This window comes from Chiloscyllium punctatum, chromosome 3 (genome assembly GCF_047496795.1).
Source record: "Chiloscyllium punctatum isolate Juve2018m chromosome 3, sChiPun1.3, whole genome shotgun sequence".
NCBI classification, from domain to species: Eukaryota; Metazoa; Chordata; class Chondrichthyes; order Orectolobiformes; family Hemiscylliidae; genus Chiloscyllium; species Chiloscyllium punctatum.
The window spans coordinates 87,947,707-88,019,795 of NC_092741.1; the positions used below are offsets into that span (position 1 = coordinate 87,947,707).

The following is a 72,089-nucleotide window of genomic DNA, read 5'->3' on the forward strand; positions in this document are numbered from 1 at the left end:
ACAGGTGAGGTGCCGGAAGACTGGAGGTTAGCTAACGTGGTAACCCTATTTTAAAAAGGTGGTAAGGACAAGCCAGGGAACTATAGAGTGGTGAGCCTGACGTCGGTGGTGGGCAAGTTGTTGGAGGGAATCCTGAGGGACAGGATTTACACGTATTTGGAAAGGTAAGGACTGATTAGGGATAGTCAACATGGAATGGTGCATGGGAAATCATGTCTCATGAACTTGATTGAGATTTGTTGAAAAAGTAACAAAGAGGATTGATGAGGACAGAGCTGTGGACGTGATCTATATGGACTTCAGTAAGGAATTTGACAAGGTTCCCATGGAGACTGGTTAGCAAGGTTAGATCTCATGGAATACAGGGAGATCTTGCCATTTGGATACAGAACTGCCTCAAAGGTAGATGACAGAGGGTAGTGGTGGAGGGTTATTTTTCAGACTGGAGGCCTGTGACCAGTGGAGTGTCATAAGGATCGGTGCTGGGTCCACAACTTTTCATCATTTATATAAATGATTTGTTTGTGAATGCAGGAGGTATAGTTACTAAGTTTGCAGATGACACCAAAATTAGGGGTGTAGTGGACAGTGAAGAAGTTTACCTCAGATTACAGCAGGATCTTGATCAGATGGACCAATGGGCTGAGGAGTGGCAGATGGAGGTTAATTTAGATAAATGCAAGGTGTTGCATTTTGGGAAAATAAATCTTAGCAGGACTTATACACTTCATGGTAAGGTTCTAGGAAGTGTTGCTGAACAAAGTGACTTTGGAGTGCAGGCTCATAGCTCCTTGAAAGTAAAGTCACAGGTAGATAGGATAGTGAAGAAGGCGTTTGGTATGCTTTCCTTTATTGGTCAGCGTATTGAGTGTAGGAGTTGGGAGGTCATGTTGTGTCTGTACAGAATGTTTGTTACGCCACTTTTGGAATATTGTATGCAATTCTGGTCTCCTTCCTGTTAGGAAGATGTTGTGAAACTTGAAAGGGTTCAGAAAAGATTTACAAACATGTTGCCAGGGTTGGAGGATTTAAAAGGCATCTGAATGGATATATGAATAGGAAGGGTTTGGAGGGATCTGGGCCGGACTAGGTTAGGTTGGGATATCTGGTTGGCATGGACAATTTGGATCAAAGGGTCTGTTTCTGTATTGTACATCTCTGTGACTCTATGTGCATATTATGTACAAAAATATCAGTTGTAGGAGCACAGTATTTGACTCATATTACAAGTTATGAGATATCTTCCAACTGAGATGTCGTCTCTGAAGTAGGAAACAATGAAAATTTGCAATAATATCACAAGTCTTTTTTCATGTAAAATAAAAATAAACTACAATCTTATTTCATGCTAATGCATATTCTGCAAAAGAATAACTGGACCCGAAATGTTAACTCTGATTTTTCCCCATAGGTGCCGTCAGATCTGCTGAGATTTTTGAGCAACTTCTGTTTTTGTACTGTACACAGGCTGAAGAGAGCTGTAGAGGGTGAAACAGCCAACCACTCACTGCATTACTGTGAGATTTTCAAGCCTCCTGAGTAATTTAAAAAAGACATGAGGGGCAACTTTATTTATGCAGAGAGTGGTTTGTGTGTTGAATGAACTTCCAGCGGAAGTGGTAGATATGGGTACAGTTACAATTTTGAAAAGACATTTAGAATAAGTACGTGAATAAAAAATGTTTGGAGGGATATGGACCTACTGCAGGTAGATGAGACTAGTTTAGACCACTTTTGGAGTATGGTGCGCAGTTTTGGGCCCCATATATCAGGAAGGATGTCCTGGCCCTGGTGCTTGTTCAGTGGAGGTTCACAAGAATGGTCCCAGGAACGAAAAGCTTAACATATGAGGAATGTTTGTGGACTCTGGGATAAGGGGGGATAACGGGGGATTTAATTGAAACATACAGAATACTGAATGGCCTGGACAGGGTAGATGTTGGAAAGATGTTTCCATTGGTAGGACAGACTGGGACCTAAGGGCATAGCCTTAGAGTAAAGGGAAGACCATTTGGAATGGACATAAGGAGAAACTTCTTCAGCCAGAGACTAGTAAATTTACAGAATTCATTGCCACAGAAGACTGTGGAGACCAGGTCATTGAGGATATTTAAGACTCAGAAAGATAGGTGTTTGAGTATCAAGGATTATGGGGTGAAAGAGGGAGAATGGGATTGAGAAACTTATTTGCTGTGATGGAATGGCACAGTAGACTCGATGGGTTGAATGGCCTAATGTCTGTTCCTATGTCTTGTGGTCTTATAGTTTGTGACTATGGTTGGCATGGACTTGTTGGACTGAAGGGTCTGTTTCCATGCTGTTGTCTCTGTGGTTCTATAATTAAGTGGAATGGTTATGTTAGTAACTTATATTAATCAATTTCAATTCCAGTATTTATTTGGACATTACAATATATCAATTTAAGGATTTTGGAAGCTGTTTTGGATCACAATGTGTACCCAAACAGTTCTTTTTGGACTCAGTTCAACGTGGTTAAGAGAAGACTTGACAACAGCAGTTTGCGTAAATATGAATGTTTGTTAAGTAATAATGATAATAGTAATAATAGTAAATGGAAAAGAAAGAAGAAAAAGCAACAAGTCTCACGTCCTTCTGCCCACTGGAAACCCCTCAATCGATGGCTGGTCTGGTCTCAAATTAATTCTCTGCATCATTCATGATCCCAGCCTGAAGTGAAGTTCAACTCTTGGAACAAAACTCTCTCTCTCTTACAGTGTAACAAACAGCCAGCACAGTAAAGCAGATACAGAAGACAAACTGCTTGCCAGGAAAGAAAAGTTTTGATTGTGCAGTCTGTGGCATGTATGTTAATGTTCACAGGACTCATTCAATATTAGCCCTTCAGCCCATCCTATAAATCCACCTTGATGAAATTTGACAGCGTATGTTACAATTGCACATACAGATGCAAATCAGCGATAGCCATGTGAGAATGTAAATAAGACCATATAACATATACAATAAAATTAAAACTACAATGAAAATAACCATCTTTAATACGAATATTCTAACAATAGGGTATATCATCAAATTAATGATCGCAGTTGCCTTTTTTGTGAGATTAGGTACAGCAGCTGCCAACTGATAAACATCCACAGCAGCAGCATCCATTCATAATAAATTTGCATGGATCTGAGAAGAAATCATATATTATCAGTTTACAAACTTTAACAACTCACTCTCTTTTCATTAACTTCCCTCTGTCTACACAAGCTAGTCTTCCTGCCCCTCTATCAATACCCAAAAGGTATTACCCATGGGCAAGTATCTCACCAGGCTTAGGCAAGTGTTGTGGGTCTAACACCACTTTTCCCCATGTACAAAGATCCTCAGACATTGTAGGTTTATTTGGAGGATGTAATTGGCCATCCCCTTTAAACAGTCTACTCCTGGATGTTTCTCCTTTCAGGAGCTGGTTGTTCAGATTATACAATGCCCATGGCAACACTTTGAGCCACCCCTGTAATGTATGATTGGGGTCAATAATTTAATTTGTTGTTTTAATAACCCATTCATTCATTCTACAATGCCAGTTACTTGAGGGTAGTAAAGAATGTGAAACATTCAATGCATCCCATTGTCTGCAGTCCATTGCTGCACCTTTTGACCTTTAAATTGTGAGTCATTATCTGATTATATTTCTGATGATTCACCATGGTAGGATATCAACTGCTCTAGGCCTTTATCAGTGTTACTCTGATTTGCTTTGGTTTTCGGAAAAGCTAACATTAGCCAAGAGTAAGTGTCCACCATGGTTAACAGATATTGATATCGTTGTTGTAACAGTAATGGACCAACATAGTCAATTTGCCAGAGTTGAGCAGGCTGATCTTCCTGCTTGATTTGTGCCATTGGCTTGATTGGCAGTGATACATTGTTGTCCTTTTGACATATCTCACACTTGCCAACAACTTCTTTCACCAGATCAGCTGCTAAATGCAAACCTCAATCTCTTGCCCATTGCAGTCCTGTGATACTTTAAATGTCCTGATTTTTCATGAGCCCATCTTCCAGTGTGATACTCTCCAAATGCATCTTCAACTGTTCTGGCTTTTACTATTCCATCTACAGTATTATTATGACCAGCAGATTCTGAGCCATCCTTCACATGGGCATCAACATGGTACTTAGTAATTTTCATGTGCTGTGCCTTTGTTCATTTTTGTTTCCATAGTTCTGTTCCCCACAGAGGCTTTCCAGCAATCTTGCAGTCATTTGACTGCTAGGTTGGCATCCATACAGCCAATTCATTGGCCACCACCCATGCGTTAACATAAAAGTGCAGACACCAGCCCTCTTCTTGCAACAGTAGGGCCACAGCTTCCAATTCGGCATACTGGCTCAATTCCCCCATCTCCCTCACTATGGATAATTGTCTGTGTGGAGGGATTAAACACAGCCACTCAACACCATCTTTGGACACTCTTCCAGGTGCTGATCCAGCAGTGAACCAAGTACAGTGACAAGTATCTTCAGAGTTAAAAATCGTACAACACCAAGTTATAGTCCAACAGGTTTATTTGGAAGCACTAGCTTTCAGAGTGCTGCTCCTTCATCAGGGGTGGTTTTCAACCACTTGATGAAGAAGGAGCGCTCCAAAAGCTAGTGCTTCCAAATAAACCTGTTGGACTATAACCTGGTATTGTGTGATTTTTAACTTTGTCCTACCCAGTCCATCACCAGCACCTCCACATCATGAGGATCTTCAGACAGTTTTTCAAACAGCACACTCTATTGAACGGGAGATGCAGGTATGGCCAGGTCAAAACTTGGAGTTGTTCACCTAGTGGGTATTCAGCTATTTGTTCATGGAGTTTGGCAATGCCTTATTTTCCTTTCTTGGCTTGATCAGCTTTATAGCATTTTACAGTGGAGCTTTGTTGGGCTCCATCAGCCTTGTGGGTTGCAATGTCAGGTAACACCCACTTCAGAATTAGTAATTCAGGTCTGAGGAGCACTTTGTCCCCTTTCCTGGCTGCCCTTCAGTTTCTACCAGGGCCCTTCAGCTTCTACTAGGGCCCACTAGCATGCCAGAAGTTGTTTTCTGGACCAGAAGCCGAAAGGTATTGCTTTCCCCTTTTGTCTCTGCCATAAGCTCCATGTGGCTACATCTGAGACAGCTGATACTTGTAATTCAAAAGGGTAAGCCAGATATCCAAGAGCTGGAGCAACGCTAGTGCTGCCTCTTTAGCGGCCATAAATATTTTCCGCTGTTCATTGCCCCATTCAAACTAAGCTTTCTTTCGAGTAATAGCATTTAAAGGTCCTAGCAATGTGGTCGTGAGGTATAGGTCTGCGCCAATATCTGAGCAGACATATAAACTTCTGTGTCTCAGCCTTGCTAGTTGGAACAACTGTTTTTTGTTTTTATTCTTTACTTTTCCAGGGATGTTTCTAACCTCTTTTGTCCACTGAATGCCTTAAAACTGCAATGATTATGCTGGTCCCTGCATCTTTTTTGGGTTTACTTCCCAGCCTCTATCTCGCGTTGTTTGCACTGGGGTGACTACAACTACTGCCACAGCAGCTTCTGTTGGTCCATGGATCAAGATGTCATCAATATAATGTGCTACATGAATGTCTGGTGGCAGCGGACACATGTCTAAGTCCCTTAGTACTGGCCCATTCCATAAGGTTGGGCTCTGTAGGTGAACTTGTGGTGGCTGACAGAAGGTGTGTTTTTGACCTTCCCATGAAAAAGCAAAATTAGCTTGTGATTCTGGGGCTGTCGGTATTGAGAAAAAAGGCACTTGCCAGATCAATAACGGCATATCAGGCATCTAGCCATTGTGACAAAATTTCTATAACAGTGACCACATCAGGCATGGCCATTGACATGGAGGAGCATATTTATTAAGTTGGTGCTAGTCAACTGTCACTCACTAAACTTCAATCAGGCTTCTTTACAGGCCATTCAGGGCTATTGTACACATACTGCATATGGCACAATCTTCACAGCTAACAGACCCTGTACAGTATCCCCAATTTCTTTGTGTCCTCCCGGAATATGATACTGTTTCATCAAAATCACCTGAGACAGTGGAGGAATAATGAGTGGTTTCCATTTTGTCTTGAAAATGTGTTGCTGGAAAAGCACAGCAGGTCAGGCAGCATCCAAGGAACAGGAGAATCGACGTTTCGGGCATCAGCCCTTCTTCAGGAATGAGGAAAGTGTGTCCAGCAGGCTAAGATAAAAGGTAGGGAGGAGGGACTTGGGGGAGGGGCGTTGGGAATGCGATAGGTGGAGGGAGGTCAAGGTGAGGGTGATAGATTGGAGTGGGGTGGGGACAAAGAGGTCAGGAAGAAGATTGCAGGTTAGGAAGGCGGTGCTGACTGAGGGATTTGACTGAGACAAGGTGGGGGGAGGGGAAATGAGGAAACTGGAGAAATCTGAGTTCATCCCTTGTGGTTGGAGGGTTCCCAGGCAGAAGATGAGGCACTCTTCCTCCAACCGTCGTGTTGCTATGGTCTGGCAATGGAGGAGTCCAAGGACCTGCATGTCCTTGGTGGAGTGGGAGGGGGAGTTGAAGTGTTGGGCTACGGGGTGGCACCACCTTCCTAACCTGCAAAGTCAAATCCCTCGATCTCAGCACCGCCTTCCTAACCTGCAATCTTCTTCCTGACCTCTCCGTCCCCACCCCACTCCGGCCTATCACCCTCACCTTGACCTCCCTCCACCTATCGCATTCCCAACGCCCCACCCCCAAGTCCCTCCTCCCTACCTTTTATCTTAGCCTGCTGGACACACTTTCCTCATTCCTGAAGAAGGGCTGATGCCCGAAACGTCGATTCTCCTGATGCTGCCTGACCTGCTGCGCTTTTCCAGCAACACATTTTCAGCTCTGATCTTCAGCATCTGCAGTCCTCACTTTCTCCATTTTGTCTTGCCAATAGTAACCATCACAGCTCATATCCCAAATGAGAATTTGTCCAGAGGGGTTTGCAAGGTGGTACCTCTTCATAAGACTATACTGATAACCTTTTCTGGTATGTTGGATATCAATAACAGGACTATTCGTGGGAGTCCATTCCCTGAGGCCATTCTAATATTTGTTTTAACTGCCAGTGTTATTGCTCCAACAAATTCATTAATAATGGTTCTGAGCCCTACATGTCTATGTGGATTGCCATGTATAATAGTAACTTCTGTCCCAGTGTTTAATAATGCAATGTCTTGTTGTACATTGCCTTCCTTCAATAAACAGTAATAGGGACATGAAGCCTCGGGTTTCCAGTTGTCCCAACAAATACACTTACACAGATCCTGGATTCCTGGCACCATCCCTTATCAGTTGGCTGACTGGCTCACCACAACTGCCTGACCTCCTCCAGGCTAGGGTATAGTGATGTTGTGGAGACGCAGTCAGTGTGGTTTCCTTTCCTCCCTCCACATCTGATTTAGTCTCTTTTCCTTATCCTTTGAAGAACATTGTGTCTTCCACATAATGTACATGGTATCCGTAAGTAGTCCGTCTATCCTACTGCTCTTGATTCCTGCTTTCAATAATGCTGCAAACATTTCTCTTCTGGTTACCTTTTGCTTCACCTTCGAACCCACCCCATCTCCACCTTGTTGTCCCTTTTTGTCGCTTGCTCGGGTGGGCCTCACTCTTTGCTTACCATCCTCCACATCCTCTAACTGTACCAGCAACAAACATACAAGTCCCACTGCCTATCCCCAGCTTACTAGGGCTAACAGGGCACCTCTCATTCAGCCTGAACCACTTCACATTAGCAGGCTCTTTATTCTGGCTATGAAAGCTGCCTGGTCTGGACCCTGAAACGTTTGAGAATGCATACCCACTTGTACAGCCAAATCCCTCAAATGTTTTATACCTTCTGGTATGCGCTCCCATTTTTCAACATCACCTTACCAATCTATCAGGGAAGAGTACTTGTTTCCTACTGCTCGTGTCAATGCATTCCACAGCGATCCAGTCTGCCTAATCTTCTAAAAATGCTATTCATATGTGGATCAACATTGAATGCTCCCAGATTCCCTCACTCTGTGGTACTCAGCATAATATGGGCAGCACCCTGGTTCCATGAACGCATCAGTCAAGAGTTCACCTGACTTCTGCTTAAAGTATGACCCCTAATCCTGCAATTTGAACACAAAGTAATCTCTCACTATTCTCAGATTTTGTGGGTTTTGTCCCCCTACCTGTTTAGCCTTATTTGCTCTTTGGGATCGTGCTTTGATCATCCACAGAGGTGGAGCATTCCCTTCCCCATCTGTCCATTCATACTCTGAATCAGATGAATACCAAATGTCTCCATCCGAATGGTTGAGGTCCCAATGCGAGGTTAATAGCGTGTGTACTTTGACTGGGTCAACTTTCCAATTGCAATGTTTTGTTCTCTTTTTCTGTTGTACCATAGCCAGATGGTATACTATCTGGTTTTGCTTCTCCTCCACATTTTCAGCTCTCTCCTGCGTTGTCTTAACTGCTTCTGTTAGGATGATGTTATGTTGTTCTACCGTCGTCCATGCAGCCTCAAGCTGCCTGTCTTTGGCCTGTCACTCTTCCAACTCCATACATGTAGAACAGAAAGCTGATGAAAATATCCATCCGATTTGAAGTACACTGTCCTTGCTTTTGGGGAAGCCTGCATCCTGCAAGCACTCGTGTACAACACAGCCTGAATGAATAACACTCCCTCCTCTCTCTTTCTGGCTGTGACTGTACCTCATTCTCGTGGGAGTGCTAATTGTACTCACAAGTTAGTTATGGACCCGAACCCAGAGTCTGCTGCTTCCCATCCTGGAATATGGAAGGTCTCTGGGGCATCAGGCTGCCTTTCCCTTAAACATTTTCCTGAATCCCATCCTCGTCGCCAAAAGTGTCGTGGATCACAAAGTTTATCCAAGCAGTTCTTTTCAGATTTGGTTAAATGTAGTTACAAGAAGACTTGACAACAGCAATTTGCTTAACAACGAATGTTTATTAAGTAATAATAATAAATAGAAAAGATAGGAGAAAAAGCAACAAGCCTCAGACCCTTCTGCCCATCGGGGACTCCTCGGTCGACGGCTGATCTGGAGGCTTAGATTTGTTTCTGGCATTATTCATGATCCCAGCCCGAGGTGAAGTCTGACTCTTGGAACAAAACTCTCTCTCTATGGAACAGCCAGCATAAAAAATCAGATACAGCAGACAAATTGCTTGCTAGTACAGAAAACAGTTTTGATTGTGCTGTCTGCAGCATGTACGGGAATGTCCACAGGACTCATTCAAGATCATGCAGTTGTTGAATATCTTCAACAATTTTAGCCTTTCAGCCCATCCTATACAGAAGTACAACAGAAGGAATTGCAGAATGGATTCCAGATGATCAAGGGCTGGCACTTTGTTTTATTTGCACCAATTGGATGTAATGTTAGAAGTTGTGAAAGGCCTGCAGGGTGCTAATTCACTACATGGATGGCATGGCTGGAGTATGATATCAGGTCAGCAGCAGAAACATGTTCTAGCTTCAACCGCTCAATGCCAGAAGTGATTTAATAATGTCAGCAATAAAGCAAAGATGAGTAGTTGCATATTCATTTGCACTCTTCTGTATCAATCGAAATCCTCCATCTGCCTACTCAAACCTGCCTCAGCACATCATCACTCACATTAACATACCTTGTTGTAAATACACCCTTCTGTGTATGCAACATTCTTCAGAACCCTTCTTCTTAATAAGTCACTGGATCTGAAACTTTAAGCCTGCTTTTTCTCCACCTTTGCTGCCAGAACTGCTGAGTTTCTCCAGAAATTTCTGTTTTTGTTTCCGATTTCGGCGTCTGCGTTTTTCTTTCTGCGTAGTCAATTCATCCACCCAACCACCACTGACATTATTCCCCATCTTTGTGCAATGATACATCTCTCCCTGATCTTCACCTTCATCAAATGCTCTCCATCCATCCATTTATCATATTACCATTACTTATCCATACTTTAGTTCCATTTTTGAAGAAAACAGCAAACATCGAGCAGAGGTGGAGAACTGGACATGATATTCTGACAGCTACAGAAGAGGAGACAGTTGTATCATCAGTAACACCATGGTCTACTTGGATATTTGAAATGCACATTGGAAAACACCAAGTTGACCCTTAAAATCGGATAGTTAATAAAATGTGTATTCTCAGCACTTTAACTGATTCAGAGGGAGGCCATTTTGTTTCTGTAAAATTGATGAAGATTAATTGTTGTTAGAAGATTAAATTCGAAACTAAAAGAGGTACCAGTGATGGAGATGTTATTGGTTAAGGAAAAAGCTGCAAGTTATTTACTAATGCATGTTTCTTTCTCTCAATGCATTCTACGTATGATTACAATCTTGAACTAAATATTAACTCATTTTATATAAATTATAATTTATATAAAAGGAGTTAATATTTAGTTCAAGATTGCAATAAATTTAATTGTAAAATTATAATTTTACAGGTGCACTTTTTTATTTAAATTGATATAATACGTTAACAATGGACTTTTTCTTTTAGCATCCCTATCGAATTATCACTCTGTGGCTGACATATGTTGGAACGCAATTTTTGGAGTATGGCAAGTCTTCTCGCAGTATTAATGTCAAGTAAACTGAAATAAAAATCGAAAATGCTGAAAATACTCAGCTGTTCATTAAGAAATGCTGATAAGACTTGCTGAGTACCGCCATCATGTTCTGTTTTTAATTTCAGATTTCCAGCAATCGTAAACAGACATTTCGTTTAAACTGGCATTAGGAAAGATGTTGGCAGGTAGGTCACACCCACCAGGTCTTTTTGTTTTGGAGTGAGTGCACCCGGACTGGGACTGGGGAAAAAGACCATGCCCGCTCTGCTCGGGGATCAGTGGCGTGTTGTGCAGGCGGTTCCCTTGGAAACTGATTGTGACAGTGTTATCATCAAAACGCGAGTATGCACGTGACCCTACCCTGGATCCTGCTTTCTAATTGCATTTTAATTGTTGCTGCCTGGAACTGTTATTATCAATAAGACAATGATCCCAGCCTCTGAAACACTTTTGAAGTTTAGTAATCCACATCTAATTACTGTGCATACTGGAGCACCGGCATCCAAGGCAAGTTATTTCATCAGAACTCTTGTAAATCTGATTTAACATGTTCCTGCCCATGATCTTTGCCAATTAACTAAATATACATAAGTGTGCAGCTTCCGAATTTGCAACGCTTTGGGTTTGCTGTTGTCATCTTATAATCTTTCTTATTTATCAATACATTGTAAACATACATTGTAAACAAACACCATTGGCTGTTAACTTTTATCTGTCACTTTCACTGATCAGACCAAGGATCATTGATTGATTGTATCTCCAGACATGTTTTACATACTGGTAAAATTTAAGTCAGTACTCACTTGTTTCTTGTGTATTCTTTAACACAACATTCAACTCTGTTCTGTGACTTTTAAAGGAACAAACATGTTATAGATTGATACCTGTTTTAGAAGTGGTGCCAAACCACAATTCATGAAAGAGATAAAATATTTCATTCATCTTGAAGATTAGGTCAGGTTGGACAAGCTGGTGCTGTTCTTCTTGCAACAAAGAAGATTGAAGAGGAATTTCCAATGGAGGTGTACAAGATTATAACCACATTTGCTAAGGTAGACAAGGAGAGCTGATGGAACAAAGCCTAAGGAAAGGGCCCTTGCACTGCAGTGCTGCAGTCTTAACTTCCAAAAGGTCTGGCTTCAGTTTCCACCTAATCCAGAGATGTATAATAACAACTCTGAGTAGGTTAATTAGAAATGCTCATATGTTGGGTCTTTAAACTTACAATCCTGTATGAGATCACATTCATAACTATGAATGTTCGTAAGTTGGATGTTCATAAATCAAGGACATCCTATACCAGTAATCTTGTCTACATGGTAAAATCTGAAATAGTGCATTTTAAGATTTAAGGACTATGGATGGAGACACAGGGGAAAATGAGGAAGAACTGTTTTACATAACAACTTGTTACCAAAGAGGATGGTGGAAGCAGAGGTAATCAATGAGTTCAAAGAAAGAAAAACTTGCAGAGCCTTAAGGGGATAGAGTGGGAGCATGAAACTGATTAGATTGTTCCACTGACAGTGGGCATAGGCATGTTGGGTCATTAGACCTCTTTTTGTACCATTTTACATTTTTAGCACAATAGAAAGTGAGTGATATGTTCACTCCAAGCCCCAATCTCCATTCAGTGAATCAAGTGTTGGATGGCCAATTAGTGGCTTCCATCAGGAAGACAGCCACTCAGCAGTGTAGCAGGAATCTTGACCCAAATAATATGCAACAGAGGGTTATCCTGTGAGCAGGAAGTTTGTCACAGCTACAGATTTAAAGGCCCCACACTCTCAGTCTCTGCTTTTTTTTTCGTGGCAGTCAGAAATGTAAAATTGAGGTTAAAAAAGGTACATACTCTGTCACCTTCACTAAAGGAATTTGCTGCCATGTGCTGCTATGATATGATCACAGTGACTGGCTGCTCTTTAGCCCTTCAAAACTGTTGTAAATAACTGCCAAACTTCCTCCTATCTAATGTTTGCAAAGTGCAGACAGGAACAAAAAAATGCATGACATAAGCTCTTTAACAAACACAATGACTCATTAATTAGTTATTTAAAATGATGTTTGGGTTTCTGACTTGTGCATTTGAGCATTTTCCATGATGTTTGAGGCAGGTGTGATGATGTCTTGCCCACTATGAAGACTATGACAAGAGGAAAGCATCAGTAGTTAAGTCAACTACTCCACCAAAAACACCATTGATGTAAATGTATTTATTCCATCTCCAAGAATGGTTAATTGCTTCTCTTTATTGCTTCCATCCGAAAGAAAATTAATGACATCAGCCTTCTTTTAATGAACTCTTAATAATCTGTTTATTAACAACAAAATCTATTCTTAAAGCAAGTGGCATATTTTGGTTATCACCTAAACTAGGATTGAGAATTAGAACTATATTCCCTTAATCCTGCACACATATACATACCCAAACACAGCATAAAAAGACAAGTTACTGCTGAGTCAGAGGTTTAAGACAAAATAGAAAAAGGGGAAAAAAAAAGTGGGTCAAGAGTCCGGAAACAAAGTATAGAATGTGGTGACTTCTCATGCCCACTTTTTGCTGTTGATGAAGCTGAATGGAACACAGCCATAGATTAATGATAAACGTCCATTTCGATTCTATCTGGCTTTCATTTGAGGCCCCAGAGATTGGTGACAATGCACTATTTCAGGTTTTACCATGTAGACAAGATTACTGGTACAGAAGATTCCCCAATTTATGCTTGTCCAATTTATGAATGCTCCTAGCTACGACTGTGATTTCATACAGAATTGTAATTTTAAAGACCTGACATACAAGCATTTCCTGTAATTAAGAAGTGCTTCTTTAGCTGATTTGGTCTTGTCTGATCCACAATCAATCTGGTTCGACATCGAGGCCTCTCAAGTAAAATACCCACTTATTAACCTTTTATTTTCAGACAAGAGGAAAATCATTATAGATCACTGTAAAAACCCTATAATACTAAACACAATTAAGGCTTGGAATATAATGCGGCAAAATGAGGGTAATTCACATAAAACATCCCCCCTATGCACCGATAGTGGGAGTGTGGGGATTCCAACCGGGGTTTACAGATGCCACTTTTAAACTCTGGAGATCCAGGGGTACCTCATGTCTAGGGGACCTATTTAAGGATGGGGTCTTGATGTCTTTTGAACAGCTGCGTCAGAAATTCGGATTACCTAATGGAGACCTCTTTCGATACTTCCAAATTCGAGACTATATACAGAAGAAGACTATGTTATTAGATAATCTTTATAAATCAGATAGAGAATGTTGTGTCCGACGACCAATGGGGGTATCCTCCATCAGTACTATTTATCATTTACTACATGATGAAGTATCGGGAGATATGGACAATCTGCTTAAAACATGGGATCAGGATTTGGGACTAGAAATCTCTATAGAAACGTATAATGATATTTGGGAAAACGCTAGAAAAATTACTATCTGTAACAGAACCCAGGCTATCCAGCTGAAGATACTTCATAGGGCCCAAATAGCACCGGTTCGATTGGCAAAATTTAAGGCAGGAGCATCTCCAATGTATCCCAAATGCAAAATAGAGGTGGGCACTCTTGTACATTGCCTACGGACCTGTCATAAAATCCGTAGATGTTGGACTAAAGTAGCAAGTACCCTGACAGAAATTTTAGGAACGGAAATTAAAGTGGACCCTGTATCTCTCCTTTTGGGCTTTTCGAACTTTCCATCCCTGGACATGTACAGGAAGAGACTATTTTCTATTCTCACTTTCTGTGCAAGGAAAAAGATTTGGTGAACTGGGTGGCTGAGGGCCCCCCTGGGCTTTCAAATTGGCACAGATTAATTATGGAATGTATTCCCCTTGACTTCCTTACAAATATGGTGCACCGAAAGACCGAATTATTTCATAAAATATGGCAGCCCTTCTTGAATTACATAAATACAGATATTTCGGCTATCCTAACAAGGGCTTTTATTTAATTGAGATTACAAACCTGGCTGGTCCGGGGCCCCTTAGGAGAGGAATCCCGCACGAATACGGGTTTTATTACATCTGATGTTAACACATTCCGAGCATGTAAGAGATTTAAATATACACTCTGGTTAGTTGTAGGTTAGATTAGTAGACAGTTGAGTTTTGTTTTTTTTCTTTTTCGGTATTTTTTCTTTTGTTAAATTTTGGCTATTGTATATTTGATTTAATTGTATATCAATGTTTGCATATGAGAGTTTTGTTTATTTTTGTAAACTTGTAAAAATGTTAAATTTCTAATAAAAATATCTATAAAAAATCTCATGTTTTTAAAATAACATTTCAGAATTCTTTCAGAGATAACTATAATCCATCCATTAATTGGCTCTGAGTCATCGAGGTAATTAATCTATAAATTGTTGATGATCTCTTTAAGTAATACTGGTGAAGGGTCCTTTGATGGTGTTGAAAGCTGTGGGAGGTTAAGAGAAAAATAGGTGACAGAGCTTCAAAATAGCTGTGTTGGTTTCATTTAAGCTTGACTACTAAACAATTAAAGTTCGAAAATATCAACCATTTCATATCAGATACTTTTCTCATACTGATATGAAATATGCTGGATATTGTACTGGTAAACAGTTTATTGGGTATTCATTGAGATTTTATCATCAGTGTGCAAAGCAGGCAGATCATGATACCAAGCAGCGTGTGGTGCTTAATTGATGCCAGCATAGCTACTTTGGAGTTCCATGCTCCAGTTTACTCTCAATCTGTCATAGGTTGTAATCTAAGAGCCACTGGAGTGTTAGTCATTTCAGTTGGAGGGGTTTTATGCTCCATCTGCGAAATGTGGTCAATCATGGACACTGAGTGCACTCCTGATAATTATATCTACAGGATGTGTACTCAGCTGCTCACCGAATGAGTGGATTGGCATGGGCAGCAGTTGGAGATGTTAAGGAGCACACAAATGGTGGAGAGCATAATAGATAGAAGTGAGAGAAATATGGTCACACCCAATGTATTGGAAGATATGTGATCTCTAGATGTAGCAGGCAGTCAGTGCAAGAATGCCCTGCAGCCGTTCTCCTGTCAAACAAGCATTCTGTTTTGGGTACTGAGGTTGGCCCATCAGGTGACAGCAGCAGCAGCTGAACAGAGGTAATGGACAAAACATAGTAGAGCAATTGTAATTGGAGATTCGATAGTCAGGGGCACAGATAGGTGCTTCTGTGGCTGCGAGAGAGACTCCAGGATGGAATGTTGCCTCCCTGGTGCCAGAATCATGGATGTATCTGAGTGGGTACTGGGCATCCTGAAACTGGAGGGTAAGCAGACAGAAGTCATTGTCCATATTGGCTCAAATGACATAGACAGGACAAGTGACAAGGTCCTGCAATGACAATTCAGGGAGTTAGGCAGTAAACTGAAAAACAGGATCTCTAGCTATCTCAGGATTACTCGCCATGCCACGTGCTACTGAGACTAGGAACAGAGACAGAGTACAATTGAACATATGATTAAAGAGCTGGTGTAGGGGAGACAGCTTCAGATATTTAGATTATTGGATGTCTTTCAGGGAAGTGAAGACCACTGCAAGAAGGATTGGTTGCACCTAAACTGGAGGGACACCAATATCCAGTGAGGTTGTATAGTGGCACTTGAGAGGTTTAAACTAGTGTGACGGGGTGGGGGGGGGGGGGGTGGGAACTGGAGCAGCAGGTCAGTAAGTAAAGAAACCGGGGAAGAACATAAGACTGAGATGAATATCGTGAAGAGGAAGAACTGTTAGGGAGAGGTTGCTGAGCTCAGCAGACCTGGAGGCTTGGATTATATTTGCTTCAATTGAAAAAGTATAAGAGGGAAGACAGATGAACTGAGAGCTTGGATTAATGCATGCAATTATAATGTTGTTGCTATCACAGAGACGTGGTTGAAAGAGGGAAGGGATTGGCAGCTTAATGATCTGGGATATTGATGTTTTAGATGAGACAGATGAGGAAGCAAAAGGGGTTTGCATTACTGGTTAGGGAGCATATCACAGCTGTGTTGAGGGAGGACACCCTGGAGGGATCATGCAGCGAGACACTTTGGGTAGAGTTCAGGAATTGGAAGGGTGCATTCATTTGCTGAAGAGGAAGAGATATGCAGTCAGATTATGTAAAGATGTGATAATGGCAGGGTTGTTGCGGTAGGTGATTTTAACTTGCCCCATATTGACTGTGACTCCCTTAATGTTGGATGTTTGGAAGGGGAGCAATTTGTTAGATGTCTCCAGGAGAGTTTTTTGAAACATTATGCGGGTAGTCCAAAGAGAGGGGGGGTGTCATACTAGGCCTGGTACTGGGAAATAAGCCCAGCTATGTGATCAAAGTTTCAAGGGGGGAGTATTTTAGGAATAGTGGCCATATCCATACATTTTTGGGATACTTATGGATAAGGACAAGTGTGGACCACAATTAAGGTGGTAAATTGTGCTTAACTATGAGAAGAAAATGAGGACTGCATATGTTGGAGGTCAGAGCTGAGAGTGTGGTGCTGGAAAACCACAGCAGGTCAGGCAGCATCCAAGGAGCAAGAGAATCGACGTTTTGGGCATAAGCCCTTCAACAGGAATCAGGAAAGCCAACTATGACTGAATTAGGCAACAATTGGAGAAGGTAGATTGAGAGCGGCTGTTTGAGGGTAAATCCACATCAAATATGTTGGTGTCTGTAAAAGACCAGTTGATTAGAATGTAGGACAGACATGTTCCTGTGAAAATGAAAGACAGGAATGGCAGGATTCAGGAACCTGGGGGAAACTATCAGTTTCGTCAAACAAAAGGAAGCATTCCGAAGGTCGAGGCAACTAAAATAGACAAAGTCCTTGAAGAATATAGAGAAAGTAGGAAGGAGCTCAAATGAGGAATTAGGAGGCTAAAAGGAGTTATGAAATGTTGGCTGGCAGAGTTAAGGAGACTCCCAAGGCATTTTGTGCATATATCAGGAGCAAGAGAGTAGCTAAGGAAAACATAGGCACACTAAAGGATAAAGGAGGAAGGTTGTGTGTGGAGTCGAAGGAAATTGGTGAGACCCTTATTGAGTACTTTACATCAGTATTCACCAAAGAGAGTGATGTAAGGATTATTGAGATTATAGAGTCATAGAGATGTACAGCATAGAAACAGACCGTTCGGTCCAACCCGTCCATGCCGACCTGATACCTCAACCCAATCTAGTCCCACCTGCCAGCACCCGGCCCATATCCCTCCAAACCCTTCCTATTTATATACCCATCCAAATGCCTCTTAAGTGTTGCAATTGTACCAGCCTCCACCACATCCTCAGGCAGCTCATTCCATACACGTACCACCCTCTGCGTGAAAAAGTTGCCACTTAGGTCTCTTTTATATCTTTCCCCTCTCACCCTAAACCTATGCCCTCTAGTTCTGGACTTCCTGACCCCAGGGAAAAGACTTTGTCTATTTCTCCTATCCATGCCCCTCATAATTTTGTAAACCTCTATTAGGTCATCCATCAGCCTCTGACGCTCCAGGGAAAACAGCTCCAGCCTGTTCAGCCTCTCCCTATAGCTCAAATCCGCCAACCCTGGCAACATCCTTGTAAATATTTTCTGAACCCTTTCAACTTTCACAACATCTTTCCGATAGGAAGCACACCAGAATTGCACACAATATTCTAACAGTGGCCTGACCAATGACCTATATAGCCGCAACATGATCTCCCAACTCCTGTACTCAATTCTCTGACCAATAAAGGAAAGCATACCAAACACCTTCTTCACTATCCTATTTACCTGCGACTCCACTTTCAAGGTGCTATGAACCTGCACTCCAAGGTCTCCTTGTTCAGCAACACTCCCTAGGACCTTACCATTAAGTGTATAAGTCCTGCAAAGATTTGCTTTCCCAAAATGCAGCACCTCGCATTTATCTGAATTAAACTCTATCTGCCACTTCTCAGCCCGTTGGCCCATTTGGTCCAGATCCTGTTGTAATCTAAGATAACCCCCTTCGCAGTCCAATACACCTCCAATTTTGGTGTAATCTACAAACTTATTAACTGTACCTCTTATGCTCGCATCCAAATCATTTATGGAAATGACAAAACATAGAGGACAGAGCACCGATCCTTGTAGCACTCCACTGGTCACAGGCCTCCAGTCTGAAAAACAACCCTCCACCACCACCCTCTGTCTTCTACCTTTGAGCAGTTCTGTATCCAAATGGCCAGTTCTCCCTGTATTCCATGAGATCTAACCTTGCTAATCAGTCTCCCATAGGGAACCTTGTCGAACGCCTTACTGAAGTCCATATAGATCACATCTACTGCTCTGCCCTCATCAATCTTCTTTGTTACTTCTTCAAAAAACTCAATCAAGTTTGTGAGACATGATTTCCCACGCACAAAGCCATGTTGACTATCCCTAATCAGTCCTTGCCTTTCCAAACACATGTCCATCTTGTCCCTCAGGATTCCCTCCAACAACTTGCCCACCACTGAGGTCAGGCTCACTGGTCTATAGTTCCCTGGCTTGTCTTTACCACCCTTTTTAAACAGTGGCACCACATTTGCCAACCTCCAGTTTTCCGGCACCTCATCTGTGACTATCGATGATACAAATATCTCAGCACAGTTACTGCCTTTGCTGTTTTTGAATTCATGTGTCTCTGGACATCGGAGTGCATCTGGGAAAATTAACAAACAGTGAATTTCACAACTAATCTTGGAGGAACTGGTTTGGGCGAAGTTCACAGCACAGAATCAGATAAGTTAATTGTTGTTTTAAGTCTGTCCAAGAAAAAGGCTGTATTAGTGAGTACAGTGGGTTCTTTCTTGATTATATGTTTTTGGAGATAAGTCTCTTGGTTAAACTTAAAATATAAGCCACAGCTATTAATTTAACCTGGTGCAGTATTTTGGAGAGGAATAAGATGGTGTTATTTTCTGGGTCTGTAGATTGTGAAGGAGCAAATATGGTCTTTGCAGTGATATGTACTTCTTGTCAGATGTGGGAATTTAAAGAGAGTTTACGGGTTACTGCGGATTATATCTGCCATAAATGCTGTTGGATGCGAATCTTATCAGATCGACTGGATCGGTTGGACAGACAGATAGAAGCGATGAGGAATTTGGAACAGCAACAGTATGTGATGGATGGCAGTTATAGGAAGGGGGGAAAGTCTCAGATACAGTCACATAGATGGGTTAACTTCAGGAAGAGTAAGAGAGGTAGGCACCTAGGGCAGGAGTCTTTTGTGGATATATACATTTGAAACAGGTATGCTGTTTTGGAAAATGTAGGGGGGTGATGGATTCTCAGGGAACGTAGCACGAACAGCCAAGTTTCTGGTATTGAGACTGGCTCTAATGCAACGAGGGGTATGTCGGCTTCCAAGAGGTCAATTGCCTTAGGGGATTCTGTAGTCTGAGGTATGGACAGACGTTTCTGTGGCTAGCAGAAAAAATGCAGAATGGTGTGTTGTTTCCCTGGTGCTAGGATCAAGGATGTCTCAGAGAGGGTACGGAATGTTCTCACGGGGGAGAGGGGCCAGCAAGAGGTCATTGTCCACATTGGAACCAACGATATAGGAAGGGAAAATGTTGAGATTCTGAAGGGAGATTACAGAGAGTTAGGCAGAAATTTAAAAAGGAGGTCCTCAAGGGTAGTAATATCTGGATTACTCCCAGTGCTACAAGCTAGTGAGGGCAGGAATAGGAGGAGAGAGCAGATGAATGCATAGCTGAGGAGCTGGTGTATGGGAGAAGGATTCACATTTTTGGATCATTGGAATCTCTTTTGGGGTAGAAGTGACCTGTACAAGAAGGACGGATTGCACCTAAATTGGAAGGGAACTAACATACTGGCAGGGAAATTTGCTAGAACTGCTTGGTAGGATTTAAACTAGTAAGGTGGGGGGGTGGGACCCAAGGAGTTAGTGAGGAAAGAGATCAATCTGAGGTTAGGGAAAGGTGTGTGAATACTCTCAACCAGATCAAAATAATGAAGGAGGAAGTGTTGGATGCCTTGAAATATATTAAGATAGACAAGTCCCCAGGGCCTGATGGAATTTATCCCACGATACCATGGAAAGCAAGGGAGGAAATAACTGGGGCTTTAACAAATACCTTTGCATCTTCTTTGGCCTTCAGGAGAGAACCCAGAGGACTGGAGAATTGCCAATGTTGTTCCTTTGTTTAAGAAGGAAAATAGAGATAATCCAATAATTACAGGCCGGTGAGCCTGATGTTAGTGTTGGAGCATCTGTTGGAGAAGATACTGAGATACAGGATTTATTCACATTAGGAAATGAATGGACTCATTAGTGATAGGCAGCATAGATTTATGTGGGAAAGATCATGTCTCACCAATTTGATTGATTTTTTGAGGGGGTGACAAGAATAATTAATGAGGCATGGGTCATGGATGTTATCTACATGGAATTTAGTAAGGCATTTCATCAGGTTCTTAATGGCAGGCTAGTATAGAGGATAGAGTCTCATGGGACCCAGCTGGCTAGATGGATACTAAAACTGGCTTGGTCAGAGAAGGTCAGAAGTCACAAAACAGCAGTTTACAGTCCAACAGATCTATTTGATATCGCAAGCTTCATCAGGTGGAGTGAAGAGAAGCACACAGGCACATAATTTATAGGCAGAGAGATCAAAAGATCGTAAAAATGGTGTGAGTAGAGTGTGGACAGGCTGAATAATAAGTCTCTGCAGAGACTTTCGTGTTCCGTAGGAATCAGTGCTGGGATCTTTGTTGTTTATAATATATATAAATGGTCTGGATGAAATGTAGATGGTCTGATTAGTAAGTTTGTGGATGATACCCAAATTGGCAGAGTTGCAGATAGTGAAGAGGATTGTCAAAGGATACAGCAGACTATAGAGAGATTGCAGATTTGGGCAGAGTAATGACAAATCAAGTTTAATCCACACAAATGTGAGGTTATGCATAATGATAAATGGGTAACACGGTGGCTTGGTAGTTAGCACTGCTACCGATTGGGGTGGGACCTGTGTTCAGCTCCAGTCTTAGGCTACTGTCTGTGTGGAGTTTGCTCATTCTCCCCTTGTCTGTGTGGGTTTCCTCTAGGTGCTCCAGTTTCCTCCCACAATCCAAAGTATGCTGGTGAGGTGCATTGACCATGCTAAGTTGCCCATAGTGTCTAGGGATGTGCAGTCTAGGTGATGGGAAATGCAGGGTAATAGGGACAGGGTAGGGGTATGGGTCTGGGTGGAATGGTCATTCAAAGTTGGATGGGCCAAATGGTGTGCTTCCATACTGTAGAGATTCTACGATTGTATTCCATTCTCTGATGTATTTACACATGGAAAGTCCTTGACACTGGTCCAGCTCACTCAGAGCCAGCCCTCAGAATAAACATGATATCTGATACTCCTCTTTGTATCTGGCAGCCAGAGCTTTGATTGGACTGAATTAACAGCCCCAATCGGGGAACTCATATTGTACGATACCCACCTGGCTGACCTCCTAACAGTCATGACACACAGCTAGAGATTCCATAAGTCAGTGGGATGTTGCATTTCTTCAATGAGCACATCCTTGAAGCCCTTCCTCTTCTCTTTTAATAACTGCATGCTGTGATGAAGCCTCGCATAGAGAATGTGTTTTGGTAGACTTGCACCAATCATATGGATGATGTGGCCCAGCCAATGCAGCTGACTGAGCGTATCCAGTGCCTCGGTAGTGAAGATGTTGGCCTGAGCGAGAGGACACCCGATATTAGAGTTCCTATCCTGTCATTAGATTTCCAGGATTTTGTGGAGGCATTGCTGGTGCTTTTCTTCATGGGTTTTGAGGCATCTGCAGTACATTGTTCATGACTATGATGCACACATTCCAGAAGGGCAGGTAACACTGCTGCTTGTAGACCATGAGCCTGGTGCTGGATTTAAGATGTTTGTCATTAATCCTTGTGGCATACTTCTGATCACAGGCCTCTAGTCATGATTTAATAGCTGCCATTGAGTCCAAACTGTGAAGGTAAGACAATGTGAATAGTAGGATTGAAATCTGCTATGTAGAGAATTTTGGACTGTACGTTATGGATATCCAAAAGAATAGAGTCCTAGAGATGGAAACAGGAAACAGACCCTTTGGACCAACTCGTCCATGCTGACCAGATATTCCAACCTAACCTAGGCCCACCTGCCTGCACCCGGCCCATATATCTCCAAACCTTTCCTATTCTTATACCCAACCAGGTGCCTTTTAAATGTTGCAATTGTACTAGCCTCCACCACTTCATCTGGTAGCTCATTCCATACACGTACCACCCTCTGCGTGAAAATGTTGCTCCTTAGGTCTCTTTTATATCTTTCCCCTCTCACCCTAAGCCTTCTTGTTCTGGACACCCCCACCCCAGGGACAAGACTTTGACTATTTATCCTATCCTCATGATTTTATAAACCTCTATAAGGTCACCCCTCAGCCTCAACACTCCAGGGAAAACAACCCCAGCCTATTCAACTTCTCCCTATAGCTCAAATGCTCCAATCTCGGCAACATGTTTGTAGATTTTTCCTGAACCCTTTCAAGTTTCACAACATTCTTCTGAAAGGAAGGAGACCAGAATTGCACGCAATATTCCAAAAGTGGCCTAACCAATGTCCTGTACAGCCGCAACATGACCTCCCAACTCCTGTACTCAATACTCTGACCAATAAAGGAAAGCATACCAAACGCCTTCTTCATTATTCTATCCACCTGTGACTTCACTTTCAAGGAACTACGAACCTGCACTCCAAGGTCTTTTTGTTCAGCAACGCTACCCAGGACCTTACCATTAAGTGTATAAGTCCTGCTAGGATTTGCTTTCCCAAAATGCAGCATCTTATTTTTATCTAAATTAAGCTCCATCTGCCACTCCTCAGCCCATTAGTCCATCTGATCAAGATTCCATTGTAATTTAAGGTAATCTTCTTTGCTGTCCACTACATCTCCAATTTAGGTGTCATCTGCAAACTTACGTACTATACCTCTTATGCTCACATCCAAATCATTTATATAAAAGATGAAAAGTAGTGGACCCAGCACCAATTCTTGTGGCACTCCACTGGTCACAAGCCTCTGATCTGAAAAACAACCCTCCATCATCACCCTCTGTCTTCTACCTTTGAGCCAGTTCTGTATCCAAATAGCTAGTTCTCCCTGTATTCCATGAGATCTAACCTTGCTAACCAGTCTCCCATGGGGAACCTTGTCGAACACCTTACTGAAGTCCATATAGATCATGTCTACCACTTTGCTCTCATCAATCCTCTTTGTTACTTTTTCAAAAAAACTCAAGCTCATGAGACATGATTTCCCACGCACAAAGCCATATTGACTATCCCCAATCAGTCCTTGCCTTTCCAAATACATCCTGACCCTCAGGATTCCCTCCAACAACTTGCCCACCACCGATGTCAGGTTCACTGGTCTATAGGTCACTGGCTTGTCCTTACGATACTTGTTTTTTCTTAAAGAGAAACCTTTTTGAAAAAACATTTCTTGAAAGCCCTGTGTCTTGTGATAAATTTTTGTTTACTGCAGATTCCTTACTCGGGTTTATGATTGTCACATTACAGCTTTGCTTTGGAGATTGTGTCTATTTGGATTTTCTAGTTTTTGGCTAGCTTGGAGCAAGAATGATCATCCCAATCCAACCCATCTATTTATGAGGGAACCGCTTGTGGTGGGTCCAGTGTAGTATCTGTTCTGAACCCTGATTGTCCTCCTGTGATGTGTCTGGAAGAATCCTTGATTCAATGGAGAGTTATAGGGGCTTGGAACGCACTGCCTGCAACAGTAGCAGGCTCGCCAACATTAAGGGAATTTAAATGGTCATTGGATAGGCATATGGACAAGAATGGAATAGTGTAGGTTAGATGGGCTTCAGATTGGTTCCACAGTTGGTGCAACATCGAGGGCCTTTACTGTGCTGTAATGTTCTATGTTCTAATATTTCCAAAGCAAACTGTGTTGGCAAAGTTCCCAGAGACATCTGCTTGCGTTTGGCAATGTTCGTTCTTGTGCACCAGACCAAGAGATGTCTGAACATTCCACACTTTATCCTTTATTTTTCACCCAGTGACTAAGATCTATTGGCCAAAAGTGTTTTTTAATCATTTTTCCTGAATGTTTGCAAACTAAATAGGTTGACCAATTTTGCATTTTCATTGAATATTTCTTATTTATAATGAGTAATTTTATGTTTATCAAGAAAACATGGAAGATGGACCTTTTTCTTTTAAGTCAAATACAGAGAAGACATATGATTGGCCATTATTAAGAACCAGGTAAAACAATTCCAGATAGTTCTCCAATAACGCCGCAGTTGTGGTCCTCTGCGATGCTGTGTTATAGAAAATCATGCAATATAAATAATGGGCATATGGGAAAAACAGGGTTGGGACAAATCACCAAAAGTACCAGTAAAAATTGAAACAAAAATGGTAGTTAGCGTAACACAATAGAGTGGTGCTGGAAAAGCACAGCAGATCAGGCAGCATCCAAGGAGCAGGAAAATCAACGTTTCGGGCAAAAGCCTTTCATCAGGAATAGATGAAGGTCTTTTGCCTGAAATGTCGATTTTCCTATTTCTTGGATGCTGCCTGACGTGCTGTGCTTTTCTAGCACCACTCTAATCTAGACTCTGGTTTCCAGCATCTGCAGTCCTTGTTTTTAAATGACACAAATGATAGCACATTCTAAATAAAGTTTGACCTGTTGTAACTGTTGTATGGTACTGTTTAGTGCAATTCATCAGAAACTTCAACTGATTGCTCTCAATTGGTATCTATACCCGTCGGCTGCACTATATTCTAGCCAGTCTTTTGATTCCATCCAATGGTAACACAGCACAAGTCAGATCCCAGAATGAAACCTGTCTTGGTAGATCAAGGGCTGAATTTGAATTTCTTTCACTAAATGTCAGTTTTGTCAAAGTTTTCAGAGGGTTTCACATTGTGGTGCTTGGGGATAACTAGCACCTAATTTACAATACCCATCTGCTTTATTATCTACCCCACCCTTTGGTGCTCCTCCCACACATTCTAGCACCATTGTACTATGTGCCATTTCTAAAACAACTCACCACTTCCTGGATATCCCAGAATTGATGAACATCTGTGGTGCAGCACCATCTTTAAAAAGACATTGCGCAGCCAAGAGCTGTCAGACCAGAGCTCCCCTGCATGGTTCCTGATATTCAACCTGGATGTGGGAGAAAATGGAAAATTGGTGCCTCCCTTTGTGGGCAGGCTCTTGGAGATGCTGCTGATGGGGATGGGGTGATGCAAAGGCAGGATGTCCTTTTCTCCCATGCCACCAGAAGACACCGATCTACTGGAACCACACCAACCTGGACCAGGGTTACCATCCAGGCCAGTGCAGTCTCAACCATCTGAAGGAATGCACAGTATGTAGAAAGAAGATCAATGACCTTCTCCACTCTCCCTGTGAAAGTGCCACTATCTTCTTGCTGATACCTCACTCACTCTATCTCTGCTACTGTACCCACCATTTCCTGCAACATCTTCCCTACTCATTCTCGTCCTCACTAACACTGACATTCTCGTCCTCACTGGTTAGCACTGCTGCCTCGCAGCGCCGGAGACCCGGGTTCAATTCCCGCCTTAGGCGACTGACTGTGTGGAGTTTGCACGTTCTCCCCGTGTCTGCGTGGGTTTCCTCCGGGTGCTCCGGTTTCCTCCCACAGTCCAAAGATGTGCAGGTCAGGTGAATTGGCCATGCTAAATTGCCCGTAGTGTTAGATAAGGGGTAGATGTAGATGTAGATGTAGGGGTATGGGTGGGTTACGCTTCGGCGGGGCGGTGTGGACTTGTTGGGCCGGAGGGCCTGTTTCCACATTGTAAGTAATCTAAAAAAAAAACATCTGACCGTGACTCACCCTGAACCTCTTCTGCACAGACTATTCAGCCCCTCAGGACATCTCCACACATGCACCAAAAGTAACAATATACCATCCCCCTCACCCACTATGTGCAGAATTTCCTGACTGACCATCTGAGCATTTGACTGACTGTGTCCAAGCCCCTGTATTGGTATTTTCTTTCCAGTTGGTTATCATAGTGATTAGTCACTGAAACATTCACAAGAATCTGCAGATATTAACATCTAAACATATCTTTAAACAAAAATAGGAAAATAATCTCTTGATACAAACAACAAACCAAGTTTCAAACTACTCCTTAACATTGTCCTTTTACTGTTCATCAAATCCAGTGAAATTTCACCCTTATCTCAACTTTAAGTTTTTTTTAATTAAGAGATTACTCCCAGCTTCTTGTCCTCAGGCTGTAGAGATATTTTCACGATGCTTTTCCAAGTCCACTAGCATAAAAATTACACAAGACCGTTCACAAAACATTTCATGAGAAAGTGCACAAGCCTAGTGATTATGTAATGCCGATTGGAGTCCAGTCCTCCGTTGTAAGAATCGCGTAACAGAGAACGGGAGTTTGCCTTATTAAAAAAAAGATCAGCAATTCAAAAATCACGTTACAGACAAATCGTGTTTAATAAAAGTGTGTTATAGGAGAACTACCTGTACCTTTTAGTTGTGACCCGTGGGGCAGTGAGTGATGAGAAAAACAGTACAGTTCTTGTAACTCGATCATACACATGAAATAGGACGGGGTGGTCAGGCAGAACAATTCTCATCGGAGAAAGTGAGGACTGCAGATGCTGGAGATCAGAGTCGAAGAGTGTGGTGCTGGAAAAGCACAGCATCCAAGGAGCAGCAGAATCAACGTTACGAGCATGAGCTCATGATCATTTTAAGGGGCTATCAATGTAACCACCAGAGATTTATACTCTAGTTTTCTGAATTTAAAGTGGACGTGTTAATGAGCAGAATAGAAAGAGACTTTCTGGACCAGACTGTGGTTTATGAGACTGAAAGTGGGAAATCACACATGAAGAAATGTAATATATTAACTTGAATGTTTATCAAAAATATAAAATAATGAATTTGAAGAATGACATTTCTACTTGTTGATAATTTATTCAACTGTTTTGTTCACCCAGGACCATAAAATAAGCCCTAAAAAATGTACTCTTGGAACAACTAAAGGATCAGAAGAACACAATAAACAGTCAATAGAATGCATTTTAAATGCAATATTACCTCCAAGGTAAGTGGATTTGAGGGCTTTTCTTCATTAAGTCTGTAAGTTAGCTCACTGAGCTTGAAAGTTTGTTTTCAGATGTTTCGTCACCATACTGGGTAACATCATCAGTGAGAGTCTCTGGCGAAGCCAGTATGGTGACGAAACACCTGACATCAAATCTTCAAGCTCAGCGAGCTAACTTATAGACTTATCATCAACCTGAGCTACAAATCTTCTCAAAAATCTCTTCTTCATTTTTCAATCTCATATTTATGGTATTCTTGGGTGCAGTCAAACTATAAAATAAACAAATTGGACAATAACGTTTAATATTTGTAGTTGATCTCCATAGTATTGCAGATGAAAAATGTCTGAATAAAATGATTGTCCTATAATTGTGGAGCTATCTCTAGATTAGCATTGTAAGGCAAGATTTAGGCAGAACTTGTCAGAATCATTCTTTATTTCATACAAATTATTTTCTGTATAATTTAAGAATAATGAGTATGTTATTCTTTGTCTTAATAACAACAGAATAGCTTCGTTATTCTCTCCTACACTACAAGGATATGTTCCTTCTTCTTGTAGTTTCCTGTCTTTTATGTAGCCCACCTTCTGCTGTCCAACTCTTACACAACATCCTTTAAAACAAACCAAACTCCAGTATCAGCTCTTAGTCAAACTAACTCTTATCCTTCCAGTAGATTCTACTTGTTTAACTTAACAGTAAATTTTTAAAAATGAGCGGGTGATCTCTTTGAAAAACTTAAACTTCTTAGAAGGATTGACAAGGACAATACGAGGAAGATATTTCCTCTGGCTGCAGATGCTACAACTAGGAGTCATTTCCCAGTATAACAGACTAGCTGTATTGAATGTAGATGAAGTGAATCCTTGACACACTGTACCCTAGGGCTTTGAATGATCGGTTCAGCATACTCAAGACAAAGTTTGTTAGATTTTGGACACTAAGGGAATTAAGGGATATGTAGGTAGAGCAGTGAAGCAGAGTAAAGGTAGAGGTATGATCTCAATGACTGGAGAGGCAGGCTGTAGGGTCGTATGACCTCTTGCTCCTATTCTACTTATGATCTTGTCCTTAACTCTGTTTAATACTGCTTCAACTTTGCATGCAAAGGAGTCAGTCTCTCACTCAACATCAGTGAGACCAATTCTCCACCAGCCCTCTCCTGGACATGCATCTACATCTCTGGCATTTTGTTGATGGAGAGGCTTTGGATCTCATTGAAGAAAATGCCTACCATTATAATGGTGAACTTTGAGAAAGATAGCTGAAGTTGAGAATCAACTATGCAAGTCAAGCCTTTCAAAACAATGTTTGTGCAACAGAAATCCTCATAAGTATACAAAGTCTACCATGTTGTATTATCGCATACACACACTTGTACATACTCACACACTCAAGCAGATCCTCTCTCATGCACACACATATACCCCCCCCCCACACTCACACTCATACACACACCCTCTCACAGGCTTATACTCCATCACACTCACACACATACTTTACCAAGCTTGCACACATGCACACACACACACTCTCTCACATGTACTCACAATCACACGCATTCACTCTGTCTATCTCATGCATGCGTACACAATATAAGTCTATGGGGTGAATTTGTATTTGCAGAATTATATTTGCAGATACATTCTACTTTGCTCAAAAAATGCACAATCCACAGGTAGTCAATGCAGGCAGTCAATCCATGTAATATTTTGTAAATTCCACTTTGGAAATAGAACCAGTCTGACGCAAGACTGGGATACAGGGAGACTCTAACCTCCCACCTTTAATGCATTGTCTGAGTTGAGATGTCACCTTTTTTTATAAAACCTTGTTATCTCGAGAATGTGACTTAAAAGAAGTTCTGGGATTTACATATTAATGAACTGAAACCTGAAACACATTCTAAAAGATGAAAGACTTAACAGCAATCTAGGTTTGTTCAATATATCATTTCAGTTGCATGACACTGTAATTTTTTGCTATAAATCCTGTGCCTTATGGTCCTATTCCACAACTACCTGATGAAAAGCAGCGCTCCGAAAGTTAGTGCTTCTAAATAAACCTGTTGAACTATAAACTGATGTTGTGTGATTTTTAACTTTGTCCACCCCAGTCCAACACTAGCTCATCCACATCATAGTTTCCAAAGGCTGTCTAACATCCAACAACAAAGCACAAGCCAGGAGTATGATGAAATACTCTCTTTTCATGGATGAATGCAACTCTAGCAATACTCAAGAAACTTGACTCAATTTGCTTGACTGGCACCACATCCACAAACATTCACTTCCTCCACTAATGATACTCAGCAATAGTCTCTACTATCTACAAGATAAACTGCAGAAATTCACCAGAACTCCTTGGCTAGCACTTCCAAACCTACAACCACTACCATGTAGAAGGACAAAGGAAGCAGTTATATGGGAACAACAGCATTTGCAGGTTCCCCTCCGAGCCATTCACCATCCTAACTTGGAAATATACTGCTGTTCCTTCAGTATTGCTGGACAAAAGTCCTGGAACTCTCTCCTTAATGGCATTGTGGTCTATCTATAGCACATGGACTGCAGCGAATCAAAAAGGTAGCTCACCACCTTCTCAAGGGCAACTAGAGATGGCCCAGATGGTGACACCCATGTCTCATGAGTGAATGAATAAAATATAACAGGGCTTCATCTAGTAAGCCAAAACATAGACAAAACTAATGGTTTAGTAACTATCATACTAATAGGAAGAATTCATTGTTAGTAATATCAGATGATTTAAAATTACATGTACATAGAACATAGGGGAAGAAGATTCTCATGGAGTCTCAGTAACTACTGTAAATAGTCAATACATGTTCATGAGTGTTCACTAGCATGGTTTCCAGTCCTCATTCCTAAAGGCATCCATAGCCCAGTCATTATAGTAATACAAGAGAAGTGTCAAAAATAGAAAGAGAACAAGCAGAACTCTAGCTCAAGAACCTTCCATCCTCTCTGCCAACGACATGTGCCTCTAGGATTGGCCTGGCTGAGGACTCTTAAAACATGACATCTGGCAGATGCCTCTCAAGTTTTAAGTGACTGACAGCTATGATGGTAATGTTTGGAGCCTATTTTTTCCCATTAAGTTTATCGTGTTCATTAGGAGCATCATTAAAATATTACATCAACGGCTGCCCACGGCAGCATCATCCCTGATCTAAACAAATAAATCAGAAAGGGATGAGGCCTTTGCTTCATATTTTGGCTCATTTTTCAAGGAGGTAAGTGGAATTGACTGGTGTAAATGGAATCTTTGACTATGACTCTACATTCACTTCCTCTCCATAAGCAGTTCTCATCTGGATTTGTTTTTCAATTTCTTTTTGAAGAGATTGGAGAAATACAAGAGGATTACTGGAAAAGACAATATCCAGCGTGACTGCAAGCAGTTTCTGTTGTTCATATGCTTTGGTATAATTATATTTTGTGTAGTATGAACACTGTCCTGAACATAAGACTGTCCTTGGGAGTGACCAATGTGACTATGCCTGAAAGGATGACCATTCATTCAGCTTGATAGTAAATAGTTCAGTTTTTACCCAGTCTGGCCACTTTCCAGTACAAGATAGCCTTATGTTTGATATTTGATGCCTTAGTACACTCACTACAGTGAGGAACAGGCAGGGTTGTTTTGCTCATTCCTTTCCCACTTGCAGCAGCCTCAAACCAATTGAACATTGAAAACAGTTTTTATATTTTCAGTCACATCCTGACTCCCATTCCTTCTGATTTATGTGGAATTGGGCCTTGCCTAGCACTTAAGTGATACAAGTACTACATTTCACTTAACCCAAGACTCAGTGTTCAGGTCTTCTTGTATGTAGACCCTGAACTGCTTCATTATCTAAGGTGTCATGAATGGTGCTGCACATTGCTCAGTCATCAGGGAACATCCCCATTTTTGACCTTTATGATGGAGGGGAGGTCATTTGAAGCAGCTGAAGATGGGCCTAAGATATTACAGTGAGGAACTGTTGCAAAGATGTTTGGAGCTGAGATGACTGACCTCCAACCAACATTGCCATCTTTTTGCCAGGTATGACCCAAAATTGGAGAGGTTTTCCTGATCCCCATTGACTCTAGTTTCGCTAGCGCTCCTTGATAACGTGCTTGGTTAATTTTTTTTCCAAGGAAGAGAGAATGGACAAAGTGAGCCTCTATTCTTTTGCATTTTAAAGAATGAGGCAATCACATCAAAAATGACAAAATACTGAAAGGGATAGAGATGTCGATTCAGTAAGCTGTTTCCCCTGGTTAAGGGAGTCTGAAACCAAGTTAAAATTGTATACAGGCTCAGTCCTTGAGTGTGTTTAAAGTAGAGACAAATAGATTTTTGCATACCACTGTCATATAAGGCTATGAGGATGAGTAGGCAAAAGGCATTGAAATGTTCGATCAGCCATGATTGTATTGAATGGATGGACAGGTTTGATGGGCTGAATGGCCGACTCCTGTTCCTATATTCCTATGTTCCAATACTGTCTTGATGTCAAGAGCAGTCACTCTCATCTTACCTCCGGAGTTCAGTTGTTTTGTTCACATTTGGAGGCCAAGGAGCTGGGTCGCCGTGATGGAATCCAAACTGAGCCTCAGACTGCAGTATACTCCTTTGCAAATGCAGCATGATAGCACTGTTAATTACCCTTTCTATTACTTTGATTGAGAGTTGACCAATTGGCCGGATTTGATTTGTCCTCCTTTTCAAGTATAGGACATATCTAGGCAATTTTTCACATTGTTGGGTAGATGCCAGAGTTGTAGTTGTACTGGAACAACTTGTGTCAGAGTAGTGGCATTTCATGTCCAGATGCTAGGTTCCTGAATCAATTACTCCATGCATTTCCAGGAAAGAAGTCCCTCCCACCCCTCCTCAATAACAATAACTGAGTACATTGAGCCTTCCTACTGGGACTTCCTTCTTCATTAGGAGAATGTGGGGAAATGGTGGGTTTTCTTGACACATTATTTTAAAGCAATAAGTCTCAGACATCAGGTAACTAGGGATCTCCTGGAGTGACAATGTTAATTTGTTCTTATTGTAATGGTTTTACAATCCAACAGCAAACTTTGAAAGACATTAGCTTGCTTTTAGTTTATTTAGAAGATGGAAGAAATGAAGTTTCCTAGAGGACGGACCAACAATTTGGAACATTTTAGTTTTCAGCTCACAGAAGACCTGGGGTCAGATTTGAGAACAGTTTCTCCTGGAGAAAGGAATTAGTTCAGAACAGTTAGGAAATAAGTTACCTCAGTATAAGGGTTTAGTTTGAAAAATCTTTACTGGAAGTGTTTGGTTAGAAACCTGAAGGGGTTATTTGAAGCAAAGAAAATGTAAGTTCTATTGTGTATCAAGGAAAGGGTAATAAAATTCTTGACACAAGGAATTAAAATAAACAATTAAGTTGAGCCTAAAGATGTAATAGAGAAGGGTACTCTTTCTATTATTTTAGTACTGTAAAGTAATGGCATTCATATTAGGTGCATTGGTATTAGATTTGGTTGAATTTTATTTTTACTGTGCATTTTGAAATCTTTTAAATTGTGTGAAATGTAAATTGCTTGATTTGTTCTAGTTTACTTTTTCTCTTGTGTAATTAATTATGACTTTTTGTTAAAACTAAAGCTGCAAGATTGTGTTCACATGTTTCAGTGAAAGACCACAATATTAAATTTTAAAAAAATCTGTTAAGCCAAATTTTAGTTTGGAATCTGACTTGTTCAGTTATAACATTGGCTGGGTCATAACATCTGACAATATGGTGCTGAATTTCAATTCCAGCCCTTCCATGTTCAGAAAAGGCTGGGATTCTATTATCATGGCTGACTCTTCTCTCTGAAAAGGCCTAACAAGCCACTCAGTTTAAGGGCAATTAGGGATCAGCAACAAATACTGGCCTTGCCAGCAAAGCCCATACCCAATGAAAGAATTAAAAAGGCAAAAGGTCTGTCTGCACAGTTAGCTGTTTGCTCAGGATAATTTTATCTTTGTTTCATAACTCCTCGAAGCAATCACAAACAAAAGCTAATGGGCATTATGATCACGCCCTTGATGTCACCAGAATCCCAATAGATTATATTTGGGTGGCAAAAGAAAAGGATTCAATGTTTTGAAATATCACAGGAATGATTAAATCTGCATCAGTTTCCAAGATATGCACTAAAAATGATGTTAAAAACTATGCATGAAGAAAACGACCATATAAATCTTAATTTAGTAGAAAACTGTTTCAAAGCAATTGAACACTAAATCTTTCAATAATCAATTTTTCTGGGATGGTTTGAAATACAAATGAATGATCCTTGAATTCCATTGGCCTGCTTGATACCAAGGATTTTCATGGATGGAAATATTTTGAAAATGGAACAAATACTCACTGAAAATGGCCACAGGAACCACCTGACCCACACAGGGTTGATCAGGTTTCATGAAACCAACATGATTAAGATCAAAGATAGTCTGAGCTGAAATTAACATTTCTCCAAAGGCAATGAAACACACCAATCAGGCCTACAATGGAAGAGTGAAAAGGTCTATGTTTCCCATTATGAGAACCTTCTTCATTATGATGATCTTCATTTATTGGGAATGAAACATCTACTGTAGTTACCAGCCGCAACAATAACCTCCACAAGTACTAAATGTACAAATAGCTTCCATTTCAAGGACATTCTTGGTAAATCAAAGGATGGAAGGTTGAAATAAACATGGACTGAGAAGGCTGATTCCTTCACTCCCAAGAAGAAAGGTGCCAGGTTAACAACACTGGCTGAAAAATAAGCACTAGGGAATGGAGGATTTAAAACAAAACTGCAATATTCATGATTGCTAACTGCATCCAAGAGTTCAAATAATCCACCATGGTCACAGGTTAAAACCTTGAGCCTGAAGGATTCCGAAAGAACTTAAAATTGTGTGTTATTTTATCTTTGTTTGTACTGGACATTGTATTTTGTGCGTGCATGTGTGAGAGCCCAAGTGTCAGCATGAAAATTGTATACTTGATGCATACAGCAGAAATAGTTAGCAACATTTTAATTGAAATGAGTTATAGCCTTGTGCTAAAACATTTGTAGTGATCGGCTGAGATGGCTGAAGAAATGGAACCTGGTTTGCCCTTTCTCATCTGATTGTAATAAATGAGCTTGAAACGCTGACTCCTTGGAGCCTTTCTCAACTGCTTCAATGGGAAAATGCTGTGGCATGTTGTTCCCATAATTTCTATTTAATTCAATATGTTCTTTCTTTCCCTGGTTCCAAAAACTTCAGTATTTTCTATACTGAAGGCATTCAATGCTACTGATACATAGTTACACTTTTTTAAAACTTAAGCTGCTGAAGAACCATATTCTATGGTGCAAAGAATATTTTGTGCCATGAGAACAATTGCCTTATTGCATTGCCTTCCAAAGGTGGCTGACGTTTAGTGTTCCATTGTGAAAGTTACTGGAGAAATGCTAATGTTGGTTCAAAGGATGGAAAGGTTTCAATATTATAAAACTGTCTACATCTTTAGGGTATGTACAGGGATATTTTCAGACAATCAATAGAATACATTGCAGGGAAAACATTATAGTGAGGGCAACATGGGATAGTTATAGTTTTCTTGTTTCTTCTTTATTCAGACAATGGATGGAGGATGGGAATATGTGGATTCAATATATATCTACCACCCCAGCTACACGAACAGACGTGATAAATTTGCAGGATCAATTGGATCGGAAACTGCAACAAAGGCAAGCTCGGATGACAGGAATTTGCCCTGTTCGTCGGGAATTATATGGACAATGTCTTGGTAAGTGATGCATCTATTCAAACATTATAGGAGGTGTGTTCCCATTTTCAGTATTATGTTGAATGAGATTTATGGTTTCCATTCCATCAAGACGTATCGTGATTTTTCTCATACAATCTTCTGCTTATCTTCTTACTAATCATGGAACTGGACTTTCAGGGACCTTCATTGTGAAATTGTGCTGCTCTGGTGACACCTTCCATTGTCCATGCTACTGGTGCATATTTAAAGCCCAGCTGTACAGCACGTCACTTCAGATATTGCAAGCCAGGAACTACCCTTCACACTGTTGTGTTAGACTGATATGTCCTTTTTAAATGATGTAATTGAAAGTTCAGTACACCTATAGGTACTTCAGGGTTTTGATCTGTCGCCATGTCACTACTCGCCCTGGTCATAAACATCGCCTACATGTTTGCTTTCTCAGGGAGGTGTGTTGAAGCTGTAATTTTATCTACAGTGGCAGCCTTTGGTGCAGGTTGTCTGTGACATTCTTTTATAAGAATGAGGTGGATGTGTTAGTGACAGTCTTAAGTTGTTTAAAAAGTGAATACTAACGATTTTACCATGGCATGTAAAATGTTTAAAATGAGATGTGGAGTAATGATGGTTATAACAGTGTAGTTGTGAATCTGATGGGAAGGGAGTTCACTAATTTGTGGTGCACTGATATAAGAAAATAAAAAGAATCGGGGAGGGGCGTGCGTGAATAGTAATTGTAAAGGTGAGTAAGGTGTGAACTGAACAAATGAAAGCAGTATTCTTATTTTGACAATTTCAATGATGTCAGTGAACATTTTGCAGTATTGAAACCATGCGTTCAAATCCAAGTTTTTGGCATTGACCTCATACGACTATAAGGCAAAGGAGCAGAAGTAAACCATTTGGCCTTTTGAATCTGCTCTGCTATTCAATGAAATCATGGTTGATCTGATAATCCACAACCCTACTTTCTTGCCTTTTCCCATAATCTTTGATTCCTTTATTGATTTAAAAATGTCCACCTGAGCCTTGAATATTGTTAGCAACCCACCTTTAGAATTCTCTGCAGTAAAAAAAAGTTCCAAAGATTTAGTACCCTCTGAGGGTGAAAAAAAGGTCCTCCTCATCTCTATCTTAAATGGCTGCGCCCTTACTCTGTGATTATGTCCTCTGGTCCTAGATTTGCCCACAAGGGAAAATGACCTTTCTGCATCTACCCTGTCAAGTTTCCGAAGAGTCTTGTATGCCTGAACAAAGTCTTCTCTCCTTCTTCTAGACTCCAAAGAGTACAGGCCCAACCTATTCAACCTCACCTCATAAAAACCTTTGGTACCTGGGATCAATCTAGTGAAACTTCTCTCGATTGCCTTCAATGCCATTATGTCTTTTCTTAGATAAATGTCCTAAAATTCTTCACAATATTTGAGGTGTGGTCTAACTGGTGCCTTACATAGCTTTAGCAAGACCTCCCTATTTTTGTACCCCATTCCTTTGAAATAAAGGCTAACATTCGTTCGCCTTTCCTTTTACTAGCTAGTAATTTGTAAGTTAACACATGATGGTGCCCAGATCCCTCTGCCAATTTTATCGACTTAATTAACCTGCCTATATTCTTCTGCAGAATCTTTGGGTTATTTGAGAGGACTTGAATATAAAAGCAGGGATGTACTTCTGAGACTGTATAAGGCTCTGGTTGGGCCACATTTGAAGTTTTGGGTCCCATATCTCAGGAAGGATGTACTGGCCTTGGAGCATGTTCAGAGGAGGTTCACAAGAATGATCTCAGGAATGAAAAGCTTAATATATGAGGACTCTATACTTGATGGAGTTTAGAGGGATGAAAACTTACAGAATACTGAATGGCCTGGACAGAGTGGATGTGGGGAACATGTTGGTAAGGGAAACTAGGACCCGAGGCACAGCCTTACAGCAAAGGGGAAGACCATTTAGAATGGAGATAAGGAGAAACTTCTTCAGCCAGCAAGTGATGAATCTGTGTAATTCACTGCCACAGAACGTTGCGGAGGCAAGGTCATTGTGTATATTTAAGATTGAGATAGATAGGTTCTTGATTATCAAGGGGATCCAGGATTACAGGGAAAAGACGAGAAATGGGGTGGAGAATGGCGGAGCAGACTGGATGGGCTGAATGATCTAATTTCTGCTCCTTTGTTTTATGGTCTTATGGTTATTTTTATCGCTTGCTTTCCCACCTATTTTTGTGCTATCTGCAAAATTGTGAAAATACATTCACTACCTTCATCTGAGTCATGAATATATATTGCAAATAATTTTGGAGCCAGCACCAATCACTGGAGCACATTAGTGGTTACAGGTTAACATCTGTGCCCTCCCATGAAAGTGCCCTCCCATGTTCCAAGTCTCCGTCTTCTATTAACTATCCAAGTCTGTATCCATGCTAATTCATTACTACCAGTATCAAAAGCTTTTATTTTATTAAGTAGCTTAACGTGTAGTACCTTGACCACTTTGCACTTACCAATGAAGGTGTTTTCTCATGAGTTTCCTGCATTCTGGAGAGTTGGACTGTCCTTTTGTCCACTGACTGGATAGATCAAGAATTTCTGAACTTCCACTTCTCCTTCCACGGACTTCCTGAAATCCGATTTATTTCTTTCAGAAGTTTAATGTGATGATTGCAACCAGAGTGCAAGTTCTCTTCAAGGAGTGTTGAGTGCCTTTAACTTGATCAGATTCACTACATGACCAGTTTTGCCAAATTTGTAATCAGTGCATAGTCTGAATTATACTAGCTGCAAATGTGACTCATGATAATGAACTAGATAATGAACTAGCAACAACACATTCATCCAATCTCAACACAGACACTTAAACTTCACCACGTTTAAACTAAATCATTAATTTAAAAGGAACCTGAAGAACTCTAACCTGGAAAGCTAAGGGCCAGGTGCTGAAAAGTGGAAGCAGAATGGCTGCTCGTTTATTCAGTTATCGCAAACATGATGTTTTGAAGACCTCTGACTGTGATGTAAGTTTTCTATGGTTAACCATATCAGAGACCCAAGAGATTCCGTGCAGGAATACCTGAAAACTCAAAGCTTCTTCCCTATAATAAGTTAAGTTCTATTATTACCTAAAAAAAATTCTATATAATATTTGTTGGCCCTCAAGTATATTTCAGCAGAATCCCATAATAACAAATTCACAACATCATCGATTGATTTTTACAGTCCATGTTTGGAATTTTATCGCATGACAAACGGGTCAAATGGCAGGCTGGAAAGCCATATATGACTCTGCTCTGGTTATTTGCAAGACTGATAACCATATTTTAGGGTAACTAAAAACCATTGGGGTTGCCATCCCTTCAAAGACAACCACCGACCCATTAGGATCACCACTCGCCTGCTTTTTCTCAGTATTTTACTAACCCTCCAAATGTGATTTTGTACTTAGAATGACTGTTTGGAAGATTCCAACTATGTATCTGTACATGTTTTGTGGGAAAGTAGATTCTGGCAAGTATTATATTTATAGAAATGCCATTTTTTAATTTGTAGCAATAATCAAAGTTATTCCTTCCACAATATGACAGAAGATGCTGCAATTTCAAACCAGCATTTCTCTTAAACCTTTGCATATTCTTGTAAGTTAGTCTCATAATCAAGAACTATGGTGTCCTGAGTTTAGCCAGTCTTAATGTCTTAATGTAAATACATTAAGAGAGCATTTCCCCTTTTAATTTTTGCCCATTTCCCCACCTTTTCTGAAAGGCCTATTTATGCAATACTCTTCTGGAACCATACACCACCATATTGTTATGCTTCATGGTGTATTTTCTTTCCTTATTTCAAAATTGCTGTCATCTTGATTCTATAACATATCGATTGGCTCATGTTTCATTCTTTACAATTTCTTCAAACTTAATACCTTTGCACTGATTTGGAACCTATTATTTGTAAATCAGTCTGACTTTGAAAATAATAGCTGCTTATTCCTAATCGTCATATCTAAAGTTTTTTTTTCAGCGAAACAAAGTTCCAAAGATTGACTCAATTGTACCGTAGTTGTAGTCAGATTGAGATATCACTTCTTATGACTTGCATGACAGATCAAAAAGAGCTTCTACAGATCAAATTAATTTGCTACTGAGTAGAACAGGTTGTATAAAACTTAAACTTCCAAGTTTTGTTAAAATATCATTCAGGTTTTTACATATTATTTTTAAATTGATGGAGGTCAATGCTAAAAGTAGTGACTGTGTTATTGCAGTAATAACTGCATTTGATTTAAATTATTTTACAGATGAGCTCATTAGACAGATCACCATCAACTGTCCAGAACGTGGATTATTGCTTCTTCGAATTCGTAATGAACTTCTCATGACTCTTGAAACTCATGAGACATTGTATGAAAGTAGTGTTGCGTTTGGTTTGAGGAAGGCTCTGCAAGGGGATCTCGAAAAGATTCATCTCCGAAACCGTGTAAGTTGCTACCACAAATGCCGTGTGTGAAACTTAAACCATGTGATGGGAGCCTTAGTCACTGACTGAAGAATTGGCATCAGCCCTGTGCTGTCGCCTTTTGGGAAGAGCCACCATATTAGGTGGCAGTGTGACAAGGCTCTGAACTGGGTATTATTTGACTGTGGGTTGGGAGGTTTGTCCGTGAGCTGCAGTCACTGAGCCACTCTCAGAATCACGATTAACCAGTTGGGACTACTTAAAGACAATTAAAGGCCAATGAATAATGTCACCACATTTGCATAATATATAATGCCTATTAAAAGTATTGCAACTGAGGTATTGGGCCATTCTGGATTGGGGAGATACCATGAAAATGATCAGGACAACTTAACTACTGATCATGATAAACCACTGCCTGCAAAATGTTAAGAAATCTGAAACTTGCACCCTACCATCCACTTTCCCCTGCACTTTACAGAGGTTAGGTAAAGGAGGTAACCAACCCATTTTTCAAGAGTTGAGTTGATCATTTAAAAATTATCATAAAGGTAGGAAAATATATCTCAGAATTCACACCTCTTTCAATGTTATTCCATGCTGGACAGGTTTTCTGACCTAAGCAGGAAATCTAATAGCTAAAGGGGTTAAGAACTGCTAATTACAGGAGGTAACTGGCTTTTATTTCCCTTTTAGAGTCAGCTTACCTGCTTCCAGCTCTCATCTACCTCCAATCTCTCCATCACTGCCACCAACTCCCATTCCACCTTCATTCTCATACTGATCTGTCAATTTCCCAATCGAGTTCCCAGAAAGCACTTCCACTCTCCTCCATTATTGACCATTCTAATCTCTACTTCCCAGCTGTGTCCCAGTGCCAAAGGCCAACCCAACTGAGAGCGAGAAAGCCTCAGTCTGCAGCATAATAATCTGAACTGACTATCAGTCTTATGGGAACCCTCAGGGTTTATGAGAATGGGCCATGAGAATTTTGTTGCAAAAAAATCCACTCTAGCAAGTATTTGTAGTGAGCTCATGCAAAATCTATGGATTCTGTCAGTATTCTTTGATTTTACAGAGTAACAGAGAAATATTTTGGCAGCCTTGATGCTGGTGTCATTGTATTAACTAAACTACTAGCATATTTTATACTGAATTCTGAGTATAAATGTAGTTCTTTCTTTCCAAAACTCGTAATCCAAAAGGCTAGAAAACCTTTAAATTCTTTACTAATAGATACATGTACTAGAAAGAGAAAAAAGCGACCTTCAAAAGGAACTTAGTAAAATTGAAGCTAAATATGAAGCAGCTGAGAAACGAGCTGCTGAGAGGAAAATGTTAGATGACAAGAGGCATTCGGAAGAAGCATTGGTCTTTAAAAAAACAAATCAACAACTGAAGGTAAAGTTACAAGTTTTGAGTATAATTGTGCAGAGGTATCCCTGGAAAATATCTGTGCTTTTATGCTGCCATGCGTGGATTGTTATATTAAGATGGTGTCTTTTAAGAATAGTAGGTGGTGGTGGTGGTGCCCCGATAGCCAAGGGTAACTTCAAAGATAGTATCCCTCTTCAATCCATCTATCTTTTACATATAGACACTTCCAGTATGCCACAAAAGGGTCCCTGTGTCTGCTTTTTCTAATTTAACGTATTTACCTATTTTTCTCATCAACCTGTTCAGACATGTTATTACACATCTTTGGAGCATGTGGGATTTGAACCCAGGTCTCTCAGTCGAGGGGTACGCCCATTTAGTTTTGATTTAAATGGTTTACCCACTGCACCTGTCCACAACCTCAAGTGATCCTTAATGACTGATTTACAGATGGTGGCTGGGATGCCAATTTTGACACCTATCAGGTTTGGGTGTGAGTAGAAGGTGAGCTGAGCACATACCATATTGTGGGAGTGTGTAAAATCCAGCCCTGTATATTGATGAAAAAGCACCATGGACCGTCAATTATCGGTGAAGAGAGATTATCAATAAAATGAAAAGGTGAGCTAATAGAATGTCACCTGTAGGTGGGGAAGAGGCTCATTCCACACAGGAAGCACAGTAGTGTTAGCAGTGTGGGCTGGTGTTGAGCAATTAAGAAGGAATTCTTCTGAGTCTCACCCAATGCCACAAACCCTGATCTCACACACTCACAGATACCAGTTCCTCAGCGACATGTAGTCCCAGCAATGGCTAACAGTGGTGCTGCTGGTATCACAGAACTGCTGGCCAATCCAATTAACTAGCATCTCTCCACAGTGCAACTTCCTTTCAGAAAGGGGGTTGACAGGTGGAGAAGAAGGCATTTAGCACGCTTGCTTCATTGGTCAGAGCATTGAGCAAAGGAATTGATCATCATGTTGCGACTGTACAGAACATTCATAAGAACATTCATTTGCAGGATGCAGGTATCACTGGCTAGTCACCATTAATTGACCACCATGGCTCAATGGATAGTACTGCTTCCTCACAGCGGCAGAGAACTGGGTTCAATTTCAGCCTCGGGTAACTGCCTGTGTGGAGATTGCACATTCTCCCCGTATCTGTATGGGTTTCTTCTCATGGCCCAAAGATGGGTGGATTAGTCATGGTAAATTGCCCCATAGTTTCCAGGGATGTGCAGGCTATGTGCATTAGCCATGGAAAATGCAGGATTACTTTGGGGATGGGCTGCTCTTCAGATGGTTGGTGTGGACTTCAATGGACTTTCATACTGTAGGGATTCTATGATTCTTAGTTGCCCTTGATAAGGTGATGGAGAGCCTTCTTGGACCGCTGCAGTCCATCTGCTGTGGGTCAACCCACAATGCCATTAGGGAGGGAATTCCAGGATTTTGACCCAACGATAGTGAAGGAATGGTGATATGTTTCCAAATCAGGATGGTGAGAGGCTTGGAGGGGAACTTGAAGGTGGTGTTGTTCCCATGTATCTATTGCCCTTGTCCTTCTAGATGGAAGTAATCATGGGATTAGAAATGCTGTCTGAGGACCTTTAATGAATTTCTGCAGTGCATCTTTAATAGCCAATTAAAGGGACACCAGAAAGGTGCTAATATCATCTTCTAATTTTAAATGTATACGTTATTTCATCTACTCACATTTCTGAATTTGATTATTTCCACACACGCAAGCCCGTAATTATGTTATTATTCTTGAATCTAGAATATTAAATCTAGAGAAAAAAATATAAACTGTTGGAGATGGTCAGATTTGTTCAGAACAGTATCTTTTAAAATTATGACAATTGGTGAGACTTTATGTCAAGGTAAATATGGTGGAATGTAAATGAAGATATGAGGCAGGAATCGGTGAGGGTCTGAGCTGAGTACGTGTGTAATTTCCAACTTCTGGTTGTACACTTTCATCACTACTCTCCCCCTCCCCAGGAAAAAAAAATTTCCTGAAGTTTGCATCAGAGATGGAAAAGTTGTCAACCTGTAAACTAGCATCTTGTTAGGATTATTAAAATGCTAAGTAAGTCATTGGTCAGTTTTGAGGCCCCCACCACTCCCATTCTTTTTGCATAGTGCTGGGAATTCAGCAGCCCAGGGAACAGACTGAAGGTAGCCTCTTGGTGGCAGAGCAGACAGCCAATGGTTCAGGAGATCTCTGAACACAACACATCACTATACCTACACCTACCCGAACACAGCCTCAGCCATAGATTGTCAGATGAAAAGATTCCCCCTCCATACTATTGGTCAGCCTGTTGAGGATTAAATAGTAAAGTGGAAGACTGGGCCTGGTGATACAAAGTGAGACTACTCAATATGGCCTGTAATGAATTTCTACACATTTTGGTTACTGTCTTGCTTAAGCATATTTTATTTGATGACAGAAAAACACATTTGAGAAAGCTATATGCATTGTTAAAATGGGATTTGCCTTATTTTGATGTCAATTTTATTTAACCTAGAATATATATAACCCTCATGATGTGACAAGGTCCAGTTGACGATAAGCATGACCTTAAACTACTCATTGACCTATCTGGATGGTCTGTCCAATTGCTGTTTTCAACATGGTAGAGGGTTTGAATATGCATTGTCACACTGAAATTGAGTTCTGGGCCCAAATGCAAAATCCTGGCAATAGTCCTGTTGGAACAAAATACTTTTTATTTTCTACAGTTTTTATGTATAAAATGTTTTCATACTTTTTCTTGCATAAGAAGTTTTTTTTCTTTAACATAGCTACAACTTGAAGGTGTCATAACTTACAGAAGGTGAATTGCGTCCTGCTCTGACTCCTTACCTTTGAAGATAGCATTACCTTTAATGCAGCTTTCATCAGTAGTTCTGTGGTTAATGCCTGACAAGTGAAGAAAGAAGAAAATTACATATGTATTAATGTTGCATAAATATAGAAATTAAAATTCTCAAATTCAATTTTCATAAATTAATGTTTACCATGATTTTTAAAAATTAAACAGGTATTGTGAATGTTGGTTTAACATCTTAATAAAATAGTGAATAATGTGTTGCTTTAAGTAACAATAAAATTAAAATCAAACAATAACAGAAATTGCTGAAGAAACTCAGCAGGTTTGACAGCATCTCTGAAAGAGAAAGAGAGTTAACATTTCGAGTCTCGTGATCCTTCTTCAGAACTGAAAATTAGTTGTCTTTTAATTATTAATCTTTGGGAAGCAGACACCACCAACAACACTGGCCACTCCTAGTTGCTGTGAGGAAGTGGTTGTGGGGATTGGTATGGATTACTAAACCGCTCAAGAAGACAGTTAAGAGTCATGATATTGATATGGAATAGAATCAGTAATATTGGTCAGTTTGCTTTTCTAAAGGATATGTGAAGACCAATTAATTTTTTTCAACTTCACACACTTTTGTGCTAACTTTTTCTGATACAGCTTTACTTTTCATTTTTCTAAGAATTGAACTCAAATTATAATATGCCAAAGTGAGGTATAAGCTATAATTTTCTGCATTCTTGATCCATGCTTGTGAATTAGTAGTTCAGTAACAAAATCTGTACATTACCTTATGAATATATGGAAATGACATACAGGAAAGAAAAGTTTCTGGTTTATTGAAGCCCACACTGTCATTTTGCATTGCATGGTATAGTTATATCCCCATTATAATTATACTACATGCAGAGGCCATGTAACAAGCTTGTCCCAAAACTATAATGTTTGCTATTCATTCATGACATTTGCATCGTTGCTGGTCTGGCATTTATTGCTTATCCCGAGTTGCCCTTGAACATATGATAGTGTGGTATCTTTTTGAGTTGCTGCAGTCAAATCACTGAATGTAAAACTAAAATGTAAACCTAAAATCCAGGAACACTGGAACCATTATCCCAGCAAAACTGAAGGAACAGTGATATATTTCCAAGGAATGATGGTAGATGTCTTGAAGGGGAACTTGCAGGTGATAATGTTCTCATGAATTGGCTGGTTTTGTAACACCAGATGGTGGCAGTCATGGGTATGGAAGGTACTGGCTAAAGAGCCTTGGCGAATTTCTGCAATTGCACATAGTATACACTGATGCCACTGAGCATCGGTAGTGGTGGGAGTTAATGTTTGCGGATCGGTCAAATGGGCAGCTTTGTCCTGGAAGGTATCAAGTTTCCTGAGTGCTGTGTGGAGCTGTATTCCTGAGGTGTGTGGAGAGTATTTCTGCACATCCCTGACTTGTTCTTCATAGTGATGAGTAGGCTTTGAGCTGAAGGATTCCTAGCCTCTAACATACTTTTGGAACCACAATATTTAAATATATAGTCCAGTTCAGCTCCTGGTAAGTCGTAACCTCAGGATTCAGAGAGTGGGAGATTCATCCGTGGTAATACTATTGAATGTCAAGAGGCAATGGTTAGAATATCTCTCTTGACAGAGATGGTCATTGTCTGGCACTTGTGTGTGGAGAATTTTACTTGCCACTTGTCTGCCCAAACCTGGGTCTTGTCCAGGTCACAGTGCATTTAGACACGGATTGCTTCTATATCTGAGGAGTTGCAGATAGTGCTGAACATTAAGCAAACATCCAATGTCTGACCTAAAGGCAGAGCATGGTCATTGATGGTTGGGCCTAAGACACAATCTTGAGGAAGTCAGAAGTGATGTTCTGGGACTGTGATGGCTGACTTTCATCAATCACAACTATTTTTCTTTGTGTCATGTATAACTTGAACCAGTGGAGAGACTTCCCCCTGATTCCCATTGACTCAGCATTTGCTAGAGCTCCGAAATGCCACACACAATCAAATGCAGTCTCAATGTTAAGGGCAGTTATTCCCACGTCACGTCTGAACTTCAGCACTTTTGTCCAAACTGAATGTTGGTGATCGAGCTATCGTTATACAAGTTTAATAGCACTGTTTGTGACCCCTTCCATCACTTTACTGATTGAAAGTAGACTGATGGGGTTAGGAATTAACTGAGCTGAATTTATCCTGTTTCCTGTGTACAGGGCAAACCTGAGGAAATTGCAGACAGATGTCAATGTTGTAGTGGTACTGAAGCAGTTTGGCTAAGGGTGCAGCTAATTGGGGAACTTTTATAAGAGTGAATTAAATTGGCTGAAGACAGGCATCACATTAAAATGCTGTAAATGCCTAAACTGTAGAAAATTGGAAGCAATATTATAAGTTCCTAGGCTAAACACCATGCAAAGTATACAGACTCTTCATGTTAAAAATTAAACAGAAAGGGCTGATCAAGCTTAGCAGGTCTCACAGTATCTGTGAAGAGTTAACATTTCGGTCAAAACTGAAGAGGGCAGGAAAAGTGATGTGAATAATGCTGTAGTAAAAGGAGAAGGAAATTCAAATGGTACAGATGTGAATGTTTCCCAAGTGCTAGAGCCAAAGAAAGTGCTCACGGTAGTACAGAAAAGAGTTTGATGCACAGTATGTATTAAAAGCAGAAAATAGGTCACCTCTACTGAGAGAAAACTTATGCAAACAAGATAATAGTTGGGGTGGAAGGGTGGCGTGGGGTTAGGCTGTATTAATAAGGGAGGACAGCCAGAGTTCATGGTTGGATGTTGTGGAACATGAGTTCTGTCGTGAAGGCTGCAAAATGCCTAAGTAGAAAATGAGGTGCTGTTTCACCAACTTGTGTTGGGCTTTACTGGAACACTGCAGGAGCCTAGGAGAGAAATATTAGCATGACAGCAAGATGGTGCATCCAAATGCAACCCAACCAGAGGGTTAGGGTTATTCTTACAGGCATAACATTGTACTGATAATTGAAACTGCATTGATGTTTTGCATAGCAGTCACCCAGTCTGTGTTTGGTTTCAACAATATAGAGGAGACAGCATTGTGAGTAGCAAATATAATAGGTTAGAAAGAACACTTAAATCACGGCTTTATAGGAACATGTGTTTGAGGCCTTGGACATTGAGGAAGGAGGAGGTAAAGGGGCAAGTGTTATACATTTTGCAACTGCATGGGTAAAAGCGACAGGTGGTTGAATAGATGTTGAGCGTGTTGGAGGAATGAACAAGGGTTTCATGGAAGGAACATTTCTTATGGAATGTTGCCAGCGGAGGGGAGAGGAAGAGACATTTGGTTGTGGCATCCCTATGGAGGTGTGGAAATAGTGGAGGATGATCCTTTGATGTGGAGGCTGTTGGGATGGATAATAAGGACAAGGGAATGCTATTGTTGTTTTGAGAGCAGGAGATGGGTCAGAAAGGGCTGAAGGCCCTGTCAATCACAATGGTGGAGCAGGTTGGAAGTGGAAATTTGAGGGAAAAGAAAGACATATTGAATGTACTGCTACATCATTGAACTGTCAAACCAAAGAGAGAAAAACTGGGAGAATATAATAGAGTCCTTACAGGACTCAGAATGTGATGAAGTTTCATCAAAGTTAAGGTAGGTGTTCGGAGCTTACATTTTCAGCATTTCAACTGGATGTTGTCAGGTCTCAGAGACCTTTCTATTCCCAATGCCTTCACCCATTTCTTGATTTCAAATGATGCAAATTCAATTAAGTGAATCTTGGCTTCTATAATTTTGGCAGACATAGAAGACATGGGATGGATATTAGGGTAAGAAGTGATAAACTGGAGCTAGTTGTGGGGAATATCGATAAGGGGATGGAGAAATGAGGAGCCCAAACTGAAGCCAGAGGAGAACTTGAAAATCAGAACCAAATACTAGGAAGGATGGATTTTTAAAATTCATTCATGGGATGAGGGCATCACTGGCCACACCAGCATTTCTTGTCCATCCCTAATTGTCCACGGTCAGTTAAGAGTTCATCACATTGCCGTAGATCTGGAGTCACATGTCAGCCAGATCAGGTAAGGATAGCAGCTTCCCTTTCCTAAAGGACATTAGTGAACCAGATGGGCGTTTCCCCCCGCAAATCAGCAATGGATTCACGGTCATCACTAGGCTCTTAATTTCAGATTTTTATTGAATTTAAATTCCACCATCTGCTGTGATAGAATTTGAACCAAGGTCCCTGGAACATTACCTAGGTCTCTGGATTAATAGTTCAGTGATAATACCACTAGGCCATCACCTCCTCTGCCATGGGTGAGAGCAGAAAGTGAGAAAATGAATCTAGAGTGTGCAAGTGAGCAGAGGATGTGAGTATATAATAAATAAATATTACAATATGAATATATAAATTTCTGCAAAGTAATCACTTTCTGGTTTATACCTCTGATTAAGTGTATTAAATGAGGAATAATGTCATATATCTTCGAAGCAATCAGCTTGCTAAAAGTCAACATTTTTAAAGATTTAAAAATGAATGTCTTCTGTGTTCTTCACATTTGAGAATGTCTTCCCAATTCCGGTGGCTTTCCTGCTATTTACTGCTTCTGCTTGCCATTTACTATTTTATACCTAAAGTTTTAGGCCATTTCAAATTTCCACATCATTAATTACATCCTTGCTCAACAAGGTGATATAATGCATTACTGTCATTGATATGACTACATCAGACATGTCCACTAAAAGGTCCACAACTGTGAATCTGTAAATTTGTACAGCAAAGCTTTAGTTTTAAACAAGATCGAAAATTAATTTCTTAAACAACCATTGCTGAAAGTGCCTCATAGAAAAGCAACAGTTATTAAATATCAATAAAAATTAAAGTAGACTGGGATAAAAGATACTTGAAGAAAGTGAGGACTGCAGATGCTAGGGATCAGAGTAAAGAGTGTAGTGCTGGAAAAGTACAGCAAGCCAGACAGCATCTGAGGAGCAGGAGAATCGACGTTTTGGGCAAAGGCCCTTCTTCAGGAATGATGCTGTGAGCTGAAGGGTTGTTGAAATAAATGGGAGCGGGGTAGGGCTGGGAGGAAAGTAGCTGAGAATGCGAAAGGTAATTGGAGGTAACCGTAATGATGACAGGTTGGAGAAAAGGGTGGAGCGGACAGGAGGGAAGGAAGATGGACAGGTAGGGTGGGTCATGAGGGCGGTGCTGAGTTAGAACTTTGGAACTGGGGGTAAGGTGGGATGGAGAAATGAGGAAACTGGTGAAATCCACAATGATGCCGTGGGGTTGGAGGGTCCAGAGGCAGAAGATGTGACATTCTTCTTCTAGGCGTTGGATGGTTAGGAGGTAGCGATGGAGGGGGCCCAGGACCTGCATGTCCTTGGTGGAGTGGAGGGGGAGTGAAAGTGTTCAGCCACGCGCTAGTGGGGTTGGTTGGTGCGGATGTCCCAGAGATGTTCTCTGAAATACTCTACAAGTAGGTGTCCGGTCTCACCAGTGTAGAGGAGACTGCATCAGGAGCAGTGGATACAGTAAATGACATTTGTGGAAGTGCAGATGGATGTGGAAGGCTCCTTTGGGGCCTTGGACAGAGGTGAGGGGGAAGTATGGGCACAGGCTTTGAAATTCCTGTGTTGGCAAGGGAAGGTGCCTGGAGGGGAGGGTGGATTAGTGGGGGGCATGAACCTGACAAGGGAGTCGCGGAGGGAATGTTCTTTATGGAAGGCAGATAGGGGTGGAGAGGGAAATATATCTCTGGTGGTGGGGTCCATTTGTAGGTAACGGAAATGGCGGAGGATAATGTGATGTATATGGAGATTAGTGGGATGGAAGATGAGGACTAGGACGGTTCTGTCTTTGTTGTGGTTGGAGGGGTGGGGTTCGAGGGCAGAGGTACAGGAAGTGGATGAGATGTGCTGGAGGGCATCATCAACCATGTGGGAGGGAAAACTGTGGTCTTTAAAGAAGGAGGCCATCTGGTGTGTTCTGTGTGGAATTGATCCTCCATGGAGCAGATGCGGTGGAGGCGGGGGAATTGGGAATAAGGGATAGCATTTTTACAGGAGGCAGTGTAGGAAGAAATATAGTCCATGTAGCTGTGGGAGTCACTGGGTTTGTAGAAGATGTCGGTGTTGAGTCGGTCAACGTTGATGGAGATGAAGAGGTCCAGGAAGGGGAGGGAGGTGTCTGAGATGTTCCAGGTGAAGTTAAGGTTGGGGTGGAATGTGTTGGTGAAGTTAATGAACTGTTCAACCTCCTTGTGGGAGCACGAGGTGGTGCCAATCCAGTCATCAATGTAATGGCAGAAAAGGTGGGGAATGGTGCCAGTGTAACTGCTGAACATGAACTGTTCCACATAACCCACAAAGAGACAGGCATAGCTGGGCCCATGCGGGTGCCCATGGCTATCCCTTTTGATTGGAGGAAGTGGGAGAATTCAAAGGAGAAATTATTGAGGGTGAGGACGAGTTCGGCCAAATGAATGAGAATAAAAGATACTTGGTACAGTCATATTCATATCAAACTATTATCATTGCAAGCCTGCTACTTTCTTGAAAATTCTCTTTTGAAACGAAGGGGTTGTAAACTTGTGATTGAGAATTCAGCAGCTCTAAGGCACCAGTAGTTGAATCCTTTGAGGCTTCTACAGTTAGATAGAGTAGAACAGATTCTCAGAAGGATTGCAGGCTCCTTTATTTCACTTTAATGGCACTGCAGGTTATAGTCCTTGACAGCCTGGCTGGTTTCATCAGTGCTCAGTTGGTTTGTCTTTTTCTCCTCTACCTGTCATTATGAAGGCTACACATTTAATTTTATCTTGAATTTGCATTTGAATAATTATGGAGACTTGGATTGTTTTGTTGAGGTCAATAAAAGGACACATTTTTCAACAAGGCGTTTCTTGAAAGGCACATGTCTTATGAAATTCCTATGGCATGATATGTAGGAATCTGGAAGAGCCAAGCACATATAAGTTGACATTTTTATTGGCCTCTTCTTCACAAGGATTTAATGCAGATTTGTAAAATGTGTCAGCCAAATGCTGGGAAAACCGTAAAATAAATCAAGCCAGCACTTCTAATTCCTGTACCAGAATTTGAGGAATTATTGAGTATGGTGATAGGAGATGGTGTAGAACCCTTACCAAAAATGAAAGTAGGACACCAGTACTGTTTTGAATATGGCCACTTAATTCTCAGATGCCATATGCTTGAAGACAATTACTGTTAAGGTAGTGTTTTGAAATTAGCCCTGTTCTTCATGCAAGATGGATTACCATTGGACATCCTGTTGCATAAAAGTTTGAACTTTATGTCTAGATATTTCACAAAGTTATGAGTTTTCTGGGAAGAACATTTAACGTCTTGAGCATGCCAACTGCAGACATGAAGGGCTTGAGAATGTTATTGTCAAATCTTCAAAATGATGATCAAGGCGCACTGTCATAAGAATGCTTATGATTGAACCAACAGACAAATTTGTTGTTTGCCACCTGAGATTCATCCATTGAGTCCATTGAGTTTGGTTATTTTTAATTAGTTGGAGACACAAGAAAAGAGATTCTCTGAAGCTAGTCAAAGAAAAGCTTTTAGAGCAGAAAGATGAACCCTCCATGTTAGACTATTCAAACATTCTTTGGGAGTGGCTCATGGGAGCCTGCATAGTAGCTCAAGAACATGTTAGAGTATTGCAGACAACCATGAATAAATGGGCCAAAAAGCTTGACATATCCTGAACATTTCAACCAAAGGATGATCCCTTAGTATTATTGCCTTTACAGTGTGAATGTTTGAAACCACAGTTCAGTGGATCATATAGGATTGGCAAAGCAATTTGTTTGTTTGACATCCCAGATAGCCAGAAGAGGAATCGGCTGTTCAGATCAATATATTCAAATAATACCACATAATCAAGCAGAGTCAGTTTTGCGCCTCTTTATCTAACACTGGCAATGGAGGTAGTCCAGAGAAGCTTTATTAGGTTGATAGAAAGGTATAGAAGGACATAAGAGATTGTATCGGTTGGGCCTGTACTCATTGGAATTTGGACGACCTTATTGAAACACACAAGACTCGTAGTGGATTTGACAGGGTGGATGCTAAATGGTTGTTTCCCTTATTGGACAGTAAGACCAGAGGCCATCATTTCAGAAAAGGGTGTCACACGTTTTAAGTAAGAGATGAAGAGGATATTTTCTCTCACAGGGTTGTGATATTCTTTACCACAGAGGGAAGTCAAGCTGGGTCATAAAGTATTCAAGGCTAAGATTTGGAGTTTTTTTAATTAGTAAGGGAATCGAGGGATATTTGGAACTGGAAGGAAAGTGGAGTTGAATATTATTAGAACAGCCATAATCTAATTCAGTGGTGGAGCAAACACAATGGGCTGAATGGCCTACTTCTGCTCCTAGATTTTATGGTGTTATGGTCACCACTGGGAGGTGAATCAGCAAGCATGGTATGTCAGGTAGTAACAACAGTGGAGAATGAAAGGTCTAATGAGAATGAGGCAGAAGGAGGAGTAGACAATTTTCAAATTAATCCATGTGCTGTCAGGTTAGCTTACAATGAACTATTAGGGAAGCTTATACATCATGCCTTCTTATTTAGATGCAGTGGGATGAGAAAACCCAGTAAGGCTGCTCAGAATCTAAACAAGTGTGTAAAGATAAACCAAGGTGTACATGTTTAACCAGGATTGATATAGATGTAGAAGAACCCTCTCCTATGTATTACAAAACACAGGCTTCTCATTTAGATCCAGAGAAATACGTCAAGGTAAAAGTAGAAACCAATGTATATTAAAATACTATCTAACTGATTTAAGTCAAAGTAGCTGTAGTTCCCCAATTGTGCTAGTTTCTAAACTTGATGGTTCACTTGATTCTGCATAGACTGCAGAAGGATCAAAGCAGTGATAAAGACCAATTCTTATCCAATTCTTTGCTTGGAAGACTGTTAACAGAGTTGGCAGCACCAGATTTCTTACTAAACAAGATGAGTTAAAGATGACATTCAAAGCTAAACACACAATAGCCTTTTTCATATTAGTTGGTCTTTTCCAATGCAGAGTGATGCCACTTTGGCTGAAAAATGTCCTAAACAATTTCTAAAGACTGATGAATCAAGACAATATTCCAAACTTGGTGACACTCTGTATATATTGAGACTTGGAAGGACAAACTTATTAAAAATAGAAATACTACTTAGAAAATTAACCGATTTAGTGCTTAGCCTTGCCAAAAGTGCATTTTCAAAAGTGTAGGTCATCTACGTAGGGTAAGTAGTAGAGGAAGAACAAGTGCTATCATGAAGAGCAGAAGTACGCGTTTCCATTACATCACCTGCTCCTGAAACTAAATGAGAAACTGAGATTCTTGGGCATGTGTAGTTTCTGTTGATGGGTTATATCAAATCTCAACACTACTGTTGTTCCAGTGATTTGCTGGAGAAGAAAGTTAGTTAAGGTACCTTGATCAGGAGATTGCCAAGCAGCTTTTGAGAGACTACAAAATGTTTTGATCAATGAACTTATGTTGATTGCCCCTTATTTTACTAAAGTGAACACGAGAACAAAGAAAAAGAGTATGCCATTCGACCATTTGACCCTGCTCTGCCATTTAATGGGGTCATGACTGATCTGATTTTAACCTCAACAGCACATTCCTGCATATCCATGATAGATTCTTGACTTTTAAATGTTATGCAAGACTATCTGCCACTACATTGATATTTCAAGATTTTGCATTTACTCTCTTTTGAGGAACGGAATTCCAAAGACTCAGCTCTCTGAAAGAAAAAGAATATTTCCTCATTTCTTCTAAATGGGCAACCTCTTTATTTTTAAACTATGACTTCTAGTTCTAGATTGTCCAACAAATGGAAATATCCTTTCAACATCCACTCAGTCAAGTGCCCTTAGGATCAATGTATGTACCAATTCAGTCACCTCTGACTCTCCAGAAAATACAAGCCTAACTTGTCTAATGTTTCCTCACAAGGCAATCCACTCATTCCAGGTACTGTCTAGTAAAACTTCTTTCAACTGTTTCCAACACACTAACATCCTTCTATTATGGTGACCAGAAATATATAGGGCACTCTAGATGCAGACTCACCAATGACTGAAGCACAACCTCCCTACTCTTGCATTTAATTCCCCTTGCAATAAAGCATCAATTTCTATTAGCTTTCCTGATTACTTGCTGTAGCTACATACTAACCTTCAATGAGGCATGCACGAGGATACCAGTTCTCTCTGCATCTTAGACTTTTGCAATCTCTCCATTTAGATCATATGATTCTTTTTTATTCTTTCTATCAAAATGGACAATTTCACAATCTTCCACATTGTACTCCATTTGGCAGATCTTTGTCCACTTACTTAACCTATCCATATTCCTTTGTAGGCTCTTTCTGTCCTCTTCACAACTCACTTTCCTCTTTATCTTTAGGTCATAGGCAAATTTAGGTAGCAATTGCTGCTAATATCTTTGAGGTAGGTGCATCCTTATTGCAAGATCATGAGTTGGCACAATTAAATGAACATTAAATGAGTTACTTTTGAATGATGAAACAACCCGAAAATTGTTCCTGGTGCTTAAATATTTTGAAGTCTGTGTCATAGCTACAGGGAAACATTGGTTTATTCTGATCAAATCCCCTGAGCCCTTGTAGAAAAAGTAAAAAAAAACCAAAATGCTCAGCTTCTTCAGTGGAGTTCCATATTTTAGCTTCACTACTTAACAACAATTGTTCACATGGTGGAGGGGAAAAATGTAACTGCCAATGCTTTAAGAATGTAACTTTGTTTGAATAATCTAAGTATCAAGAAGTATGTGAGAAAACCTATATACAGAGTAATTAATAGTGGGGAGAAAGGCAAATAGGAATGAGTGGATACATATATCTTAATTCTTAAAATATATTTTGTTTTTGCCAACTCTTTATCATAAAAAAAATTAAAATGGCTTTATCTTTTTTGTAAGGTTGGAGGTTTTATGAAGGCTTCATATTCAATATTGTTTGTGGACTTGAGTTTAAAGGATTGTGGATACCTAGCTTTACCTTAAATAGGCTTTTAACAAGTAACTTATCTTGTGATAATTGCTTGTTTACTGCAAACGTATACCTGGAGTTTCATCTGTTTTGGAATTTGTTTGTTTGGATTTTTCAGTTGAGTAGAGAAGGATAAGAGCTTCCCTGTCCAGCTCTCCTGTTTCTAGAGAAAAAAACTTGTTCTGGGTTCACTGCAGTAATTAGAGCTTTGCCCCATTTTGAACCCTGACCATCCTCCTGAAGAGTACTGCGAAGAATCCTCAAGAGTGGGTTTTCTGAGCAAGCAGCATCAGCAAAGATCACAGAAACACCTATCTGTATTTGTTGACATTTGTTTTGACAAGAACCTCACTCTTGTTTTAAATTACCTTGTACCAGCTCAAACTGGTTTCCGATGCTCAACAGTCTGCGTTCCAACACCAGAACCAAACATAGGATGATGGCAACATCTATGGACAGGGACACATTGACCCAAGTGCTTGTACTACCTGGGATTCTTACTCCACATACCTACGTCCTTCCTGATGGCAGCAGCAGGAGTGGTGAGAGTGCAGAACAGGGGGCTGCTTGGATGGTAAATTTGCCTGTTAAATACCACATTAATAGGCAGAGCGAAGACTCAACAGGAGCGAAAGTGGACATGGGGACTGCTGATTACGTGAACTGATATATTTGGGATGTGGCGGAACCTGAGACACTACATGTGATAGTGTCGAGGTTGTGGTGCTGGAAAAGCACAGCAGGTCAGCCAGAATCCGAGAAGCAGGAAAGTTGACAGGAGAGACTACACATGTAGTGTCTCCCACCTGTCCTCACCTAACCAAAAAAAAAACAAAAAAGTGTGGAGGGCTGGTAAGGTAAGAATTTTTAAAAATTTATTCAATCTCTCTTGGCAATTTAGATCAGATGAGATAGAGGCTCGGGCAGTTGCATGCTCCTCTTGTTGGATGTGGGAGGTAACGGTCACCACTAGAGTCCTTGTTGACTTCGTCTGTGAGAAGTGCACCCAACTCCAATTCTTCATAGACCATGTTAGGGTACTGGAATTGGAGCTGGATAACTTTGGATCATTCGGGAGGCAGAGAAGATGACAGAGAGGAGTCAAAGGGAGGCCATCACATCTAAGTTACAGGATAAAGGAGCTGTGTGACCATTAGAAGAAGGAAAGGGAAAAGGCAGACAGTGCAGGGACCAGTGGCCATCCCCCCCAACAATTAAGTATACAATTTTGGATAATGTTGGGAGGGAACAACCTACAAGGGGAAAGCCTCAGTCACCAGGTCTCTGGCATTGAGCCTGGCTCTGTGGCTCAGAAGGGAGGAGGGGCGAATAGGAGAGCGACAGTGAGATGGTGAGAGGAACAGACAGGAGATTGTGTGGTCGCGAACAAGACTCTCGGATGGTATGTTGCCTCTCGGGTGCTAGGGTCAGGGATGTCTCGGATCGAGTCTACAGGATTCTTAGGGATTGGAACCTCCTTAGTCCAAATAATTTGGATGGAATAGATTTTGTCAGGTATGTCCAATCCATTGATTTTCCTTCTCCTCGGACGCTGCCTGATCTGCTGTGTTTTTCCAGCACCACAGTCTTGACTCTAATCTCCAGCATCTGCAGTACTCACTTTTGCCGACTAGAGGGGAGGCCACATTGGCTTTGGTGCTTGGCAACAAACCAGGCCAGGTGTCAGATATCTTGGTGGGAGAGCATTTCGGTGATAGTGATCACAACTCCCTGACCTTTACCATAGTCATGGAGAGAAATAGGAGCAGACAGTATGGGAAAGTATTTAATTGAGGGAGGGGGAATTACAATACTATTAGGCAAGAACTGGGGCACCTAAATTGGGAACAGATGTTCTCAGGGAAATGCACAACGGAAATGTGGAGGTTATTTATGGAGATATAGGATGGAGAGCGGCTAAACGTCGTGGTACACATCAGTAACAATGAGATAGCTAGGAAAAGGGATGAGGATCTGAAAAGAGAATATAGGGAGTTAGGTTGAAAGCTAAAAGGCAGGACAAGCAGAGTCATAATCTCAGGATTGCTAATGGTGCCACAGGCTAGTGAGGCTAGGAACAAAGAGCAAGCGTAGATGAACACGTGGCTGCAGGGCTTATATAGGAGGGAGGTCTTCACAAATGTGGATCACTGGGATGCCTTCTGGGGAAGATGGACCTGTGCAAGAAGGATGGATTGCACTTGCGTCAATATCCTGGGTGGGAGGTTTGCTGGAAATTTTCAGGAGGGTTTAAACTAGTTTGACAGAGGAATGGGAACTGGAGCTACGGATCTGAGGATGAAGTAGCTAGTAAACAGCGTGTACATATACAGTGTGCAGAGAATCTGTGAGGAGAGATAGACAGTTGATAGGGCAAAGTTGCAGTCGATGTGATGGGTTGAAGTGTGTCTATTTTAATGCAAAAAAGTATCATAAATAAGGGTGATGAACTTAGAGCATGAAGCAGCATTTGGCCATTACGGAGACTTGAATATCGGGGGGGGCAGGAATGGTTGTTGGATGTTCCAGGATTTAGATGTTTCAAAAAGAACAGCAGTGTAGGTGAAAGAGGTGAGGGAGTGGCCTTGCTAATCAGGGATAGTATCACAACTGCAGAAAGGGAGGTCATCAAGGAGGGTTTGTCTACAGAGCCAGTAGGGTGGAAGTCAGAAACAGTACAAGAGCAGTCACTTTATTGGGAGTTTTCTACAGACCCCCGATAGCAACAGAGACACAGGGAGCAGACTGGGAGGCAGATTTTGGAAAGGTGCAGAAGTAACAGGGTGTTGTTACGGGTGACTTTAACTTCCCTAATATTGATTGGAACCTCCTTAGTCCAAATAATTTGGATGCTGCAGATTTTGTCAGGTATGTCCAAGAAGGATTCCTGACTCAATATGTAGGTAGGCTGACGAGAGGGGAGGCCTTATTGGATTTGATGCTTGGCAACAAACCAAGCCAGGTGTCAGATCTTACGGTGGGAGAGCATTTTCGTGATAATGATCACAACTCTCTGACCTTTACTATAGTCATGGAGAGGAATAGGAGCAGACAGTATGGGAAAGTATTTAATTGAGGGAGGGGGAATTACGACACTATTAGGCAGGAACTGGGGCACCTAAATTGGGAACAGATGTTCTCAGGGAAATGCACGACGGAAATTTGGAGGTCATTTATGGAGCATTTGCTGATAGTGCTGGATAGCTTTGTTCCACTGAGGCAGGGAAGGGATGGTAGGGCGAAGGAACCTGGGATGACAAGGGATGTGGAACATCTAGTCAAGAGGAAGAAGGAAGCTTAATTTAGTTTGAGGAGGCAAAGATCAGTACAGGGCTCTGGAGGATTATAAGATAGGATTATAAGATAGCCAGGAATGAACTGAAGAATGGACTTAGGAGAACTAAAAGGTGGCATGAAAAAGCCTTAGTGGTTAAGATTATGAAAAACTATAAAGGCATTCTACACTTATGAGAGGAACAAGAGGGTGGCAAGAGTGAGGGTAGGGCCAATCAGTGATAGTGGAAGGAACTAGTGACTGGAGTAGCAAGAGGTAGGGGGGAGCTTAGTGAATACTTTGTTTTAGTATTCAGTACTGAGAGGGACCCGTTTGTAAGGACAGTGTGAAGCAGGCTGATATGTTCGAATTGATTGATGTTAAGAAGGAGGATGTGCTGAATGTTTTGAAAAACATAAGGATAGAGAGGTCTCTGGGCCAGACAGGATATACCCAAGGTTCCAACAGGAAGCAAGGGAAGAAATTACTGTGCCTTTGGGAATGATCTTTGCGTTCTCACTGTCCACTGGAGTTCTGCCAGATGATTGGTGGGTGGCAAATATTATTTCCTTGTTCAAGCAAGGGAATAGGGATAATCATAGGAATTACAGAGCAGTCAGTCTTGTCTATGGTGGGCAAATTATTGGAGAGGATTCTGAGACACGAGATTTATGATTATTTGGAAAACTACAGTTTGATTAGAGATAGTCAGTATGGCTTTGTGAGGGGCAGGTCATGCCTCACAAGCCTTATTGAATTCTTTGAGGACGTGACAAAACACATTGATGAAGTTAGAGCAGTGGATGGATTTTAGCAAGGTGTTCGATAAGGTCCCCATGGTAGGCTTTTTAAGAATGTAAGGAGGCATGGGAGACAGGGAAATTTGGCTGTTTGGATGCAGAATTGACTGGCCTATAGAAGACAGAGGGTGGTAGTAAATGGAAAGTAATCAGCCTGGAGCTCGGTGACCATTGGTGTTCCGCAACATTCTGTTCTGGGACCTCTGCACTTGGTGATTTTTATAAGTGTCTTGGATAAGGAAGTGGAAGGGTGGGTTAGTAAGTTTGCTGATGACACAAAGGTTGGTGGAGTGGTTGTGGAGGGCTGTTGTAGGTTGCAACGGCACATTGACAGGATGCAGAACTGGGCTGATTAGTGGCAGATGGAGTTCAACCTGGAAAATTGTGAAGTCATTCATTTTGTAAGGTTGAATTTAAATATAGCATACAGGGTTAAAGAGAGGATTCTTGGCAGTGTGGAGGAACAGACATATCTTGGGGTCCATGTCCATGATCCCTCAAAGTTGCCAGCCAGATTGATAGGGTTATCAAGAAGGCTGAAAATGTGTTGCTGGAAAAGTGCAGCAGATCAGGCAGCATCCAAGGAGCAGGAGAATCGATGCTTCAGGCATGAGCCCTTCTTCAGGGATGAGGAAAGTGTGTCCAGCAGGCTAAGATAAAAGGTAGGGAGGAGGGACTTGGGGGAGTGGTGTTGGAAATGCGATAGGTGGAAGGAGGCTCAGGTGAGGGTGATAGGCCGGAGTGAGGGTGGGGGTGGAGAGGTCAGGAAGAAGATTACAGGTTAGGAAGGTGGTGTGAGTTCGAGGGTTGGGACTGAGACAAGGTGGGGGGAGGGGAAATGAGGAAACTGGAGAAATCTGAGTTCACCCCTTGTGGTTGGAGGGTTCCTAGGGGGAAGATGAGGCGCTCTTCCTCCAGCCGTCGTATTGCTATGGTCTGGCGATGAAGGAGTCCAAGGACCTGCATATCCTTGGTGGAGTGGGAGGGGAAGTTGAAGTGTTGAGCCACGGGGTGGTTGGGTTGGTTGGTCCGGGTGTCCCAGAGGTGTTCTCTGAAACGTTCCGCAAGTAGGCGGCCTGTCTCCCCAATATAGAGGAGGCCACATCGGGTGCAGCGGATGCAGTAAATGTTGTGTGTGGAGGTGCAGGTGAGTTTGTGGCGGATATGGAAGAATCCCTTGGGGCCTTGGAGGGAAGGGGGGAGATGTGGGCGCAAGTTTTGCATTTCTTGCGGTTGCAGGGGAAGGTGCCAGGAGTGGAGGTTGGGTTGGTGGGGGGTGTGGATCTGGCGAGAGAGGGAGTGGTCTTTTCGGAACGCTGATAGGGGAGGGGAGGGAAATATATCCCTGGTGGTGGGGTCCGTTTGGAGGTGGCGGAAATGACAACGGATGATATGATGTATATGGAGGTTGGTTGGGTGGTAGGTGAGGACCAGTGGGGTTCTGTCCTGGTAGCGATTGGAGGGGCGGGGGCTCAAGGGTGGAGGAGCGGGAAGTGGAGAGCATCGTCGATCACGTCTGGGGGAAAATTGCAGTCTTTGAAGAAAGAGGCCATCTGGGTTGTTCGGTATTGGAACTGGTCCTCCTGGGAGCAGATGCGCCAGAGACGAAGGAATTGGGAATATGGGATGGCGTTTTTACAGGGGGCAGGGTGGGAGGAGGTGTAGTCTAGGTAGCTGTGGGAGTCAGTCGGTTTATAGTAAATGTCTGTGTTGATTTGGTCCCCAGAGATAGAAATGGAGAGGTCTAGGTAGGGGAGGGAGGAGTCTGAGACGGTCCAGGTAAATTTGAGGTCAGGGTGGAAGGTGTAGGCGTATGGTGTGTTGGCTTTCATTAGCAGGGGGATTGGTTTTAAGAGCTGTGAGGTTATGCTGCAGGTCTAGAGAGCCCTGGTTAGACCACACTTGGAATATTGCGTTCAGTTCTGGTCACCTCATTATAGAGGGATGTGGACGGTTTAGAGAGGGTGCAGAGCAGATTTACCAGGATGCTGCTGGAACTGGACGGCGTGTCTTCTGAAGAAAGATTGAGGGAGCTGGGACTTTTCTCATTGGAGTGAAGGAGGATGAGAGGTAACTTGATAGAAGTGTACAAGATGATGAGATGTATAGACATAGTGAATAGCCAGAGACTTTTTCCCAGGGGAAAAATGGCTATCACAAGAGGGCATAATTTTAAATGATTGGATGAAGGTTTTGGGGAGATGTGAGAGGTCACGTCTTTACACAGAGAGTGCTGGTTATGTGGAATACACTGCCAGCAGTGGTAGTAAAATCAGATACATTAGAGACATTTAAGTGATTCTTTGATAGACACGTGGATAATAGTAAAATGAAGGGTATGTAACTGAGGATAAAAGGTTGGCACAACATCAAGGGCCGAAGGACCTGTACTGTGCTGAACTGTTCCATGTTCTATGACTCCGCAAAAAGTTGACACTCACGGAAATAGGATAGTGGAGAAAGGGTACATCTATCTGACTTCAGATTTAATCAGAAAGCTTTCATTGTTTTATTCCCATCATTATTTGAAATTGAGACTTTGTGTTCATCTGTAGCTCCTTTAACAGAACCTTAAACACAACTGAAGGAAATAAAAGAAGTAAGTTAGTGACTTGTAGCCATGCCTCTTAGTGAGGCTAGCTGCTGTCCTCAGGAACAGGATTTCTATACTTGCCCTTGCTGCATCAATCAACTTCACCAACACATTCCACCCTGACCTTAAATTTACCTGGACCATCTCTGACACCTCGCTCCCCTTCCTGGACCTCTCCATCTCCATTAGTGACGACCAACTTGAAACTGACATTTTTTACAAACCCACCGACTCCCATAGCTACCTGGATTACACCTCTTCCCACCCTATCTCTTGCAAAAATGCCATCCCGTATTCCCAATTTCTCCGCCTTCGCCGTATCTGCTCGCAGGAGGACCAGTTCCACCATAGAACACACCAGATGGCCTCCTTCTTTAGAGACCGCAATTTCCCTTCCCACGTGGTTAAACATGCCCTCCAACGCATCTCGTCCACATCCCGCACCTCCGCCCTCAGACCCCACCCCTCCAACTGTAACAAGGACAGAACGCCCCTGGTGCTCACCTTCCACCCTACAAACCTTCGCATAAACCAAATCATCCACCGACATTTCCGCCACCTCCAAAAAGACCCCACCACCAGGGATATATTTCCTTCCCCATCCCTTTCCGCCTTCCGCAAAGACCGTTCCCTCCGTGACTACCTGGTCAGGTCCACATCCCCCTACGACCCACCCTCCCATTCTGGCACTTTCCCCTGCCATCGCAGGAACTGTAAAACCTGTGCCCACACCTCCTCCCTCACCTCTATCCAAGGCCCTAAAGGAGCCTTCCACATCCATCAAAGTTTTACCTGCACATCCACTAATATCATTTATTGTATCCATTGCTCCCGATGTGGTCTCCTCTACGTTGGGGAGACTGGGCGCCTCCTAGCAGAGCGCTTTAGGGAACATCTCAGAGACACCCGCACCAATCAACCAAACCGCCCCGTGGCCCAACATTTCAACTCCCCCTCCCACTCCGCCGAGGACATGGAGGTCCTGGGCCTCCTTCACCGCCGCTTCCTCACCACCAGACGCCTGGAGGAAGAACGCCTCATCTTCCGCCTCGGAACACTTCAACCCCAGGGCATCAATGTGGACTTCAACAGTTTCCTCATTTCCCCTTCCCCCACCTCATCCTAGTTTCAAACTTCCAGCTCAGCACTGTCTCCTTGACTTGTCTGGACTTGTCCGACCTGCCTATCTCCTTTTCCACCAATCCACTCCACCCTCTCCTCCTTGACCTATCACCTTCATCTCCTCCCCCACTCACCCATTGTACTCTGTGCTACTCTCTCCCCAACCCCACCCTCCTCTAGTTTATCTCTCCACGCTTCAGGCTCACTGCCTTTATTCCTGATGAAGGGCTTTTGCCCGAAACGTCGATTTCGCTGCTCGTTGGATGCTGCCTGAACTGCTGTGCTCTTCTAGCACCACTAATCCAAGACTTGCTGCATCAATGATCACCTCCAGGAATAAGACTACAAACTACAGGACAACCTTTCCGATTCTTCCAACCATATTGCAAGTTTTTGTTCCTTCACAGCTCACTGGATGCTGTAATTATGGCTGGCATTGTGAATCATGCTGGGATCGCCCAAAAAAAAATCCATCAATGCTTGTTTGGAAATCTCAGCTTATCCTTCCCAATTCCACCCAGAAAGAGGTTCCTGGGTAAAAAATGTTTCCAATGGCAGGGACTAAAAAGACAAATTTTCATCCATTATTCCCAGTCAATGTCTATTTCTCCGAACCAGAAAAGTTAGAGTTATATCAGGATTTGAGCAAATACACGGATAGGGAAAGAGAGGAAAGGAAGAAAAGACTAGAGGGTAACGTCAGAAATAGTGTGGAAGGCAAGAGGGAAGAAATTACAAGAATGTTAAACCTAACATAAATGGGCTTCATCTTTATTGAATTCTGTCCAATATATGTTAATAATTTGCCTTCTGTATAACGGATTATATTGCATGTTTCAGTAACTGTAATTGGTCGAATTTTACTCCTGCAATTACATCCAAAAGGTTTGAAAAATCTGGCACTCTGTTAACGATTTAAAAATCACAAGTTCTATTTGAAGAAATAATTTTATTAAAATAAGTAGATGAATGTACCCCCAAGGGCTTTCAATGATGTTGACAATTTTTTTAATATCAAAGTCTTTGCAAACTAGTAACATAAAAAACTTCAAAGCACCTTTGTTTGATGTTAAATTATTGGCAGAACTTTTGGTCCTCTAAGCTGTGACCTTTCTAATCTTATGAGCATAGGTTGAAACACTGAACAATTTCTATTTCTGTGGTTAATTAAAATTAACTCCATTTATAACATTTTAGTTACATTTTCTTAATGTACTTTTTTTTACCTTTAAACACCTACTTCACTCTGACAATGTTATGTAATAATTGTGAAGGTGAGACTTTGTTTAACATGATGCAAGAGAACATTAATTTAAGATGAATGTCACCATACCTTTATTTTCAAAAGGAGGATGACATGCTGTCAGCAAGACCTAGATGTAATCACTGGTTTTAGACAACAAAAACTGTACATCAAAGATGCTGACAGGTTAATGTCTTCCTTATGACTTCAGCACTGATAGAAAGCAGCAGCAGGAGCAGAAATCTATGAGGGTTTCTAACGTCCTAAATCCATTTGAGAAATCAGCAAACAATATAAATGACAGCTCTAGAAAATATCTGGAGTAGCAGCACACAGTGTTCCTGAAGGCTTGAAAATAAATATCCTTCCATAAATGTATCTGACACAACTAGGGTCAAGAAGTAAATTTATGCCAAAAATGTTCCAGGAAAGGTATTGAATTGGTAGATTTATATATGCTGGGTTTTAGGAATTACAGTACCCCACAAGATGATTTCATTTTCCATGAAGTGAAAATTTTCCTTGAAAAAGAGAATTCAGAACTCTCATACTGACTTCTGCAAAAATATTTACTGCATACCTAAATGGGATCTCATTGTATACACAAGAAATATAGTGTTTCCAAAATTCCCATTAAGCAATAATATAGGAATGAATTTTTGCCTCCAGTACCAAACTTCTCATGCTGGGAGCTCATAATGGAAATCCAAGCTGATAGGTTAATATGCCCTGCTATGTCAGCATGCTACATCTGAAGTAACAAGCGAAAACTTGTGACATGTCATTATGGAGCTCAGTGATTGAATAAATATGTATGTTCATATAAATATTTATATCTATTTATAGTAACAGCATTGAACTTTCTGGTAAATTTCAATAGTGAATGTAAATAATTAAATCTGACTACAGCACTGATTTTAGTGCATCACTCTCTATAAGATCAGCTGATTGTCATGGTGCATTTTTACGGCATAATTTTCTTCTGTTCACTTATTTTATTGAAAAAATAGTGATGCATTTCAAAGAATGATTGAAGTGGATGATTACAGAATCATTCAAATCTACTCAAGAATGTACTCAAGAATACTAATGAAAAGGCAATATAAAAGTGGATTGTTAATGTCTTGTGAAAGGTCAAATATGAAAAAAAAAGCACTTGTTAAATTAGATAGGGTGAACCAAATTATGAGTTGTATTGCATTTTGGTTCTGTTCTGGGGGAACCAAAGGCATTGTGATCACTGACAAACACCTCACAGCTCGTCATTTAGAGGGGAGAGGAGCCAAAGAGTACACAGAGCATAAGTGTTGTAATAACAAGTACAAAGGCAGTGGGTATGACCAAGCCCATTGAGAATGAACTACAGTATGAGCAGATTCAGATGGGAGATTGAGGTATGTTAACTCATTCAAGAACTTCTAACAGGGACTATCTATTTGACCACTGCAATACATGTGTGAATGAAGGTTACCAGTGCTTTTAATTGGTCACTTTTACAGAAATTGCTCCATTAAGGATCTTACAGCCAAAAACCCTACATAAACTGTATACATTTCTGCTGAATGTAATATGTCCGCTGGAGTTTGGATTAGAAGTGCATTCACTGCAAGTGATATCTATTGAGAACTATAGTTCTTAGAGCACAGAAACAGGCCATTCAGTGCATAAGATCTTTGCAGGTATTTATACAAACCCAAGACAAATCTGGGTCAATAAAGGTTTTTTGTAAATTCAAAATGACTGCAGACTTCTTCAGAAGCTATGCTTGCCAGTACAAGGTTAATCAGTGTTATTTTAAAAGGGGTTTTTAAATATTTATTTCATTTGTTTGTCTTCTGGAAACTTTGCTTGTGTCTAATATGCCCCATGTACCTATTTATGTTGCTCAAATGGAAGCCCAATAACTTTTCATCTGTCAGGTCTGAAAGCACAACCGGGATATAGGGAGGATGTGAGTCCAGACCCGGGTTTTGCAGTGATTCCTTGAAGAAATAGACAAACTGTGGGTGAGAGATTTGTACCCCTCATAAGGGATAGCTTTCTGCTACCTCTTCTAAGGTAATAACTGTGAGGGGCTTAACTACAATATACACTTCAGGTGTTAAATGAGCTTACTCTATTATTATAGTATTTTACACTGGTCTACTGTGAGAATACTTTAATTGTAATGTTTGTATATTAATAGGTTCACAAGATTTGATGATGAAACCACACAAAAGATCTATTGGATCAGCACACATATTTTAACTCTTTATGAAGGTTTTCTTGTTGAAGAATGCATTCAAAGTTTGAACTATGGGCAGTAGAGCCTTCTGTTGTCATTACAATGTGGGTGTTATTTCTTTGCAGGCATCTCTTCATCTCATCACTTATACAGGATCTTGATGAGCCCCACACAAATAAGCTGTGTTCCTTGTGTAGGCCATTGGGACATCTGTTGGCAATTCATATTCTCATTCCTTCTTCATCCAAAATTTTCCTGTTCGTTGTGGAATAATGGCACACCAATTGAAACCATACACAAGGACCAACTTATCACTTTACATTAGTGCTGTATACACTTAAGTGGGTTTACGATGCAGACGTTTTTTAAATGGGTACTGTTTATAGTGCAGGCATCTCTTGAAACAATATAGTGACATCAAAAGATCATATTGAAAAATAAATTTGCCTACTTCAGACCAAGCTCAACATAGGGCACTGTCCAAATAAGTAACCCTATTCCCAATCTCCTCAATCTCATCTCACAAACGTTTGTTCAATTTTGGGATTGTTTATCACTTTAGCATTGTCCTTTTCATTGGAAATGAAAACTGGCACAATCTTGGATATAATATATTCTTGAAGAAATTCAGTAGAAGCTCCCTGTTCTTAATTTACCAGTAAATTGAACTCTTTTGTTGATTTCCAAACTTGGTTCTACTTTTATATGCAAAAAAAAACACATTCATTGAAGCTTTTCATCTTACACTTAACAGAATAATTTGCAAGAGTACCAGTTCAAATGGACATCCAATATTTATACTATATTCAGCGAGGCGGTTCTCTACTATTATATATTGCAAACCTGCCTTGGTCAATACACATCTGGATTCTTAAAAGTTCACACATTATAAGATTGAATGTACTGACAACTTGATAACTTCTTCAATAAACGCTTTAATTTGGGCTTATCAAAGCTATCCTGTTAGATAATGCTATCATGATCAGATCATTTCTCACAGTATATTGTGCAAGCTCATGAAAGGCTCCGCAACTCTTTGTCCCGAAAACTGCCAATGTACCAGAATTATCCCGGAAAGGTTAACTCAAACATGTGAACACAAGATGAAACTTTGAATAAGAACAGTAAAAGTACAGGATTTCTAATTTATGTGACTTAACCTTTACCCTCTTTTAAAATTCCAACATGGATACGCACAAAGCAAAACAAAATATTATGAGCAGTGGGAAGAAAGAGTCAGACAACTGTATCTGGCAGGGGAGTGGCTAGTTCTCCCAGTTCAGGTTCCTTCCAGTTTGGTATAGTTGTAGCACAGACGCTGCTACAGTGCAAAAGATTCCACGCTTCAGCAGATGATTCTTACTGGTTTCTCTCTGTGAAAACTCTCCTGCCTGTAAGAACTTGTGTTCAAATTTACCTTTTGCTAAGAGGTATTTATGGGATGTAACAGGAAATGCAACAGCTCCTTAATTAAGTTGCTGCATCAGGTCAGTTGAGTTTTCCAGTAGTTAAGTTATTCTAGATTCCATTTTTCTTTTGCTCATGTTTCAACTGTAGAAATTAAATAAATTCAGTTTTGTTTAAAGCCGAGTGGTTTGACCAGCTGCATCACACCTATAATATCCATTTCACATCTGCCTTTAAAATAAGAAAAAGTTAGGATCCAGGCTACATTCTTAAAATATTTTGAGGGGGTCTGGCCATAACACAGCACAGTTACATAACCAGGGAGCTTGTCCTGCTGGTCAGTAGTCTTCAGTCAACAACACTGACAATTTGCTTTACGGCAGCATGCAACCTTAATCTTACACCTGCACCACATGCCAGAAACGTATGAGGCAAACACACTGCAAGCAGCAACAGGCAACCATGTCTCAAAAAGGAGTAGCCCTCACTGCACTTGTTCCAGACCTGTCAGTTAGGGCTCCTAGCTCAGTAAGTCAAGGGCAGTCTCTGATATTAGTCCAGAGGATTGGTCACAGTCAGACATCCAGCTAGAGTATTCTAAGGCAGCTGGTCTGTGTCTTTGCAGTCAGATGAATGGGTCATGGTCAGCCTTGTGGCTCCATAGTGGCTCTCTAGTCCAAAGGGTAGGGTTACCACCCTTTGGGAGATACCCAGGTTTGGGGCCTAGGTATTTCACATCTGTGCCTGTTCAGCCAGGTTGCTCAAGGGTGGGCCATTGTCAGTCCTTTGGGTGTGTCCTCAGATACTATGGGGAAAAGGGTTTGGTAGGGGTACAAGGGGGACTGATGCTGCTGCAGGAAGGAGATTCAGGAACCTATTCAATGGGATTGGAAACTGCAAGCTGGGGCGAGGGGAGTCAACAATTGTGAAGACAGGAATATGTGCAGCATGTGTGTGATTCGGATAACATGGGACCACAGTCATCCACTGTCAGGAGCATCCTAGCTTTAAGTGGGGGGAGGACACAGTGTATGACCACACCCGGTATGGTTACCTCATATACCTGGGGCTAAGGCTGGGGCAGGCATGGGCGGAAGATGGGTAGATGTGAGGCCAATGCAGTTCATGGAAAGGAGATTATAATGTTTGGGGCCTCACTGACACAAAGATGAAGAGGCTGGAATCCACTGGCTGAAGATGACACATTGATCCCATTCATTGTACTGGAAATGGAAACAATGCGGTGTAAAGGAAATGGTTTGACTACATTCAGAATGAGTGGGATAAATATCTCCACCTGTGAGGGAGGGGACCGCAAGTCAGGCCCTTTAAAGGTCAGGAACATTACACACAGAACCATACGCTGTATATGACACAGACTTGCAGGTCCCCTAATTCTTGGTGAGTCTACTGGTTCCCTGTTAGCTATACGCCTCCTTGCCTGAGACATCACTATTCACCTACATGAACGTAATTACATTAAACTGTTTGGGGCCAGAGAAAATGTAACGATGTTTTAGGGCAGAATCCATAGCTTTATATACACCTTGTTTGATTCTACACAGCACAGCAGGCTCTCAACACAGTGATCAATGTTGCAGTCTGTCTGGACATGATGTTAGGCATCATGCTGACACAATTACACTTGGAGCTACATCGAGAGCCATATAACAGATGTATTACAAAGACAATCAAATTTATACAAATCCACCTGGTTCCCAGTCCTTCTGACCCCATGCCTTCTGTCCTGAGGACCACTGGCTGGACCAATGGAGTGCAGATGCATGTGCCTCTCTACAGACCCTGACCTGACTCACCATAGCAACTGCCAATCTGTTCAGCCAGATGTTGACATGCATGGGGTAACTAGGTCCTTAGCATAACTACATTCGTGCAGTCTCTGGGCATCCCATATTCCTGTCTGGTGCTCCTGTTTCTCACAGTGCTTGTGAAGGGAGTCCCTGAATGCAGGCATTTCTCCCTCAGCCAGCTGGGGAATTATCACAGTGAGACGTGACCAGATGTGTTCCCAAATGTGTCAAACTGATATATCTACCGAGTGTCAGTGTTTGAGTTGGTGGGCAGTGCAGGAGGCAGCCGTGCTGATGCTTTCTCTGAGGTCTTGGTATTCTCAGAAGTCAATGATGTGGTATCTGATGGAGCTAGTGTTTCTCCACAAAGGTGGTGGACGTCCCAGAGGTACTTGTAAGACAAAAGAGAGAGAAGATGTAATGACCAATGGTTATAAGTGGGGTTACTGTGAAAGTGTAGTGGAATAAAGTGGTTTTTAATTTGGTTGCTGAGACATTATGTCTTACCATCCTCACAGCAGAGGTCCAGATCTTCTTGTGCAAGGGCCAAGATTCTCTTCTCATGGGGTTTGAGTTCTATAACGATGGGCTCTCTCCAGTTATCTGGGACCTTTCTGCCCGACTATATATGGTCTTCTCCTAGATTGAGAGAAAGGGTAGGATTGGATGGCATAGCCATTAATGTGGGTGTAGGTGGGGCAAAGATAGTGAGGTATCCCATGCAAGCAAGTAAGCAATACTTATAGTATCGGAGGTTAGGGGATTGACAGTAAGTAAGGGAAGATGTTGAAGGCAATTGTTGGAGTGGCCAATGCATGAGCCTTGTTGGGTGCAAAAGCAGAGACAGAGTGAGTGAGTGTGAGATAGCAGATAACAGACTGCCACTTACCCTAACAGAGCAGACAAGGTCATTGACCTTCTTATAACACCAGGTTTTGGTGGTAATTTTGGTGGCCTCTGTTGGTAATTCAGAAGGAGAATGCCTCTCCTTTGTGCAACTTCTTCCACTAGAATCTCCATCCCTGTGACAGAATCATGGTGCTATCCTTCCTTTCTATGACATCTTTGCACTGTGTCCATCACTAAACTTGTAGTTAGCCAGAGAAGGTAAGATTCAGCCCAATACTTTTTAAATAATTAGAAATGATTAAATCTTGCTCTATAGAGGGATTCAGGTAACCTTGCGTACTTGAAACATGGAAAGTTAACATATTGCTACAGGTAATAATGAGGTACGTGAATGGAATGTTAGCCTTTATATAAGAGTAAGAGAATCTTGCTGTGAATGTACAGCACCTTAGTGAGCCATTCCTTCAATAACACTTCTCTTTTCTAAGGCTGGATATACTGACCTGACAGAAGGTGCATGACCATTCAGTAGATTGATTCCTGAGTTTAGACCATGACCATATATAGAGACATTGAGTGGAAATCTAATGTTCTGTGGAGTTTTGAATGAGAGGTGATCACATTGAAACATATAAAATCTTAAAGGGCTTGACAGGAATTTGGGAGGAGAGTTTAGAAAGGGGTCAGAGTCTCAGTGGTTAGCCATTTATGACTAAGTTTAGGAGAAATGTCTTCACTCACAGGATATTAAATCTTTGAAATTCTCCACTTAAAAGAGTTGTGCTTAGTTGCTGAATATATTCAAGGGTGAGATTGAAGGATTCTAAAGAAATGAAGGAGTGAAAGAGGATTTGAGATCAGCCATGATCTAACTAGATGGCAGAGCAGGTGCAAAAAGTAATAGAGTTTAATCCTGCTCAAATCCTTATTTTCTTATATCATCTGCACCAGTATAAAGACCTAAAATTTATAGGTGATCCTTACTGGCTATCAATAAAACTTTCTCATCAATGGTCTTTAGTTGAATTTATATTGAGTTTTGAGAGACTTAAGATTACTGTCTAACGCCTGAATAGTTATTGTAATTCAAACTGTAAGCCATGGAACCATTCAACATTATTTGCCAATACCAACAAACATAAAATAGTCTTGTGGCTTTATACAGGTAAAAGCTTGCTCTAAACCAAATAGCCTGACGAACTTTGCTCCTCCATGTTAGATTTGCAAATATGTAGATCCCTCATTTAACAGCTAAGTCAGTCAACAGATGCTTCTGCATTCAAATAAAGTTGACATATAAGTATTTGACAGACAGAATATTAGCTTTCAAACAGCTGTTTGAGTTGACAGTATGATATATGTGCTTTTTTTTAAATTAGAAGGATAACGTTATTCAATACAGTATATTTGTTTTGTCATGCCTGAACATATTAGCCTTCTGGTACACAGTACAGCATGGAATGAAGATAGATACAGTGTACTAATTGTAAAACATAACTTCATTTAGCTTGGTGTCCAGAAATGACTAA

At 41.2% G+C, this 72,089-nt stretch overlaps 1 protein-coding gene across 1 annotated transcript; it reads left to right on the forward strand.

The window, feature by feature from the left end:
- Positions 1–22,209: 22,209 nt before the first annotated feature.
- LOC140454139 (axonemal dynein light intermediate polypeptide 1-like) lies at positions 22,210–44,199 on the forward strand. The gene is made up of 6 exons (XM_072549038.1): positions 22,210–22,386; positions 27,611–27,717; positions 35,377–35,546; positions 39,816–39,994; positions 41,210–41,374; positions 44,164–44,199. The coding sequence occupies exons 1-6, from the start codon at positions 22,210–22,212 to the stop codon at positions 44,197–44,199; spliced, it is 834 nt and encodes a 277-aa protein (XP_072405139.1).
- Positions 44,200–72,089: the final 27,890 nt, after the last annotated feature.

Coding starts and splice junctions, on each gene's coding strand:
- LOC140454139 (XM_072549038.1), top strand. CDS start 22,210: ATGGATGATGTGGCCCAGCCAATGCAGCTGACTGAGCGTATCCAGTGC. Junction 27,718..35,376: donor AATGCAATATTACCTCCAAG/GTAAGTGGATTT, acceptor TTCTTTATTCAG/ACAATGGATGGAGGATGGGA. Junction 39,995..41,209: donor AGATTCATCTCCGAAACCGT/GTAAGTTGCTAC, acceptor CTTTACTAATAG/ATACATGTACTAGAAAGAGA.